Source organism: Benincasa hispida, chromosome 12, assembly GCF_009727055.1.
Source record: "Benincasa hispida cultivar B227 chromosome 12, ASM972705v1, whole genome shotgun sequence".
NCBI lineage: Eukaryota > Viridiplantae > Streptophyta > Magnoliopsida > Cucurbitales > Cucurbitaceae > Benincasa > Benincasa hispida.
In genome coordinates this window covers 10,435,745-10,507,833 of record NC_052360.1, presented here as the reverse complement: position 1 = coordinate 10,507,833, position 72,089 = coordinate 10,435,745, and the positions used below count along the sequence as shown (strand labels likewise).

At 33.6% G+C, this 72,089-nt stretch overlaps 2 protein-coding genes, 1 long non-coding RNA gene and 1 pseudogene across 4 annotated transcripts; 3 read left to right on the top strand and 1 right to left on the bottom strand.

The window, feature by feature from the left end:
- The first annotated feature begins 43,728 nt into the window (after positions 1-43,728).
- LOC120092670 lies at positions 43,729-46,588 on the top strand (annotated as a pseudogene).
- A 5,495-nt stretch (positions 46,589-52,083) lies between these two features.
- Positions 52,084-53,605, top strand: LOC120067388. Its single transcript, XM_039018957.1, has 4 exons — positions 52,084-52,344; positions 52,443-52,838; positions 52,933-53,010; positions 53,570-53,605. Exons 1-4 carry the CDS (start codon positions 52,084-52,086, stop codon positions 53,603-53,605), a joined length of 771 nt encoding a protein of 256 aa, XP_038874885.1.
- Positions 53,606-55,720: 2,115 nt separating this feature from the next.
- Positions 55,721-58,906, top strand: LOC120068305 (expansin-A7-like). The gene is made up of 3 exons (XM_039020026.1): positions 55,721-55,868; positions 57,257-57,572; positions 58,594-58,906. Exons 1-3 carry the CDS (start codon positions 55,721-55,723, stop codon positions 58,904-58,906), a joined length of 777 nt encoding a protein of 258 aa, XP_038875954.1.
- Positions 58,907-61,175: 2,269 nt separating this feature from the next.
- On the bottom strand, positions 61,176-65,738 carry LOC120092817. Of its 2 annotated transcripts, none has more exons than XR_005486166.1 (4): positions 65,447-65,738; positions 64,364-64,434; positions 63,739-63,871; positions 61,176-61,271 (listed from the first exon to the last, which is right to left on the bottom strand). It is a non-coding gene; the product is annotated as an uncharacterized LOC120092817 (long non-coding RNA). The 2 variants fall into 2 exon arrangements; XR_005486165.1 differs by lacking the exon at positions 61,176-61,271 and adding an exon at positions 62,764-63,045.
- Positions 65,739-72,089: the final 6,351 nt, after the last annotated feature.

Here is a 72,089-nt window from a genome sequence, read left to right as displayed (position 1 = left end):
CACGATTGCAAATTCTTTTTGTCATTCGTTGGTTCGTCCTTGTCCTTACCTGAAAAACATATCATAAGAAATGGTAAGTATGAAATACTCAGTAAGTGACTCACTACTAGCCCTCTAGGTAACATGTTAAACATTTTACTTAGGCAATGGTGTACACTTATATCATACCAGTCGTAGTGAACTCAAAGGTCACATATCAGTCATAAACATAATTCCGAAGGAACACGCATTAGTCATAGATGTATACCAGAAGGTACATATATTAGTCGTAGATGTGTCCCGAGGGAGTACACTCAGTCATAGGTATATACCTAAAGGTACACAAATCAGTTATAGATGTGTCCCAAGAAAGCACACGCCAGTCGTAGGTGTATACCCGAAGGTATACAAATCAGTTGTAAGTGTGTCTTGAGGGAGCACACATCAGGCATAGGTGTATACTTGAAGGTATACAAACAGTCATAAATGTGCACATAAACAATCGTAGGTGTGTATCCCAAAGGAATACACAATCAGTCGTGAGATATACACTGCTCAAATAAAAGGTTAACATGCACTATATATACCTAGCATGCATCAATCCACATTTAAAACTTTAATCGTAAACACAGTCGCTTAGCTTAGAAAAAAATTACCAAAATGCCCTCAATCATCATTACATAATACTACAGTTAAATTAGTCCATATCATTAAATCAAATAGTCCAATCATCACTACTTATGTAAATTTACCAAAAACACCTCAGTCACACATCATACATTATCAGTCAAGACAGTCTCTTACATTATATATAACAGTCTAAATATCATTATGTGGTTGTGATGACTAGTTTGAAGGAGAATCAGTAGTAAGACACTTACCTTGGAATTATGTCCAAATAGCTAGCAATTTAACTTCGCAAAACCTTGAATATTGAACAAATCTAAAAACATAAACCAAAATTAAATCCAACATTTAGAACACAATTCTAATCACAACTTAACCAGAATGTCACCAAACAACTTACCCAACACGTGGTTTGATCCAAAACCATTTCAAAGTTTCAAGGTCAATACGATCTAATAACTATATCACCAAAATCAACCTTTTAACTCTAATGGACAACAACTTTAGACCTTCTAATCCAACATCCAAAAAGCACAATTAAAATAAAAGTTAAGCCGACACTTAGTGAGTATCCAAACATTTTCAACAAAGACACCAAACCTTACAAAAAGGACGTCATACACTTTTAATCTTATTGGAAGGCACATTGAGATCTATAAAACTCAATTTCAACATCAAAACAATATGAGTAAGCTAAAACTTAAACCAAAATTTGATGAATATTCAATATCTTCCAAGAAAACCTATAAAATACCAAATAACTTACCCAAAATCCCAATTCCAGCGACAATGACACTAACAACGATGGTGGCAGCGACGATAGTGGCAACAATAGATGGGCGGTGGGTGTTGCTGTCGGATGGTGCAAATTTTGTAGGTTAGCAGCTAGAAGTAAGGTTCTTGCATGAGGAGGGTTTGTGAGAGTAAGAGAGAGGGGGAGTTTCCAATTGTATAGATACTATTCAACAGCGATCACGGATAAACCAGAACTCCAAATAACAATCAACCGTTCAAAACGATACTCAATATGTCCCCAACAAATTAACCAAATTTCAGCATGATCCAATGGTTCAAACTTTGTCAAATATCCTATATGTTCCCAACATACTGAAAAATCGAACGGTTGTCTTTCTCTCCGATTTTCGGCCTCTTTTCACTCTCCTGTAATTTCAAATATCTCAATTCTTTCATTTTTTTTGTCAAATTTTAAAAAGATAAAATCAAATATTTTATCACAATATCTCCAAAATCTCCAAAGATTCTATCAAATTAATAAATCAATTAACCACTCAAATTACCTTAATTTAGGTTTCAAAAACCAAAATTAAAGGACATAAAATCCATCAATTTGATATAAATTAAATCCTTCCAAATATTTAAATCAATTTAAAACCACATAAAATTAATATCTCCTAAATTGTTTTAAGTTGTCTCCAAAATTCAAAAAATAAAGGAAATTAAAACCCAACAATTTAAGATAATTAACCCCAATTTGAATTTGTGATGTAACACTTTCAACCTCTAGAGAGGAAGGTCATACCAATTACTATTTAACTAGACTCACTTTGACTTATGAATGTTAAGTTATAATAAGAAAAAAATTAAAGATTTCTAGATAACATACTATATTTCTAAAAATTAAACATAAGCTAAAGTAACATTTTTATTGTTTTTTTTCTCTGTCAATATAATAAGTAGAGAGGTTCAAACGATATATCTCTTCATCCTCGTTAGCATATACTAAATGTCCATTGAATCGTATTTCATTTGCTTTTGCAAAGTCATGACTTTTTTTTAAATACATTAATAATCAAATTAAAATGCATAATATATATAGCATAAACTTACCAATAAAATAAAACTAGGAAAATTTTTACATATAGAAAAAATGTCAAACTATTTCCAGAAATTACTAAAAAAAAAAAAAAATACTGATAGACACGGATAGATTTCTATCAGCATCTATCACATAATATCAATTATAGACTTTTATCAGTTTCTATCGGTGATAGATATTGATAGACTTCTATCTGCCTCTATCAATCTCTATTAAAAAAATTAAATTTTATTATTTTATATAAATAGATTCCTTTATTTTTCTACCTTTGAAAATTCCCACAAAATTAACTCTTTGATCATAAAATTATATTGTATACACTTTAATTTTAGCTTTAATTTATCTAACAAAACCCCTGGTTAGTTTTTCTTATCAAAATCGAGACCTAAGGTGTAATCTACGATTAAAATAGGTAGTAGTATTGACACACTACACGTGTTTTTACACGTGTTTTGATTAAAAGAAATAGATACTATTTTGGTCCAAAATTTTTAATAAAATTTTTCCTATATTTATTTTAGTTCCTATAATTTCAAAATATTCATTTTTATTTATGTACTTTAAAAAAATAATTATTTTGGTTCTTTCATTTTAATTTTTAAGGAACCAAAATGGTCATTTTTTTAAGTTTAAGAACTATGATCAAATAAATATTTTAAAAATACAGTGACCAAAATAAATCAAAATTAAGAGTATGAAGATTAAAGTGAATATTATAAAAGTATAAAAACCAAAATAAATGGAAACAAAAAATAGGTAAACCAAAAAAGAAATAACAAAAATGAGAGAATGATACCTTTTTGGTTCCTAAGTTTTGGCTATAGTTTCTATTTAGTTTCTAAGTTTTAAAATATTATACATTTAATCTTTAAGTTTTAAGTTTTGTTTCAATTTAGTCCTTAAATCTCAAAATGTTACAACTTTACCCTTGAGATTTGAGTTTTGTTTCAATTTGGTCCCTCGATTTCAAAATTTTACATCTTTAACATCAAATTATCATTAAATACTTAGTTTCAATCATTGATATCAATTTCTATTAATTAATTAAAACTAATTAGAAGTGAAACTTTAAATTTAATTTTAAAAATAATAAAAACAGTGAAATTTAGTTAATTACAATTATTTTAAAAAAATTTAATTTATTAACATGAATATAAATTAATTTCAAAAGACGGAAAGTGAGTATGTAGTTAAAAATTAAAGTTAAAAGTGCAAACCTCGAAACATAGAGATAAAATTAAAACAAAACTTAAATGTCAAATGATAAAATAAATTGTAATATTTTAAAATTTAGAGACTAAATTGAAATCAAAATCAAAATATAAGGATTAAATATATAATATTTTATAATTTAAGGACTAAATAAAAATTAAAAAAAAAAAACATAGAGATGAAAATGGTATTTTCCCATAAAAATTAGGGATACACGGGATTTACATTTTTCTTGGACTTTCCATCAAATCACATACGGCCAAAATTGAAAAATGACAACAAAAGTATCATTTTCATCGTTTTCGGGACAGGAATAAAACAAACGATGCACCTAGTTTTTACCCTAAAATTATTTTTAAATGACAAGTGTATTATTTTCATCATTTTTGCGACGGGAATAAAACAAAGCTCATCCTGTCAAGAGATTCCCTTCAACATGCCTCTGGCTTCTGCGTGGTTGTCTTCGTTGGACTTCTCTGCATGCAGCAGACCAAAAGCCGCACAGCATTCTAGCCATGACTTGTGGCCAACTTTCTCGTGAGTGAACACTCCACCTATATCTTTTTGAACCCCTTCAAAAACCCTCTCCTCCCATTTTACGTCATGAGTCGCTCTCCTCTGTTCCATCAGAAGCCCTTCGCTCCCAATTTTTTACTTTCCGTTTACTCTGTTTATACAAATTGTTCCCACACTTCTTTTTTTCATCATAAATTATACTAGTTGTTAATTTACTCTACTAGATTTCTCTATTTTTCTTAAGAACAATTATAAATTTTGTTTTAATTCTTATATTATTATTTTTTATATAGTTTTTAATGTTGTTTGGAAAACAAAGATTAACAAGTAGGTATATGTTTGATCAACTAAATTATAATTTTTTTTATAAGATAGATTATAATGTTATTTTATTTTTTTTGTAGTTGTTGCCGAATAACAAATAACAAAAAAAAAAAAAAAAAGTGAACATTGTCACTTTGAAGGAAAAAAAGAACTACGGTCGAATTTATTTATTAGTAGTTTTTTTTTAATATTTGTTTATGCTAAATATATCATTTTTATTCCTTATATTGATGTTAATAATTTTTTAATATTAGTAATATATCTATATTATGCTGAATTTAATAATATTTTAGATATATCATGTTTATGTTAGTCTACCATGTTAATGTTAATTTTTTTAATATTGTTTTTTAATTGAAAATCAAGAAATAATTTTCTTTATTTGTCGTTTGTTATATTATATTCTATATTTTAGTATTATCTTTTAGTTAACAAGTTTAGTATTTTGTTTGTTTTAAATATAAAAAAGTTAATACTTTATTGTTTGTTTTTATTTAACTGTGATGTTTATAGTTTAAAAAGTTTACTTTATTGTTATGTTTAAAAAATTGATGTTTGTAGTTTAAAAAGTTTAATATTATTAGTTTAATACAAAATTATTGTGATTTTTTTAATATATTTCTTATGATATTTGATTCTTTTAGTATTAAATTTAAAAAAATAGTTTTAAAAAGTTTAGTTTGTCAAAAAACTTTAGTATTTTTAGTTTAATAAAAAATTATTGTGATTTTTTTAGTATTAATTTTGAAAAATAGTTTGAAAAAGTTTACCTTATTGTTATGTTTAAAAAGTTAATGTTTATAGTTTAAAAAATAGTTTTGAAAAGTTTACCTTATTGTTATGTTTACCTTATGATTTTTATTGTGATTTTTTTAATATATTTCTTATGTTATTTGATTCTTTTAGTATTAACTTTGAAAAAATAGTTTTAAAAAGTTTAGTTTATTGTTATGTTTAAAAAGTTGATGTTTATAGTTTAAAAACTTTAGTATTATTAGTTTAATACAAAATTATTGTGATTTTTTTAATATATTTCTTATGATATATGATTCTTTTAGTATTAAATTTGAAAAAATCGTTTTAAAAAGTTTAGTTTATTGTTATTGTTGGAGGATAAATTTTGGACCAACCACGGACCGCCACGTCATTTGCTAAATTAATGACGGAATTTTGAAATCGTCAAATTTGTGACCAATTAAGAGTTGACATGTGTCGATTGAGTAAAATTAATTTTGATCAATTTGACGTTATAATTTGGACGTTGGCCCAATTACATCCAAATATGTGTTTAATGTGGGTCTAAAACACCAAAATAAGCCTAAACCCAGTTAATTGGACCCAAAGGCTAGACCCAAGTCCAATTAAATTAGGCCTAAAGGTCAGGCCCATGCCCATGAAGCCCACTAGGGAACTCTATAGATAGAGAAGCTCCCCTCATTTGTAGGGGCCAGCAATTCTATACTCCATAGAGCTTATAGGAAATTCTCTACAATCAGAAGACTCCTTGACTCTTGAAGCTGACCACACCTGAAGACTGAAGTCCTTCGAAGATACAAACATTCTGAAGACTGAACCCCTTTGAAGATGCAAGCATTCTGAAGATTGAAGTCCTTTGAAGATACAAGTCTTCTGAAGACTAAAGTCGTTTGAAGATGTAAGCAATTTTACATTCAGAGAGCCCACAGAGAATTCATCAATAAGCAGAAGACTCCCAAGATTCCTGAAGCTGCACTCCTAGAAGACAGAAGACCCTTAAAAACACAAACACTCTTTCAAGACTTCTACTTCAACAACGTTCGGTGCTTTTCTTTTTCAAGTTAAGTACATTCACCCAACCGAGAGAGAATCAGAGGATCAAGTACTAGAGATTGAACCACATCGCATCAAACCAACCTCAACATCAACACCAACTCAAGTTCAACTCCACAAAACGAGTTTCTCCGGAAGCCTCGTGCGAACACTAATCCTCCAAGAAGATCAACAAGCTCGAAGGCCGATCATCCAAGAAGATCAACAAGTCCAAAGGTCGATCATCCAAGAAGATCAACAAACCAAAGGCCGATCGTCCAACAAGATCAACAAGCCCAAAGGACGATCGTCCAAGAAGATCAACAAGCTCAAAGATCGATCGTTCAAGAAGATAAACAAGCCTAAAGACCGATCATCTAAGAAGATTATCAAGCCCAAAAGTTGATCATCCAAAACGATCAACAAGCCCAAAGGCCGATCATCCAAGAAGATCTACAAGCCCAAATGTCGATCACCCAAGAAAATCAACAAGCCCAAAGGCCGATCGTTCAAGAAGATCAACCAACTTAAAGATTATAATTTATTTTGGAAGCATCAAAATACTATGTATTAGAGATTGTACTCACTTTCTACAAAATTAATACAAATACAAAGTTCAAGTTCCACGAAATAGATTTCTCTTGAAATCTCGTGCGAACAAATTGGCATGCCCGGTGGGACCTCTCTACCTCTCATCTCTCTCTCAATATTCAAGTAAACTAATGACACAAAAGAAAGCTGCAACTAAAGCAACTGCTGCAAGCAATGTCTACACAGGACTTGTCGCCTACAACCATTTAAAGGAGAGCATGCATGAGCAAGAACAAGGTTTTGTCTTCACAAAGAAAATCTGGGAGCAGATGATGGAATCTTCTAAAGGCGAGATCATAATAAGAGAAAATTCTTTGTTTGATAATTCTGCCTCTGCTTCTGACCAATCAAAGGAAGAATCATACCTTCACATAGTGTCTATCATGATGGCTGATGTAACGACTGAGTCAGCCATGACAGAGATGGAAAGGAAGATAAATATCTTAATGAAAATTGTAGAGGAGCAAGATCATGAAATTACTACTTTAAGAGGTCAAATACAAGCTCGAGAAACTACTGAGTCGAGTCAATCTCCAGATACAAAAGCCCATGACAAAGGAAAAACTGTCTTGCAGGAAAACAAGCCGCAACAATCTACCTCTGTTACCACCCTATCAGTTCAATAGCTGCACAATATGATTACAAACTCCAAAAGGGCTTAGTACGGAGGACCATCACAGTCCTCCTTTATGTACTCCAAACCATACACCAAGAGAATTGAAAACTTGAGAATGCCAGTTGGGTATCAACCTCCGAAGTTCCAGCAGTTCGATGGAAAGGGCAATCCAAAACAACATGTTGCACACTTCATTGAAACCTGCAAAAATACAGGAACCAGAGGAGACCAGCTAGTCAATTAGTTTATTCGTACCTTGAAAGGAAATGTTTTCGATTGGTATATTGATTTGGAGCTAGAAGTGATTGACAGTTGGGAACAACTAGAAAGGGAGTTCCTGAACCGCTTCTACAGTAAAAGGCACACTGTTAGCATGATGGAGCTGACGAACACCAAACCGTGGAAGGGAGAGACAGTCATCGATTACATCAATCGATGGAGAGCATTGAGAGATTGCAAAGATAGACTCAATGAACTATCTGCAGTGGAAATGTGCACTCAAGGTATGCACTAGGAGCTTCTCTATATCCTACAAGGGATAAAACCTCGTACATTTGAGGAGTTGGCAACACGTGCTCATGATATGAAGCTGAGCATCACTAACAAAGGAACTAAAGGTTTCCTAGTCCCTGAAGGGAGAAAAATACAAGAATGAAGCCAAGGGCATTGAAAAAGATCGTGGATAGTGCCACAAAAGAATCTATGGTCGTTCATGTGACCCTATTGAAATTTTTCTCCAAGGGAAAACAAAATTCGAAAGAAGGTACAATGAGGGCGAGAAGCGTCAAACAACTCTTAAAGAAAGACAGGAGAAGGTTTATCCATTCCCTAACTCTAATGTGGCAGATATGTTGGAGATACTATTGGAGAAGCAACTTATTCAGCTGTCGAAATGTAAGCGACCGGAACAAGTAGGAAAAGTAGATGATCCTAACTACTACAAGTATCATCAGGTCGTTAGTCACCCAGTTGAAACATGGTTCGTGCTGAAGGAACGAATTCTAGAGTTGGCTCGTGAAAAAATGATTGAGATAGATTTGGATGAAGTAGCTCAGACAAATCACACTACAGTAACAGCGACTTCAAGTGTTCCAACACTGTATGTGTCCTATGCTCAAAGACAAAGCCTGATCTAGTTCGGAGCCTTCGAGCCTATAATTGTTTGGTTCCAACAAGAGATTCAAATAGAAAATTCCAAAAAGAAAGATGAGTTCGTTGAAGATGAAAACAAAGGGTCGATAGTTGTGATTCGTCGAAAAAGAAGACAACAAAACTCCACCCAAAAAAAGTCGTGTTCCTATCGAAGCCATAGAAGAAGGAACAAGACTCATAAAAAGAAAAGCAAAAAGATGACATGGAAGCCTAGGCCTACTACGAAAGAAGACAAGGACTTCCCTCAATTCTGACGGCTGACAACTTTGGCAGAATTTCTCCTAAGAAGCTTTCTCAATAATCATCCAGAGAAAGTATCATAAGTTATTGCATGTCACACTGTCGCCATACTGGAAGTCGACAACAATCATATAACTATCGAAGAAGTCAACAATTCAGAAGAAATGAAGCAAAGAAATTTTGTCTTTGATCGTATTAAGCCTTCAAATGCTCGATCTTTAGTCTTTCAAAGATTTAGTATGGCCACGGTAGGAGAAGAAGACCAATGTCCAACAACTACTTCTACTCGAACTTCATGCTTTTGATTGTCACTCAGCATGTGCTTTTGATCGTCTCAAGACATTAAGTGATCAACATAAAGGAAGGATGAAAATCTTGAAGGCGACGTCATTCCATGAAGAAAACAACGACGAAAAGATTCACAGTTGTATCCCTTCATGCATGAAGAGGAAATTTTCTGTTGACATAAGTACAGAAGTTCCTTGATAGTGAAACCAAGACTCATCATATTGATGAATCCTACAAATAAAGAGGATGATCAAAGCCATGATGAAATAAGAGCTTCTAAAATTTAAATGTAGAAGCTTCTCATCGCAAGAGCCTAAATTGCATGATGCTCCTGGCCCCCATGAGCTTAAAATGTGAACGGTGCCCAAAAAAAAAAACTCTGTACGAACTATGTTACTACTTGATTCTTGTCATTATAAAAGGTACGTAGGAAACTTAGAGAAATTTAAGTTCAGTCGCACATAAAAAAAAAACTACATTATGACTTGATCCCTATCATTATGAATGGTACGTAGGTAGCTTGAAAGAAACTTCAACTTTGGTCCAGTTTTAAAAAAAAAAAAAAATACTTGAACTACACCATGATTTGATCCCTTTCTTTAAGGGTATGAGGGCAACTTAAAAAAATTTATGTTTAGCTCATCAGAAAGTGTACCACAACCACCTAAGTATGATACTACAAGATTGATGTTGATCGTCCCCGTAAAAGAATGACACTCTAGATTGAAGATGTTCATCCCTATTGGGGACAACACAACGGATTGAAGAAGTTCATCCCTCGTAAAGAGCTAGGGGAGTAAATAAAAGGCACACACTTGGAATGCACTTCGCTTCCTCCTTGAAATCAAACTTGGATGCTCTTCCATTTTCATGTTTAGAGGTTTCATCGATGCTTCATCTTCATGCTCAAGTCTGGAGGCTTTGCAATGCCATCTTCATGCTCAAAGTCGCAAAGTCAAGCTCAATGCGAAGATTCATTGATGCTTCGTCAAACTCAAGTGCAGAGGATTTGCTGATGCTTCAAGCTCAAGTGCGGAGGATTCGCCGATGCTTCGTCATGCTCAAATGTGGAGGATTCTTCGATATTTCAAACTCAAATGTAGAGGATTCACTGATTCTTCAAGCTCAAGTGTAGAGGATTCGTCGATGCTTTTTCGAACTCAAATGCGGAGGATTTGCCGATGCTTTGTCAAACTCAAATGCGAAGGTCTCGTCGATGCTCCTCCATCTTCAAGTTCAGAGGCTCCATTGATGCTACTCCATTTTGAAGTTCAAGATCAGCGTGCATGGCCCCACTTTCATCTTCAAGTTCAAGATCGGTGTGCATGGCTCTACTTCCATCTTCAAGTTTAACATTGGTGTGCATTTTTGGGAATGTCCTAGAACTCGCAGTTCGTGTTAAACATTCTATCTTATCAATAACAATGACTTGTTGATTTTGCATCTTATTATGAAAATCCAATAAACGTATCCTTGGCTATAGTCTGAATGCTATAACTTTATGTAGTGACATAAATAGGATCAAGTTGACAGTATATAGCCTAAATAGTCTAATAAGTATATGGATGAAATTGGGTATCTCATCCTGGTACCACTATTGGATGCGGCCTACTCTGTAGTTGTTATAAGAAGTTGTAAGGTGCTACAAACGATTTGATCCACAAATTTTTCATGTTGGGTCATGAGAGTGGGCTATGCAATGAGTTTGCATATAGACTAGACCACGAAAATAGTCACTTTTCTTTATAACGACCGTTTACTATTAAAACTGACTATTTCATTTATTATATAACCTAGGTTAACTCGATCTTAATCCTAAGTTAACTTCTGTTTTTTCGGGACTATCATTTGATATGAAAACGGTGAGAGTAGTCTAACAACACTACTCAATAAGCTTACCATTTTGGGGATAAGACCGGATGAATAGCTAGGGACATAGCCTTGCAAGATGGAATTCACTCCTACCCTATTTAGGGTTAGCAGAAATATTGTTCTCTTAAGTACCGACTCCAAGTCTTGAACAATCAGGGCCCCACCTTCTCATGATAGAGAAAGGATTTGATTCATAGAGATTATAAATCAGAATTGTTCATTAGAGGATCAGTAGGAACTTAAGGAAAAAGATGTAGTCACAGGGGTAAAATAGTATTTTTGACCTAGCTGTGATTACGAACAACCTGTGAAGGATTGACTTACTGATTATGGTTATTAAGTGGACATAATATATCTACAGTGAAGGGAGTTCAACTATGGGCTATAGTGGAGTGTCCTATTAGTTAACGAATGGGGATTAGATCAGACTAATGAGTTTAGCCGATTAATCTCGAATCGTTGGAGCCCATGATCTGTAGGTCCGCGAGGTCCCCCTACTAGCTCGTAAATGGATAAGCTTTAGGGTAGCTTGAGAAATTAATTTGAAATCTTCAAATTAAACAGAACAAGAGAATAAATATTTAAATATGATTTAAATATATAAAGATGATTATTGTGCAAAATTAATTTAATATTTGATAATAGATTAATTAATTTTTTAAATTAATTTATGAAACTAATTTAAGAAAATAAAATTTTGAATGAAAATGATTTAAAATCATTTTTTTAAAAAAAAGAAAATGGAAATTCGTTTGCATGTTGCACAAAAATGGAAATGGGTTTTTTCCATTACCATCATCTTTATGCTCACACAAAATACATTATCTTCTCTACTTTGATTCTCCAAGCATGAGCTACAAGCCATGCAGTTCATCTCTTTGCATGTTCATCAAATATATATAAAGAAGATTGGAGTTGTTGGAGGTAAAGAAAATAATACAGAATTTCGAGAGAAATTTTTCTGAAGAAGAAGCCTTCTTCAGTTCTGTTGCTGTGAGTTTTTCTGGTTTCTACACATCTTCAAGGAATCCCACAACTCTACCTAAAGCTCCAAGAGCATAGTAGGGAAGGCTTTGAGGTGGTCCACGTTGATAACAAGTGAAGACAGCAGTTGAACAGATGTTTTCTTGGAGAGTTTATCAAAGGTATGTTCTGAAAAACCCACTTTTTGAGAAGAGCATGCTATAGTTTTTGCTAAAATTAGTGAATTAGAAAGCTTATAGATCCTTGATACTTCTGCTGCATGTTGTTTAACTCTTTCAATTGGTATCAAAGCATCTTTTAAGCTTTTAATTCGGTCTAATTTTGGAAAGGTGGGTGTTTTTTCATGAGATATATTAAACTGATGCACTGCTATGGTTTTTTCTGTTTTGGCATTTTTAATTCTCTTTAATTTCTCTTTTAAATTTGTAATTGGCTCTTGTTTGATGAGCACTTATGTGTTAGCAAGAGTCTATAATTTATTTAGAGTCATTAGAGTTGAAATTAAGATGTAATTGAAGAAATAAGCGAAGGAGTTCGAGCTGCTGATCGAGATTTTTCAGTTTCTGCTTAAATTTGTTGCTGAGGTCTAGTTGCTAAATGATTGTTTAGCTCCAGACGTTACACGATGAGAAGAAAAGCTAGACGATTGTTTAGTAATATGCACTGGTCATTATGATGTTGAACGCTAAACGATCGTGTACCTGCGGGAGCTAATGATACGTTCATTTGCTATACGATAGCATTACTCGATCATTTAGTTTTTGTCGTGGGAACTAGACGATACGTTGATTTTGCTAAATGATGGCGCTATACGATCGTTCAACAATGATGCACACTAAACAATGCGATGAAATGCTACGCGATATCACTGAGCGTTCGTTTGGTCACGGAGCTAAGCGATCGTGTAGATAAATGCTATGCGACGCAATGATGTTCTATACGATGGAGCTATGCGATTGTTTTAGCTGCGGTGGATACTAAACGACGACTTGAATATGTTGAGCGATGGTGTTATGCGATCGCTTAGTACTATGCAATGGAGCTAAGCGATTGCACTACGATGGAACTAAACCATCGTCTAGTCTTATGCGATAGAGCTAAACGATTGTTTAGGTTTCAGGAAACACTATGTGATCATATACTTCCTCTCAACCCCAGGCGATAACACTAGACGATTACATCCAGGTGTTACACGATCGAACTTAGCAGCATATTGAGGTTGGACCGAGGGCAACCGGTTCAACCGCTTTACTCAAGGTTCAATCTGATTCAGCCTTAAATGGTTGTGGTTGGTCCGATTCAGGCTTTATTGGTCTGGTTCAGACTCGTCCAGCCCGATTCAAGTTGTTTTGGGTTCAGTTTGGAGCAGTTCGAGCGGTTCAAAGATGGTTATGAAGCTGTTTGTAATAGTTAGCTATCTGTTTACTTGTTTATGCCAAAACGAAAACCATAACAGTTAGTATTTAATTGTTTATGCATGAGAGGTATGTGATAATTAAATAAGTTTATGTATATGCATACAATATGCCATGTAGATTTAAAACCCCACCGTAGGTAGCATGTTACATGCATTGACAGTATGTTATAATTGTTATAATATATAGTATACATGTTAGGGTTATGTTTAATATAATAGTTATATTAGATACATTTGTTGAATGTTGTGGATGTTTAACCATGTCTAAATTTTGTAAGTTGTTATAAAATTGGTTAGACGTTTAAAATCCATAACAAAGAACAACTGCATGTTCACTTAGGTTAGCAACTAATTTTAATCGTTAAAATAGATTGTTGCCTTATAAAATACGGTTACAAACTCATATCGGCTCATAAACCTGTCTAAGGCTAGGGGTACTTAAGTTGACGGTTTACGGAACACCTTCTACTTGGGAATTATGACCAAACAATTGAGAGTTGTTAACTAATTTTATGAGCTTGTGTGAGTGATGTGAGGTAATAAAATGATTTATCACTGTAGGTTAAATCCAATTATAAGAGTTATATTTGGATAAACCACTTAGACTTAAGTTGTATGAAATTAGCCGTCATGCCTAAGTAAATTACCCAAACAATTTAGAACACTTCAGTAGGAGATTAACAATATATTTGATATATAGTTATTAGCTCTCACGTCCTCAACAGTTCACACCGTGAGATCCATGCTCGGCTTCTTGTCGATTTTACCTCGACTGCTTCATACAGAAAGTGTTTGCATGGGTCAATAACAAGGTGAATGAGGGAAGTAGTTCTTAGTAAGTGGGTGAAGGAAATGTGTCAACATTGTCCTACGGTCTCCTCCATTAGTTTGAACCGTGAGATTCCTATGTTGCATCTGCTATCGTTTTTATGCAGCACTAGCTAGTCGTTAATCGCGGCGATCCCTATCGAGGGTTGTAACATAGGATTCGGAACAACCCAAGCTTCAGTAAAATGAATAGGGTCTTATAGTTCCTTCTTGGATATTGTCTTCTCTCTTGCAGGCATATTCATACCGTCCTATAAGATCTGAAAATGTCGGGTCTCGCTTACAAGAATTACTAAGTGTTAGTAAAGATCTTGACCAAAAATGATAACCAAAAGAACTATTGGGATATGAGTTATTCTAGATAATAGTATTTGGTCAAAAATTGTCTTGCTTCTGTGAAGGAATTCTTGACTGCCCCACGGTAACACTTGTTCTAAATCACTTAAGTATTATTGCAAATAAATAAAGATTTATTGGGTACTTTATTAGTTTTGCTAAAATGGATTTAGATGCATATTTAATAGAATTTGTTTAAAATGTTTCAGCAATGTCGAACTCAATTATACAACTGCTTGCTTCAGACAAATTTAATGGAGAGAGTTACTTCAATTGGAAATCAAATATCAATACAATATTAGTAGTAGATGACTTGAGGTTTGTGTTAACAGAGGAGTGTCCTCCAATTCCCAGTTCAAGGGTGACCCGAAATGTTCGGGATGTTTATGATTGGTGGGTAAGGGCGAACGAAAAAGCTTGGGCCTATATCTTAGTGAGTATATCTGATGTACTCAACAAGAAACATGAGGTAATGCCCACAGCTCGTGAGATCATGGCATTATTATAGGAGATGTTCGGGCAACCGTCATCGCTTGTTAGACATGAAGCCATTAAATATGTGTATGTGACACATATGAAGGATGGGACCAACGTGAGAGAACATGTTCTTGACATGATGGTCCATTTTCACATCGCAGAGGCTCACGGGACTATGATAGACGAAACAAGTCAAGTGAGCATGATACTGGAATCTTTTCCTGAGAGCTATCTGCTGTTCAAGACAAATGCTATCTTATAACTTAACGACATTGCTAAATGAATTGCAATCGATGAAGAAACTCAAGGAAAAGGAAATAAATGTTATTTCTAAACCGAAAAAGTATTACAAAGGATCAACGTCTAGTACGAAACCCGTTGATGATAAGAAAGCTGGTCCTTCTTCTTCTTCTAAAGATAAAACCGTGCAGATGAAAAAGAAAGGAAAATAGAAAAAGAAAACCACTGCGAAGAAAAACAAAAACAAAACTCCCAAGGGAAAATGTTTCCATTTTGGAGAGGTTGGGCATTGGAAGCATAATTGCCCAAAATATCTGGCTGAAAAGAAAGAAGAAAAGAATAAACAAGGTAAATATAATTTACTAGTTGTTGAAACATGTATAGTGGAAAATTCTTACCTTACCTGGATATTAGATTCAAGCACCACTAATCATGTTTGTACTTTTCTACAAGAAACTAGTTCTTGGAGAAGACTTTCTGAATATGAGATGACTTTCAAGGTGGGCACAGGTGAAGTCATTTCAGCTGAAGCAGTAGGAGACGTGAAGTTGTTTTTTGGAGATTCTTTTATCTTACTCAAGAATGTGTTCTTTGTACGTAAGATGAAAAGGAATCTGATCTCCATTTCTTGTCTTTTAGAGAATATGTACAGTGTATCTTTTGAATATAATGAAGTGTTTGTTTATTCAAGAGGTGTTCATATTTGTTCTGCAAGACTTAAAAATAACTTATACATATTACAACCAATGGAAGCAAAAGCTATTTTAAATATAGAGATGTTTAAAACAGCTAAAACTCATAATAAAAAGCGGAAAATTTCTCCTAACGCCTATCTTTGGCACCTCAAGCTTGGTCACATTAATCTCAATAGGATTGAGAGATTGGTAAAAAATGGTCATCTAAATCAGTTAGAAGACAGTTCCCTACTTCCATGTGAATCATGTCTTAAGGGAAAAATGACGAAAAGATCTTTTTCTGATAAAGATCTTCGTGCCAAAGAATCTCTTAAAGTTATACATTCAGACCTTTATGATCCAATGAATGTTCAAGCTCGATGAGGATATCGGTACTTCGTCAGTTTTATTGACGATTACTCACGATATGGTTATATTTACTTAATCAGTCACAAGTCTGAAACTCTTGAAAAGTTCAAAGAATTTAAGGCTGAGACTGAAAATTAGTTAAGTAAAAGAATTAAAACACTTCGATTTGATCGAGGTGGTGAGTATATGGATTTGCAATTCCAAAACTATCTAGTAGATCATGGAATTCAATCCCAACTCACAGCACCTGGAACACCACAACAAAATGGTGTTGCAGAAAGGAGAAATCGAACCTTGTTGGACATGGTTCGGTCCTATGGACGAGTTATGCTCAATTACCTCAATCCTTTAGGGAATGTAGTAAAACTGCAGTTTATATTGAACATTGTCCATCCAAAAGTATTTCAGAAACACCATATTAATGTGGAAAGGACACAAAGCAAGTTTATGTCATTTGTAGGATATCCCATGGAAACAAAAGGAGGATACTTTTATGATCCCCAAGAAGATAAAGTGTTGTATCGACAAATGCACTTATTGGAAGAGAGAATCATACTAAGAATCATCTACCTCACAGTAAACAATATTGCAAGAACTGTCTAAAGATACTACAAATAAATCAACAAAAGTTGTTTGATCAAGCTGGTCCATCAGGAATGGTTGTTGTCCATCACGTCCATCCAAAAGTGGGGATGGCTCGTCGTAGAGGGAGGTTATTCAACAACTTGAACGCTATTATGGTTTTAACAGAAACTCAAAAACATCATATAAGATGATGGTTTAGAGGATCTATTAACCTTAAGAAGCAATAGAAGATGTTGATAGGAACAATTGGATAAAAGCCATGGACGATGAAATGGAGTCTATGTACTTCAACTCAGTCGGGAACTTGTAGATCAACCACAAGGTGTTACACCTATAGGTTGTAAGTGAATCTACAAGAGAAAACGAGACCAAACTGACAAGGTACAGACCTATAAAGCCAGGCTCGTGGCAAAGGGTTTTACCCAAAGAGAAGGAGTTGATTATGAAGAAACTTTTTCTCCTATTGCCATGATTAAATCAATAAGAATACTTCTTGCCATTGCCACATATTATGACTATGAAATATGGCAAATGGATGTCAAGACAGTTGTTTTGAATGGCTATCTTGATGAAAGTATTTTTATGTCTCAACCAAAAGAGTTTATTGAAACAGGACAGGAACAGAAAGTCTGTAAGCTTAATCAATCCATTTATGGATTGAAACAAGCGTCCAGATCCTAGAATATAAGATTTGACACTAGGATCAAATCTTATGGCTTTGAACAGAACGTTGACGAACCTTGTGTATGCAAGAAGACAGTCAACAAAACTGTAGCATTCTTAGTTCTATATATTGATGATATCTTGCTAATTGGGAATGAGACAAATTTTGTTGCTGACATAAAGAGATGGTTAGCATCACAGTTCCAAGTGAAAGATTTGGGTGATGCTCAATATATTCTAGGAATACAGATCTTTCGAGACCGAAATAATAGAACATTATCACTGTCTCAGATATCTTATATTGACAAGATGTTGTCAAGGTATAATATGCAAAATTCCAAGAAAGGTTTATTACCTTTCAGGCATGGAATTCATTTGTCGAAGGAACAATGTCCTAAGACACCTCAAGAGGTTGAGGTGATGAACAGAATTCTATATGCTTCTGCAGTTGGGAGTTTGATGTAAGCTATGTTGTGTACACGTCCCGACATATGTTTTGCAGTTAGAATCGTCGGTAGGTTCCAATCTAATCCTAGACACGATCATTGGATCGCTGTCAAAAATATCCTCAAGTATCTTAGGAGAACGAGGGACTATATGCTTGTGTATGGACCTAAGGATTTGATCCTTATAGGATACACTGTTTCTGATTTTCAGACTGACGTAGATTCTAGGAAATCTACTTCAAGATCAGTTTTCACTCTTAACGGCGGAGCTATAGTTTGGAGAAGCATCAAGCAAAGTTGTATCGCTGACCCCACCATGGAAGCGGAATACGTGGCTGCATGCGAAGCTGCTAAGGAAGTAGTATGGCTACATAAATTCTTAGCTGATTTGGAAGTTATTCCAAATATGCACCTGTCTATCACACTGTATTGTGACAACAGTGGTGCTGTTGCTAAATCAAAGAAACCCAGGAGTCACAAGCGTGGAAAACACATTGAACGAAAGTACCATCTCATCTAGAAGATTGTACCAGAGGAGATGTGCTCGTCACAAAGATAGCCTCTGAAGACAACCTTGTTGATCCATTCACCAAGGCTCTTTCGGCTAAAGTTTTCAAGGGCCACCTAGTTAGACTAGGACTATGAGTAGTGTCTGTCTCTTATACACATCTAGATGTGTATAAGAGACAGATAGATGCCCTAGTTTGTTGTATTTTTCCCATTATGTATCTCAACATTATATTGTATATATTTGTTCTCACTGGAGTTTTAGTCCAAGTGGGAGATTGTTGGGAATGTCCTAGAACTCGCAGTTCGTTTTAAACATTCTATCTTATCAATAACAATGACTTGTTGATTTTATATCTTATTATGAAAATCCAATAAACGTATCCTTCGCTATAGCTTGAATGTTGTAACTTTATGTAGTGACATAAACAGGATCAAGTTGACAGTATATAGCCTAAATGGTCTAATAAGTATATGGATGAAATTGGGTATCTCATCCTGGTAACACTATTGGATGCGGTCCACTCTGTAGTTGTTACAAGAAGGTGTAAGGTGTTACAAACGATGTGATCCACAAATCGTTCATGTTGAGTCATGAGAGTGGGGGCATCCTATGCAATGAGTGTGCATATAGACTAGACCACGAAAATAGTCACTTTTTTTTATAACGACCGTTTACTGTTAAAACTGACTATTTCATTTATTATATAACCTAGGTTAACTCGATCTTAATCCTGAGCTAGCTATGAACTCCTATTTGTTTGGGATTATCCTTTAATATGCAAACAGTGAGAGTAATCCAATAGCACTACTCAATAAGCTTACCATTTTGGGGATAAAACCGGATGAATAGCTGGGGACATAGCCTTGCAAGATGGAATTCACTCCTACCCTATTTAGGGTTAGCAGATAGGTTGTTCTCTTAAGTACTGACTCTAGGTCTTGAACAATCAGGGCCCTGCCTTCTCATGATAGAGAAAGGATTTGATTCATAGAAATTATAAATCAGAATTGTTCATTAGAGGATCAGTAAGAACTAAGGAACAAGATGTAGTCATAGGGGTAAAACGGTATTTTTGACCTAGCTATGATTACGAACAACATGTGAAGGATTGACTTACTGATTATGGTTATTAAGTGGACATAATATATCTACAGTGAAGGGAGTTCAACTATGGGCTATAGTGGAGTGTCCTATTAGTTAACGAATGGGGATTAGATCAGACTAATGAGTTTAGCCGATTAATCTCGAATCGTTGGAGCCCATGATCTGTAGGTCCGCGAGGTCCCCCTACTAGCTCGTAAATGGATAAGCTTTAGGGTAGCTTGAGAAATTAATTTGAAATCTTCAAATTAAACAGAACAAGAGAATAAATATTTAAATATGATTTAAATATATAAAGATGATTATTGGGCAAAATTAATTTAATATTTGATATTAGATTAATTAATTTTTTAAATTAATTTAAGAAAATCAAAATTTGAATGAAAATGATTTAAAATCATTTTTTGTTTTAAAAAGAAAATGGAAATTCGTTTGCATGTTGCACAAAAATGGAAATGTGTTTTTTCCATTACCATCATCTTTATGCTCACACAAAATGCATTATCTTCTCTACTTTGATTCTCCAAGCATGAGCTGCAAGCCATGAACTACATCTCTTTTCATGTTCATCAAATATATATAAAGAAGATTGGAGTTGTTGGAGGTAAAGAAAAAGAATACAGAATTTCGAGAGAAATTTTTCTGAAGAAGAAGTTGTCTTCTTCAGTTCTATTGCTGTGAGTTTTTCTGGTTTCTAACATCTTCAAGGAATCCCACAACTCTGCCTAAAGCTTCAAGAGCAAAGTAAGGAAGGCTTTGAGGTGGTTCACGTTGATAACAAGTGAAGACAGCAGCTGAACAAATATTTTCTTGGAGAGTTCATCAAAGTTATGCTCTAAAAACCCACTTTTTGAGAAGAGCATGCTTTAGTTTTTGCTAAAATTAGTGAATTAGAAAGCTTATAGATTCTTGATACTTCCACTGCATGTTGTTTAACTCTTTCATGGCTTTACTTCCATCTTCAATTTCAAGGTCGGTGTGCATGGTTTTGCTCCATGTTCATGTTCAAGGTCGATGTGCATGGCTCTGCTTCATCACCAAGTTCATGGTCGGTGTGCATGGCTCCGCTCCATCTTCAATGACTCTGTCTCCAAAATCTGGCATGGCTTGCTTCGCCTCCAAAGTCTTGCATGGCTCGCTTCGTCTCTAAAGTCTGGAGTGGCTTGCTTCGTCTCCAAAGTCTGGCATGGCTCGCTTCGTCTCTAAATTCTAGCGTGGCTCGCTTCGTCTCCAAAGTCTGGCGTGGCTCGCATCGTCTCTCAAAGTATGGCAGGATCTTCACAAGTCAAGGCACAGCTTCGCTTCGTCTTCACAAGTCAAGGCGTGGCTTTGCTTCATCTTCACAAGTTAAGGTGCGGCTTCGCTTCGTCTTCACAAGTCAAAACGCCACTTCACTTCGTCTTCACAAGTCATGGCACCACTTCGCTTCGTCTTCTCAAGTCAAGGCGTGACTTTGCTTTGTCTTTACAAGTCAAGGCACGGCTTCGCTTCGTCTTCACAAGTCAAAGCACGACTTCGCTTCATCTTCACATGTCAAGGTGCGACTTCGCTTCATCTCCAAAATGATCGTGTGACTATCACCCACATAGGGGTTGTGTCTAGCAGGAGTCAGATCGTTGTTACCAGAGCTGACGACCACCCTTACAGGCTACACAGTTACCCACATAGGGGTTGTGTCTAGCAGAAGTCAGATCGTTGTTTGCGGAGCTGACAACCACCCCTGTAGGCTACACAGTCACCCACATAGGGGCCGTGTCTAGGAGTCAACTCATTGTTGTCAGAGTTGACGACCATCCCTGCAGGCTACACAATCGCCTACATAGGGTCGTGTCTAGTAGGAGTCAGATCGTGGTTGGCAGAGCTGACGACTACCCATGCAGGTTACAAAGTCACCCACATAGGGGCCGTGTCTAGCAGGAGTCAGATCGTTGTTGGCGGAGCTGACAACCACCCCTGTAGGCTACACAGTTGCCCACATAGGGGTCGTGTCTAGCAGAAGTCAGATCGTTGTTGTCAGAGTTGACGACCATCCCTGCAGGCTACACAGTCACCCACATAGGGGTCAATTCTAGCAGAAGTCAGATTGTTGTTGGCGGAGCTGACGACCATCCCTGCAGGCTACAAAATCGCACGCATTGGGGCTGTGTCTAGCAAGAGTCAGATCGTTGTTGGTGGAGCTAACAACCACCCCTGCAGGCTACACAGTCACTCATATAGAGGCTGTGTCTAGCAAGAGTCAAATCGTTGTTGGCAGAGCTGATGACCACCCCTACAGGCTACACAGTCACCCACATAGAGGTTGTGTCTAGTAGGAGTTAGATCGTTGTTGGCGGAGCTGATGACCACCCCTGCAGGCTACACAGTCCGCCACATAGGGATTGTGTCTAGCAGGAGTCAGATTGTTGTTGGCAGAGCTGACGACCACCCTTGCAGGCTACACAGTCGCCCACATAGGGGCTGTGTCTAGCAGGAGTCAGATCGTTGTTGGCGGATCACCCCTGGAGGCTACATAGTCACCCACATAAGGGTTGTGTCTAGCAGGAGTCAGATCATTGTTGGCGGAGCTGACGACCACCACTGTAGGCTACAAAGTTGCCCACATAGAGGCTGTGTCTAGCAGGAGTCAGATCGTGCTAGTGGAGCTGACAGTCGCACGTCGAACACCTCTGCTAATATATGTGCATATATATATAAGGAAAAAAAAGAACCCACATTTTGTGCAAAGATATGAAGAAGTAGAGGAAATAACAAAGTGCAAGTCGCTGATAGTTCTAACTAATGTAAAAAAAGACAAGGGGGCAAGTTAGTAAAAAAAAAAATATAATGAAAGATGAAAGAAACAAAAAAAAAGGAAATGAAAAACGGAAAATAAAAGAAAAAAAAGAAAATGGAAAAGAAAATGAAAGAAAAGAAAAAAATGAAAAAAAAATGAAATTTTCTTGAAAAAAAGAAGAAGAAGAAGAAAATAAAAAGAAAAAGAAAAAGAAAAGAAAAAGGGAAAGAAAAAAAGAGAGAGAGAAAGAAAGAAAAAAAAGAGAAAATAGGGAAGTTTTTTTTTTTCCTCTACCTTTGACTGCCTGTGATGAAAATGCGCTTTGAGCTTTATTTATAGGAACTTCACTGAGTCTAGAATCCGATCCGAAAATCTTAGATTTGGTTAAATCTAGATTTTATTTCGTTAAAAATCTTTTTTGAACCAACCAAATCTTATCTTTGATGATTTTTCTTTTTATTCTCCGTCCCTCATTTTCTAAAACCTTTGGTCATGCACTGAACCTTTTTATTAACCGCATTTTAGCACTGAATTAAATTAAATTGGGGATGAAACTTATTTTTTTATTTTTTAAATTTGAGATTCTGAGTTTATCCCTAAAATCAAATTAAATGGGGACAAAGCTCAAGTATTATTTTTTTTTTTTCAGAAATTTGACCAAATTTCTTCCTTAAAACAAAAAATTTAACTTTTCATCTCCAAATTAAATAAATTGGGGTGAAACTTTAAATTCTATTTTTAACTCAAAAAATTGCTGAGTTTTATCATAAAATCAAATTAAATTAGGACAAAGTTCAAACTTTTCTTATAAATTTGGTCATATTCCAAATTTCTTTCTTAAAACCAAAATCTTAAAGTTTTCATCTCCAAATTAAATTAAATTAAGGATGAAACTTGAATTTCATTTTAAATTCAAAATTTGTAAGTTTCATCTCTAAATCAAATTAATTTGGGATGAAACCTGAATTCTCCTTTTTGTTAAAAAAATAAAAATTGAGAATTCCTACGTTTTATCTCTCCAAATCAAATCAAGCCTGTGTTGAGATTTTTCTTAAATTAAAATTTTGGTCATCTCCTATTACAAATTTTAGTTAAACTCGTCACTAAACTGACGGTTTAATTAAATTGGGAGCATCGAAGTCAAGACCGAATTACTTGCATCTCGATGTCGGTTTTATCTTTTTCAACATTCATCCACCCACATCTGTGCGCAAATCTCGAAAAAAGGCATTTGTTGGAGGAGAAATTTCGAACCAACCACGAACCACCACGTCATTTGCTAAATTAATGATGGAATTTCGAAATCGTCAAATTTGTGACCAATTAAGAGGTCATGTGTCTCAAATTGAAATTAAGGACAAATTCTGTGTTTTTGTCGCAGACGTCGATTGAGTAAAATTAATTTCGATCAATTTGATGTTATAATTTGGGCGTTGGCTTAGTTACGCCCAAATATAGGGCATAAAACGCCAAAATAGGCCTAAGCCCAGTTAATTGGGCCCAAAGGCCAAACCCAAGTCAACTTAAATTAGGCTCAAAGGTTAGGCCTATGCCAATTAAGGCTAGACCCATGCCCATGAAGCCCATCAGGGAGCTCTATAAATAGAGAAACTCCCATCATTTGTAGTGATTAGCAATTCTATACTTGAGAGAGCTTATAGGAATTCTCTACAATCAGAAGACTCCTTGACTCCTGAAGCTGACTGAAGTCCTTCAAAGATTACAAGCATTCTGAAGACTGAAGTCCTTTGAAGATGCAAGCATTTTGAAGATTGAAGTCCTTTGAAGATACAAGTCTTCTGAAGACTAAAGTCGTTTGAAGATGTAAGCAATTTTACATTACAAGTCTTCTGAAGACTAAAGTCGTTTGAAGATGTAAGCAATTTTACATTCAGAGAGCCCACAGAGAATTCATCAATAAGCAGAAGACTCCCAAGATTCCTGAAGCTGCACTCCTAGAAGACAGAAGACCCTTGAAAACACAAACACTCTTCTAAGACTTCTACTTCAAGAATGTTCGGTGCTTTTCTTCTTCAACTCAAGCACATCCACCCAACCGAGAGAGAATAAGAGGATCAAGTACTATAGATCGAACTACATCACATCAAACCAACCTCAACATCTACACTAACTCGAGTTCAACTCCATGAAACAAGTTTCTCCGGAAGCCTCGTGCGAATACTAATTCTCCAAGAAGATCAACAAGCCCGAAAACCGATCATCCAAGAAGATCAACAAGCCCAAAGGCCGATCGTCCAAAAAGATCATCAAGCCCCAAAGTTGACCATTCAAGAAGATCAACAAGCCCAAAAGCCGATCATCCAAGAAGATCAATAAGCCCAAAGGCCGATCACCCAAGAAGATAAACAAGCCCAAAGGTCGATCGTTCAAGAAGATCAACCAACTTAAAGATTATAATTTATTTTGAAAGCATCAAAATACTATGTATTAGAGATTGTACTCACTTTCCACAAAATTAATACAAATACAAAGTTCAAGTTCCATGAAATAAATTTCTCTTGAAATCTCGTACGAACAGTTATGTTTAAAAAATTGATGTTTATAGTATAAAAACTTTAGTATTTTTAGTTTATTACAAAATTATTGTGATTTTTTAATACATTTCTTATGATATTTGACTTTTTTAGTATTAAATTTGAAAATATAGTTTAAAAAGTTTAGTTTATTGTTATGTTTAAAAAGTTGATGTTTATAGTTTAAAAACTTTAGTATTTTTAGTTTAATACAAAATTATTGTTATTTTTTTAGTATTAACTTTGAAAAAATAGTTTGACAAGTTTATCTTATCGTTATGTTTAAAAAGTTAATGTTTATAGTTTAAAAAAGTTTACCTTATTGTTATGTTTATCTTATTGTGATTTTTATTGTGCTTTTTTTTTAATATATTTCTTATGATATTTGAATTTTTTTTTATCGTTTTTTGTTTTTGCCTAAGTTTGATAATTAGTAAAAAAAATTAGTAATGTATTGTTTGTCTTTTTTTTTCTTTTATAGAAAATGGCGGATAAATGTTTGGGATTTATGTTGTTTACAAATAGTAATATGATTGATGGTATTGATGGAGTTAATTATGATCAACCACCAAGTGGGGATTTTAGCATAAATGTGAATAGTGGAATTGTATTTGAACAATTCATTGAAATGGTTGAGATGTCACTTAGTGTAGATATGAGAACAAATCAGTTAGAAATAATATATAGACATCCTAATCTAGAAACATCAGGATCTGTAAGGTTTATGTCTTTTTCTATTCCGAATGAACAAGTATGAACTTGATGTTCTCAATCGCGATGCCACTCTTAAATTTAGTGCATTTGTATGTAAATGTAAGTAGGATAGGGTTGGATATAAACTTGAATGCACCCAAAGTCAGTTTGAAGATCCAACTCAATGTATTGATCCTGATCCGGAATCAGTTGCATCGTCATGTGATGATGAAGATATGGCGACTAACAATCAGTACAAAGATTTCAAAACAGAAATGAACGATGAATTTAAAGAGTTGGATTTTGATGGTCGTAAACATGAGTTACCTTCAGATACATTCAACGATTTAGATATGAATGTACAGGTAGCATACGAAAACACGACCTAATTGTAGACCCTATGGATATTGACAATACGCAATTGTATAAGGGGATGATTTGTCAAGACAAAGAAATTCTACAACATGCAGTCAAATATTTTGCTATTAAATGTCATGCACCATATGAGATTGTGGAATTGACACCGAGATTTGGGCAATTCGGTATAAGAAGTGGGAAGAAGGTTGCAAATAGAGACTTCGTGCAATAAAGAAAAAATCGCATGGTTTGTTCCAGATCAATAAGTATGTTGAGCAACATACATGTTTTTATTCAGAACTAAGTCAAAGTTATGTGTAGTTAGATTCATCAATGATTGCACTAGAGTTATGTGTTGCTGTAAGAGAAAAACCATCTATCAGCGTGGCACAACTATAGTCCGACATAAAATCAAAATTTGGATATTATGTTCCTTACCATAGGGTGTGGAAGGGAAAAAGAAAAGCGTTGGCTAAAGTGTTCGGTGACTGGGACGAGTCATACAAATTGTTACCCATGTGACTGTATATGGTTAAGCAAACCAATCCCAAAACATGTGTAGAGTGGAGAGTGAAAGAAATGCTTACTGAAGGCCATGTTATCCTAACACCTGTATTTTGGGCATTTGTGACGGAAATCTAAATAGAGATCTCCATGAACGGAAGCAGATCATTCAAAATCTCATTGAGAAAGAATACACAAATAGTTACAGTTTAAACGGAAACGAACAAATTATGCATAGTTATACAATTATAGCATGCTTCTCAATAAAGAACAAAGGGATAGAGTATACAAACCTTTGAAGAACTATTCTTCAAGTATCCCTCGATTGTTCAGCAGCTGATTCAACAACATGAACTCTAATACAACGAACGTCTGAATGAACTTCAATCCCAATCAAGTCCAACTCGATCCTCGAATTGAATAGGAACACCATCACAATGGTTACCTTGTATTCTCGGTGTGAGAATCCAGGAGTTATGGGCTCTGTATGATCTTGGATTGAGGAAAACAGGAAGTAGACGATCGAGTAAGTGGAAGATGAATCTATCTATCGTATAGACGAAATACTCGATCGTTTAGAAGATGGAAGCCTATTGTATAGACTTTGCTACTCGATCGTGTAGCAATGATCAAGCGAGTAACTATCATATAGTCAACTTGTAGCTCGATTGTGTATGCTCTCAATGCTATCGCTTAGTAAAACCTTTTTACTTGATAGCCTTTTTCGTGAGACTAATCCGAGTGAATCATCAACTTAATTTTGGAAAACCATTTTTCTTTTATCTTATGGTTACCATAAAACTTCCAATAACCTCCCACTTTATTAAAGAAAAAGAATTAATTATCATATAATTAATATATTATATATAAATATAATAACCAACTTATCATATTATATTTATAACCTATAGTTTTAATATATCATCATATGAAACATATAAACCATAGTTCTTTTTTTATTTTATGGTATTTAATATAAATCATATTTATATTAATTCCTCCAATTAATGTATCTAATACATCAGATCAATTATATCACATATAATTGAATTTCCTCTTGTTAATTTGAACACTTCAAACGAACCTAAAATATGATTCTCAACTTGAACCTATTGAGCTACCAAAGGGACCTCATGGACTTATAGCTTGAAGCTCCAACAGTACGTGAATAACTGACTAAACTCTTTAATCATAAGATCCACCATCTGTTAACTGTTGGACACTCCACTAAAGACCGACAACTGCACTCTTCGCACTACAAATATATTTCTATGTCCATTAGATATAATCGCTCGTAAGTACAACTAGACCAATTTACTATTTTGCCCCTATAGTTACATCTAACTCCTTAAGTACCACTGATTCCTCTAATGAACAATAAGTCATAGTCCTACTATGACCGATTCCTCTTTTCCAAATAGAGGGTGTAGTCACTATGTTCAAGACCTGGAATCAATTCTTAAGGGAGCAATTTATCTACTTACCCCTGTTTCGGAGAAGGAGTGAATTCTGTCCTATGTATTTGAGTTCCCAGCTCCCCAATTAGACTAACCGCCCTCATAAGCAGGAGTTCCCAACTTAATTATCAACGACGTTATATAAAGAGACTAATCATCTCGTGGTTCAGTCTTATACAAACTCTCACCTGCTCGTATGTCTCCACATGAATGGGCATGATCAGACCATTTGTAGCACTTTACAACACTTGTAAACATCTACAAAATGGGTTGTATCCATAGTGTCAACAAGATAAGATATCCCTCCTTTATCCATCTACTACAGACCATTTAGGTTATTATTTAAGGCATGATCTACTTGTATGCCTCACATACATGCTTAAGTTACATAAAATAACTACAGATCTTAATTTATTGGATTTAAGTAAATGCTTATAAAATAACACTTATTTTATTAATAACAATATGTGTATAAAATATTTACAAACTACGGGACCACTGGGAGAATTAGGACACCAATCCCAACAATTTAGTCCTTGTATAAAAGCTTTTAATAAATGTCGGCTGATAATTCAGATAGATGGTGCCCACTTGTATGGCAAATATCGAGGAAAGTTATTGATTGCTACATCAGTTGATTTGAACGGGTGCCTTCTTCTACTTGCATTCACTGTTGTAGATGAGGAGTCTGCAGACTCATGAGGATGGTTCCTAAGACACTTGAGAGAAATTGTAAGGCACAAAGAGGTGTGTTTAATTTTAGATCAATATGCTGGCATCATTGCAGTAGCGAACAATCTAGCAAATGGTTGGACAGGACTAAAATGTCACCATCGTTTCTGCTTACGTCATATTGTCAGCAACTTCAATAAAAAAAAATACAAAATTAACACAATAAAAAAAATTATGTTTATCATGTCGGATGTCAATTTCAAATTCGAAAGTTTAATAAAGCCATCGAGAACATCAAAGGAATAAATCAGAGTTGTTTGAGTTTTTTTGACAACATTGGTATAGAGACTCAAGCACATGATGGGGGTTCAGATACGGGTGGATGAGGACATATCTATCAGAGTGCATAAATGACATCTTCAAAAGAGCTCAAATGTTGCCGATAAATGCTCTTGCTTAAATAATATTCTTCAAGTGCGTAAATTATTTCCAAAAAAAAGAAAAATAAGAGAAAAAATAAGAGCTTCTTTGGAATGTCAAGATAAATACACCCGATAATATTATTTTTTTTAATATATATATGTTAATAACAATTTGTTTCAAGCATATTTATAAGACTAAGTGAAATAAAAATTTAAGTACGCACACGAAAAAATTAATAAATGGGCTGCCAAATCTAGTAAACTTGAAGTATAGTCATTCGATCGATATGAAGGTGTGTTTTATGTGAAGACCGGACATCACAGTCTCAATGCTAAATGAGGAAATGTTCAAATATTGAGGCTAAATGGGTCCGAGCGGTACTGTTCATGTAACAAGTGGCAAGCCTTTGGCATTCTATGCTCGCATTTTATGGCAGTTTGCTCACATTTTAACATGAACTATGAAGATTTTATTGAGGACTACTATAAATTGTCAATGTATGCTAAATGTTACTCTCCTCAATTTCAACCTATACCGCATGAATATTATTGGATCACGCACCCTAATATGCCCATCTTACATGTTGATCCATCGTTGTTGAGAAAACCTAGTAAACCAAAGAGTTCACATTACCATAACGAGATGGATTGGATAGAACCAATCACTCGACAACGATGTGGGTTTTGTAATCAATTAGGTCATAATCAAAGGAATTGCCACTTGTTACTAAGATAGGCTCAAGACAGTTGGAGATTTTTATTATTAATACTTTTTATCTTATAAAACTATTTCAATTGTGTAGATGATACTTTTATTTGTGTATTTAATTTTTTTATTATAATTTATAAAGTTGTACATTATTCTTTTAATTAAGTTGTACATTATTTAATTGAGAAATAAATATTTTTTTTTCTTTTAGATCATGGCTTTAAATCCAAGACCTATTGATCCCGATGTTTTATACAACCAATCCATTCATCGATCAACTGTTGTATGTCAAGATCGTAATGCTGGTGAAAATATCTTGCAGACGTCGAGAGGAAGTTGTTCAACGCACTATCCCACTCCACCCTCGAATACTACCGCTACTTCGTACATCTGGATTTTATGGAGTTGCCAGATTGGGATTCATTCAGTTAGATTGACATCTCATCACAGCAATGATCGAGAGATGGAGACCTGAGATGCATACATTTCATATGTCAATTGGAGAGTACACTATCATTCTACAAGACATAGAAGTGTTCTGTTTACCTGTTGACGGCGAGCCAGTCTCCGGAGTGATATATGATGACTAGCTTCAAATCTATCAATTGTACCTCGGTGTGACCCCACCTGCTGATAACATTAAAGGATCGAGGTTAAGTTTAATATGGTTAGTGACATAATCCCGTGTGACCCCACCTACTGATAACATCAAAGAAGATTAAAATTTTACTATTTTGTATAAATAATTTTCTTATTTTTCTATTTTTGAAAATCTCACTTGGTTTATTCTAGTTGGGTTGTTCCTTTCTCTAAATTTCGGGATTGATTTCAAGGTCTTATTGCTCGGTGAACTACTTGAATCTAAGTGAACTTTAAGTTCTTGAAATTTGAGATCGGTTTAAATTTACTTATACCTCGCACCATACTTGACCATTATATTATGTTTTCTTTTTAACTATTGATTTAATTAAATAATAATAGAATGTTTAATCTCGTTTGTCATGTAGTATTTAACAAACATAGACATCTAATATTAACTTAATTTTGTATATTGGAGGGATTTTTTTTTAACCCAATCACATGTGTTGTGTAGATTGCAAGGATTATAGAGAAAAATATAGTTAATAATCAAATAAAAATTGAAAAATATGTATAAACTGAAACTTCAAGAACCTTAATATAGTTTCTTGTCATTAAAGCGAGGCCATGACAAAACTAAAGTAAATAAAGAAAATGAAATAAATTAAAGTCTAAATAAATACATATTGAAAATAAGAGACAAATTACACTTGCTGTGGGATAAGAATAAAGAAAATGAGAAGTAAGGCATGTTTGAGATTGTTTATAGAAATAGTGATCTTATCAAATTGATTTATTAACGAATCATTTGTTAAAAGTAATTCTTATGCAATCAATTTAATGTTTGATTTTATATTTTTAAAAGGCATTTTGTACCATCCAAACCAAAAGTGATTTTCAATGACATAATTAAGGGTATATTATTTGAGATTGACTTTTAAAATAAGTGTTTTGAGCTAAATTATTTAAATATAATTAGTTTTATAAAAATGTTATAAATCATGTTAATATTTGATTCCATTCTTATAGGAATGAATTAAATTTAATTAAGAAATAAAATAATTGATGTTTGTCTTCAAACTACTAAAAAAAATTACATTTGAGAATGAAAGAAATTAGAGCCAAATAAAATTATATAGAGAGATATAAACTATAATGAATTAAACTATAGCATATAACTTTTATATAAACAAGTAATGAATTAAACTATAGTATATATTCCATACAAACATACAACCTTATATTATAACATTTATAATATAAATAATGCATGAATATGCTATAATGCATGCATGCATATATTATAACTCTTATATTATATGATGCATGAGCATGCTTTAAGTAATTTAAATCATGCATACTAATATATTATAACACTTATAATATAAAATTATGCATGAAAATAAATGCATAATCTGTGGTGGATTTTAAAATTATGTGACATACATTATGACATATATAATAAACATACATCACATACATATTTAATTAAAGTTGATGGACCGGGATAGTAAATCTCAAAACCGAAAACGAAAAGGCTAAACTATTACAAAAGTTGAGTCCACCGGTTTAGAACAAGTGAACCGGGTCTTGAACTGCTCACCTTGAAGCCTTGCAGCTTGATCGTGTAGTAAATTTCCTGATTGTCAAGCAACGAGCGTCGAGTATAAACGATCGTGTAACAACAATCGCGTAGCTTTGGACTATGCGATGAGCATGAAAGTCCACGCAATGATACAACATGCATCGAGTAGCGCAAACCATACGATTGTGTAGCTAAAGACTATGCGATGAGCATGATAGTCTATATGATCGAGTAGTGTGCGCCGAGTATCGTATACTATACGATTGTGCAGCTACTGACTATGCGATGAGCTTGATAGTCTACACGATTGTTTAGCACACAACCCTTGCATTTGAGTATCAATACTGTGCGATCATCTACTCCTCGAGTGCCTACGAGATCATGCAGCCAATGCAACACGATCGTGTAGACAACTCTATATGATCCCGTAGCATTAGCTATGCGATCGTTTAGCAGATGCTACACGATCATGCAGATAACTCTAAACGAATGCATAGCAAAATCTAAACGATCGTTTAGCTCTAGCTACATGATGCGACCACCGTTTCGTCTTCTACATCGAAACGCACTGCAACCTTCACGTCTGAAGCTTCACGAATGACTCAAAAATTAAAACGAATACAGGCTCGATTTTAAGAATAATGCCAAAAAATGCAGGGACCCTTAGAAATTAACTTTTGTAACTTAAACAGAAAGCCAAAATTGAGATTACTACCCTGAAACATCCATCAACAAGCATCCACATACATTTAACAGTTAAACGCAATGCAGAAATTTAAAACCCACCAAAACTGTAAACGATTTCAATACAAAAATGGAATTTGGAATCAGAACACAACTTGGCTCTGATATAAATTGAAGGAACTCGTTTACAAGGAGATCCATGAGCAGAAGCAGATCATCCAAATTCCATTTAGATTGAAAACATACATTTACAGTAAACATAAACAGATTATGCATTTTAACATAAATTACAGCATGGTTTTGAACAAGAACAAGAGTTCAAGTGATTGTACCTTTGAACAACACCTCTTCACGTAAATCCCTCAAACTTTCACGAACTCCTCGAACAACAACAAAAATGAACCAAAAGTGAAGGACACTACCACTTGGTATCCTCAGTATTCTCAGGGTGAGAATTCAGGAGTGGTGGGCTCTAACTATTTTGGTTAGGAGGGAGTTTGTGAGTTTGGATGAGGAAGACGATTGAGAAAGTGGACTATCATATAGCCAAGAAAACTTAATCGTCTAGTGTAAAGAGTATCTACTGTATAGGCTCTACAAATCATGTAATGTAGTTATGAAAAAATAAAATCTTATTTTATTTACTGTATTTGCCATAAAAAACCAACTAACCTCCCATTAAAGTGGTTAGAGAGAAAAAGGGATTAATTATCCGAATAATTAATAATATAAATAAATATGATAACCAACTTATCATATTATATTTATAACCTATAATTTTAATATTACATCATATACAATATAAACTATAGTTCTTTTTACCTATTTTATGGCATTTAATATAAATCATATTTATATTAAATTTAACAACTATGAATCTCATTCATAAAAAATATATTTGAATCACATTCAAATATTTATTCCTCCAATTAAACTATAATGTATCAAATACATTATGTCAATTATATCATATATAATTAAATCAATATAATTAAATCATATATAATTAAATTCCCTTGTATTAATTTGAACAATTCAAATTAACTCAAAAGCTAATTTTCAACTAAATCCTTTTGAGCTACCAAGGGGACCTTATGAACCTATAGCTTGAAGTTCCAACGGTACGTGAATAATTAATTAAACTCTTTAATTACATTATCCACCATCTGTTAACTGTCGGGCACTCCACTAAAGACTGAAAGCTGCACTCTTTGTACTATAGATATATTTTTGTGTCCATTGGATATAACCAATCAACAGTATGATGATCCTTCACAAATTACTCGTAAGTACAGTTAGGCCAAATTACTATTTTGCCCCTGTAGTTACCTTTAACCCCTAGTTAAATGAAAGTCTCTATTATGAACAATAGATCATAGTAGAGACTTTCATTTCAAAGTACCACTGATTCTTCTAATGAACAATAGATCATAGTCCCACTATGACAAGACCCCTATCGGGACAAGAGAGGGTGTGACGCCACATTGTTCAAGATCTAGAATCATCCTTTAGTGGAGCAATTTATCTACTTATCCCTACTTCAGGGAAGGAGTGAATTCCATCTTGTGTAGTTGAGTTCCCAGCTCTCCAATCAGACGAAACCCCAAAATGGTAGGCTTGTTGAGTCGGCGATCTGGTTATTCTCACCCATACAAATCAAAGGACCACCCTCATAAGCAAGAGTTCACAACTCACTAAGGATTATGGTCATGTTACCTATGGTCATCCTAGTGAAATGAAAGTCTCTATTATGAACGGCATTATATAACAAGACTAAACATTTTGTGGTCCGGTCTTATACAAATTCATTTGTATAGAATATCCTCGCTCGCATGTCTAATACATGAATAATTAGGATCAAATCATTTGTAGCACTTTACAATAATTGTAACACCTACAAAGCGGGCCATACTTGTAGTGTTACCAGGATAAAGTATCTAGCCTTATCCATGTACTACAGACCATTTAGGTTATCACTTAAACATGATCCACCTGTATGTCTCCACATACATGTTTCAGTTCCAACGATAATTATGGATGTTAGTTTATTGGTTTGTGGTTAATGCAACTCAAATATCACATATTTCATAGACAAAGTGAATAAAATATCAAATATTATTAATCACATACAAGTTTGTTCATTCAAGGTTTACAAACTATAGGACCCTACGAGATTTAGGGCATCAATCCCAACAATCTCCCACTTGTTCTAAAGCTAGTAGGGTGTACAAGCTAATAAAATACAAGTACACAAAACAATAAACTAGAGGCATAACACGCCCAGTACAAGATCTCCCACTTGCCCTAGTCCAGCTGTGGTCTGTCCTAATAGACCTATACTCCTGCAGGTGAACCTCAAACACTATACCCGTGAGGGCCTTCATAAATGGATCAACAACGTTGTGCTCTGAAGCTATCTTCGTGAATATCACATCCCCTTGTTGCACAATCTCTCGGATGAGTTGATACTTCCATTTTATGTGCTTGTCACACTTATGACTACTAGGCTCCAGAGAATTAGCCACAGCACCACTATTATCACAATAAATTGTGATGGGCTTTTACATGACTGGAACAACTTCCAGATCAAATTTTCTTAGCCAAATGTAAGAGTATATCAGCATGCAGTGGAAGCAACGAGGATCAATAAGTATTCTAATTCATTAATTTTAGCTATAAATAAATCATACTCATACAATAATAAGAGGGTTTCAAGACATACATTTGTAGAACATCTTAAAACTCGAATTCTGCTACAAATCTTCTTCAAATCATCTTGTGAACCACCTCAAGGCCTTCCCTATTATTCTCTTGGAGCCTTAGATTAAGTTGTGGGATTCAAAATAAACTTGAATGAAGGAAATTTGGAGAAGAAACCCATTGATGTACCTTCACTACAAGAATTTTTGGCTTTGATGTCGGTTGGAAATAGTGAAACCGGATGTATAATGTCAGTTTTGTTTTTTTTAAAAAAAGCGGATCTTTAATGTCGGTTTTAAACCAAAATTGTAGGTATACCTTTAATGTCAGTTTAAAATCGACATTAAAGATCCACTTTTTAGAAAAAAAAAAAAAAAAAACAAACCCATTCCCCCAATTTTTTTTCATTTCCCGCTCCCCCCTTTTTTTTCATTTCTTTTCTAAACCTATTTTCCCCATCAGCCACCTCCTCCCTCCATCGCCGTTCCTGCTCGACTTTCATCGCCCGCCGCTCGCCGTTCCTGCTCGCCACTTACCGATACATTCTAATTTGTTTCCATATGGTTTTAGGTTGGAGATATGTGATCCTAAACCATCAATTTTAAGTTATTTATAGAATGAACATATATGTGGCCGCCCTTTGGGTCTCTAGTTTGACAAGAAGACAGATGATTTATATATTGCAGATACATACTTCGGGCTGAGAAAGTCGGACCGGAAGGAGGTCTGGCAACATCTCTTTCAACTGAAGCAAGAAAAGAAGTGTCATTCAAGTTCACCAATGATCTAGACCTTGATGAAGAAGGGTATGTGTACTTCACAGATAGCAGCACCAAATATCACTGAAGGTAAGCTATTGTGATTTTCTCTTGCTAATTATCAAAAGACCATAGATGCTTCCTAATAATATTATGGTGGTTTTCTTGTTGCTCACCACTTTATAGATGAGTGTTATGCGAAAATCAAAAGTAAAACTTGTTGATCAACAAGGAGCAGGGGAATGGAAGATCTCCTTTGTGTTCATCTGTAAAACTTATGGTGTTGTTCTTGTTCAAAACAAAATTGTATTCTATTATTATAAACCAAAATATCAAGTTGTTATGACATTCAGTAATTTGGTTTAAAATCTAGATTAACTAGACTAATTCCGAGACCATTCAAAGGACTCTTTGGACTTTGTGATTTTTTTAGTTTTCTTGCTGCTTGTCTCTTAAGTCTGATTTCTAAGGCCAAAGAGTAGAAACCTTCTAAGAGTTCTTATACCTATATTTCTTGAGCAGGAACTTCTTGCAGGTAGTTTTTTCTGCTGAGAACACTAGGAGAGTTTTGAAGTATAATGCTGCTACAGGAGAAACCACTGTTCAATATGTTTTGGTTGATGTTGGGATATCGATATAATATTAATACAATTTAGATAAGAGATATAAATTAACAATTATTATCACTAAACAAAAACATGATGAAAATGTTTTAGCTTGGATTTATTGATGAAAATGTTTTGAAAATATTGTTTTAGCTTGACATTTGTGAATGAGAGAAACAGTGATAAATTCTTTTTCAACATTACTTAGGACTCTCACAGTAGCTTACAACAAAGTTTTCCTTCTATTGGACAAGGATTAAGCAAATTCGGACACCAACTAGCAAGGATTTGGGTTCTTTTGGATTCAGAATAGTTTCAAAACTCTTTGAATACTTTTCAGCAAGAATATGAGACTGTTTTGTTTAGACTTGATTCAAAGTGTCCGAATTGAGATTTAAAATTGCTTTGGGAGTCTTTCAAATAGTTTAGAAGTTCTTTTATACACGTTGTGCAAGTGGAATTCTACTTCTGGAGTCTATTTGTTGTGCGCTAGCATGTTTCGAGCTTCTATTGTGATTTATATATTATTTATGGCTACATATTGATCATCTTGAATCATGTGTTTTGGCTAAATAATAGCATGTTATGATGTCATGTAGTAATGTAATAGCTTACGTGTGAATGAGTTATTAAGTGATATGGTGCATATGACTTTGTTGACTTGTTGAGAATATTTGGTTGTGCATATGATTATGTTGGAGACATGTTGTTACTTTATGTGTTTTGACATGAGATATGGTTTAGGATTATACGGTAGAAATCATGCATTGGTGAGATTTTGTGAGAAGGGGGTTGAGAACCTTGTGAACTTGTAAAGAAAATGTCTCAATGTTGGAGGCATGTTGTTACTTTATGTGTTTTAGCATGAAATTTTTGTTCTTATGTTTATGCCTCTCAACTGTTTGTGTAAATGTTTCAATGAAAGCTAGCTATGGTTTCACTCCAATATGTCTCTCTGCTCCTAGATTTTGGCCTTTTATGTGTCTATGGCCTTTGAAATTCGATTTGATTAATGGTTTTGTTGTATATGATACATTTGTTGAATTACTTGAAGTTCTAGTGCATAATTACTTGCTACCTTTTGTGATAACATCCTTAAGAAAGTTAGCAGTGAGAAGTTGAGCCTTTGCAGTCTGCCACCCTTACAAAGGACCCTTCAATTGATAACGAGATGGAAACTAAAAATTTGGAACAATATTCTGATGATTCAGTAAGCTGTGAGGTAAGTTTATCCATGTTCCTTTATTTTCTTGTTTGACTTTGTGCTTTGAAGCTCTGAATTCACTCTCTAATTGTGTCAGGTTCTTCATCATCTTCTCACCAGCCTTAAACCTTAAAGAGTTTAATGTGCTACACAACAGTTTAATGTACATTACATTCAGGTTGATCTTGAACCTTAAAGAGTTTAATGTGCTACACAAGATTGAATGGGTCTAAATATAGCCTTCATTAAAACTGGATAAGTAGTTAACCTGTCATAGCTTCTAGATGTATTGGGTTTATTTACCATATATCTTTTCAGAAACGTATGATTTGATGGTTGTTGTGCTTGTGAAACTTAGTTCCATCTGATTGTCTGATTGTCTCCCTTCACTAAATGTGTGGAAGGAACAATAGCTTACACATAAAAGGGCTATTGTTGATCAAAAGTGCCATGTTGCACCAAAAAATGAGGTTTGTGTTTCTATTGTTTTGTTCTAAGTAGAAGCTTTCGTGAACATGAGGCATATTATTATTCTTTTGATTTTTATTTAAAGAGCTTATGGCTGTTAGTTGTTACCTGTTAATGAAAAACAAGTTTTTAAATGTGCCATGTGTAATACAACTTGGACCAGAACTTTCTAAAAGATGAGGATGATATTCCAGTTGTTGTGTCAATATTGAGACGAACTTTTGATAGGACAAAGAGATTGCCAAGCATGAATGAATATTATGAATTTCTTATATATGAATGACTGGAATCTGTATATACAATTTACCTTTTCTGTCATTGAACATTCATTAATTCCTTTCACGTCCTGTTGTTCAAAGATTTGGTATTGTGTGCCTTTTCAAATATAAATTATTTATTTGCATTATGTGCATAAGTTCATGTTGCGTTGCTTTTAAGAAAATATTGGTAATGGGGATGGCTTGCTATACTTTAAATTAAAGTTTCTTGTGGGACCACAGTTTTGTTTAGTCTTTTACAGATTCATTTCCTTGTCCTTCCAATCCTTGGTTAACATGGTTGCCTTGGACTCATGTTAAGTTCTTAGACCCATGATTTCTCTTTTATATTTATGCACTGATATAAAAAGTTGAAATCTCAGATATCCAAGGAAGCAAAGGAAGGGAAGGAAGGTACTTTTCTTTTGCTTATCTACTTAAAAGACACTATTGACTTTATTATTTACTACTAAAATGTTAACATCCCCTACTTTTTTGTTGCTTATCTACTTAAAAGACACTATTGACTTTATTATATTTACTACTAAAATGTTAACATCCCCTTGCTATTTATTTTCGTAGTCAAAGAAATGGAATCAACAAAAGATACTAAAAGCATTGATAAACTTGAAAAAGAGCAACACTCTGTGTCAACCAGGCAGACCAACATAGATAGAAAGGAAAAGAGTGACAAAGGGGACAAAGGGAATACATCTGAGGGAATGGATAATGCAAGTAGTGCAAAACTTGAAAGCAAGGATGCAGAAGAAAGAGGCAAGGGAGCTCAAAATGTTGAGAAACCAGATCAAGGAGAAGTAGTTGGTGGTACACAGTAAACTCATAATGTTTGTAAAATCATAATCTTTGTATTATTTGTAATTTGTGTTTTCAAGGTCTGAATTATTGTACGACTTTTAAATTATAATTCTATAGTAGAATTTGTGGATTAAATATAATAGATTTACAATCCATACATGAATAATATGTCATAGCCATAGCGTTCGATGATGATGTGTCATGTTATACTTTTTTACCGAAAAAATGGATTTAGTAAGGGAACTTGAAAAAATGGACAATAATTGATAAAACGGACAGACTTGGGCTTCAATGTCGGTTAAGAGTTAAAAAAAATAGTAGGCTTTAATGTCGGTTGCAACCAATAGGCTTTAATCACTAAAGACCTTTAATGTCGGTTGCAACCGAAAATAAAGACCTTCAATGTCGGTTGACCGACATTGAAGGCTGTGTTATTGAAGCCCTTTAATGTCAGTTTAAAGCCGACATTAAAGGGCTTTAATAACACTATCTTTAATGTCGGTTGCCAACCGACATTAAAGCCCTTTAATGTCGCTTTAAAACCGACATTAAAGTCCGAATTTCTTCTAGTACTTTGACGAACACCTTTTTCAACCTCTAGTTTTCCAGCAAAAACCTCTCAAGTGCAACAGATTTGCATGCTCGATTCTCAACCCAATCTCTTCTATTTATTCCAAGACGATCATGCATAGTAGATAGCTACATGAGGAGCAGCTCATGCTTGGAGATTGACTCAAGAAGAAGGTGGACTTTGAGTGAGCAAGTTGAAGAAGAAAGTGGAGATTTCCCACTTTTCCATTTTGTGTTTTCCAATCTTTTTGCAATTTCAAAATGATTTCCAAAATCAATTTTGATTTCAAAAATTGAAAACTTTATTAATTTTACAAAATTAATTTCATAAATAAATTTTCTAATAAAATTAATAATAATTAATTAATTAAACAATTTAATAAATTCTAGTTAATTTAATATCAAATATTAAATTAATTTTACAAAAATTCTACCATCATAAATCTCTATTAATGAATGTAATATTTAAATCATATTTAAATATTAATTAATTCTCCAATTCCATTTAATTCTAATTTAAACGTGTAATTATATCACATAAAATTACTAACTCCCTTAATTCTAATTTGAACGTTTCAAATTAGGTTATCATGCTACTCTAAGGCTAATCCATTTACGAGCTAGTAGCTAACCTCGTGGGCCTACAGATCATGGGCTCCAACGATCCGACATTAATTGGCTAAACTCTTTACACCAAATTAACCTCCATTCGTTAACTAATGGGTCACTTCACTAAGCCCATAGTTGCACTTCTCTCACTGTAGATGTATTATGTCCACTTGATATAACCATGATTAGTAAGTTAACCCTTCATAGGTTGTTCGTAATAACGACTGGGTCAAATGTTTGTTTTACCCCTGAGATTACCTCTTATTCTTTAAGTCGTACTGATCCTCTAATGAACAATTGGTTTGTGATCCGATCAACAAATCGAGTCCCTCTTGGGCCAAAGAGAGATTGGGGCCCCTTGTTTAAGTACTCATCTAATGGTCATCGCTTTGAAATAGTCAGTCTCTACATAAAGTTCAAGTACTCATCTAATAGTCATGGATCTTTTAGTTTATTGGATTATTTCTAAAACGAAATAAGCAATTCATATATTCAATAACAACTTATTAAATTTTCAGAATAAATTTGTTTGTTTACAAACCACAAGTTTTAGGACATAAAACCCAATAAACTCCCACTTGGACTAAAACTTCAGCGTTAACTTATATATTTGAATATATAAAACTGAGTTTCTGAGTTTTACAGAGAAATACAATAAACCAGGAGATCACATACCCATAGTTTATCATTTGGTATCCCATACTTAGTTTTTCTCCTACTTTCCCTAGGTTATATACCTAGTTGTCCTAGTCTTACTAGGAGATTTTCAAACACTTTAGCCGAAAGAATCTTTGTAAGCATGTTAGTGTACAACAGACTTCTTATTAAACTATATGGGGAATGCATCTTATTTACACAACTCTTGTTTTTCAATATGGCTAGGAAGTCATACATTCATCCCACTACATTGAGGTATTCTCAACTCTTTGAGTAAGATGCATTTGACCTGTCTAAAACAACCTTTTGTTTACAATGTCAATTCAATAACTCTTTATTGATTTATACAAGCTTTTATGGNGGAATAATACATGGTGATCTTTAATAATATTTCAACACTTAAGGGTTTGATATTAACACTTATATCGATCTTTTCTGATTTCTGAATTATGTAAACAAGTTTTATATATCATAAATAGCTTTTATGAATTCTCCATATTTCATATGGATTTCAGAAATACCTTAAAATTGGAATGATGTTGGGAAAAACAATTAAGGCAATTAGAAAGTTTTTCACTGGATTTCATGTCTATCAAATAGTCCTAGAAATCTTAAACTTTTTATACTTTGATCCAATCGAAGTATTTCAGTTTTCTTCTAACAAGTTTTGTACACTCTGAACTTTTCAAGTGTTCTAAACTTATCACTTAGGTTCAATAACTACTTGCCTTTATTAATTTCTAGCCATTTTAAATATCTAAATATTTGCAAAAATTGCTTTTAACTAGGTCGGTTCTTTAACAGAAGTTTTTATGCAATAGAACAAACATAACTTTCGCTAATGAACATTTCATTTACAAAAATATATACAATTTGTTCTTTATAATAAGATAAACTAACTCTCATTACCATAATAAAAGTTGATAAGATTATCTTCATGTAGACAGCAAGTAATCTTAAGAAACTAGTTTGCCTGTTTTGCTTTCATTGCTCTCTTCTCAGCAAGGTATTGAGGGCACTTTCTCTTCCAGTGCCCTTTGTCATTGCAGTGGAAACACTTTCCTATGTCTGCAGTGTTAGCCTTGCACTTTCTACCAGCGGTTTTCTTCTTCCCTTTCCCTTTGCTTTTCTTAACAAAAATACTTTTACTCTATGAAGAGGAAGCAACATCAGCCTTTTTGGAGGACATTCCTCTCTTCTCAGCGGTAGTAACGTGTACTTCCAGTTCTAGACCTTTAGCTCTCATCATAGTATGGTAAGCTTGTGGCTCATTGAGAAGTGTAGTCAAGCTATATTTTATTCATAAGCACGTTTGTGTAGAACTGCTGAAAACTCTTCGGAAGATATTCTAGAATAAAACCAATTTGACTCCTTTCGTCAACGACAGCTCTATTTACTTCTACCACATTGAAATGGACCATCATGTCAAGGACATGTTCTCTAACAGAGGCCCTCCTCTTTTATTCGACAATTGTAAACATATTTAATAGCATCATACCTTAGGGAGAAGGTCGGTTGTCCAAACATCCCATGTAGAGATTCCATAATCTCTTTGGCAGTACCTATAGTCTCATGTTTCTTTGCCAAGAGATCAGATATGCTGGCGAGGATATAGGCACAGGCTTTGTCATTCGCCATGATCCATCTATCGTACGCATCCCGAACAGTTCAGTTTGCATTTGAACCAGGAATGGAAGGACAATCCTCTGTTAAAATGAACCGTAAATCGTCTATCACCAATATAGTATTCAGATTTGATTTCCATGTTGCATAATTATCCCCAATCAGTTTATCAAAGGCCAACAATTGTACTAGTGAACTTGTCATTATGAAAAATATAAACAAATTTTATGCGTGAATTGCTTTTTAAACCCAATCAAGTTTTAGTAAAGTAATAATATACCCAAGATTATTTTTGCAATGATACTACAACAAGTCATTCTTGACTAAATAGTATCTCCGGAATAACTCATATTTCGATAGTCATTTAAGTGGCCAATTTATACATAGTTCCCCAATCAGCTAGATGTCTATCCAGTATCTATCAACGTCTATCATTGATAGTTCTAAAATTTTGCTATATCTTGTAAATATTTTCAACAGTTTTACCATCAAATAATTTCTCTTTTATTATTTAGTTATTTTTTTTTAGAGTTTGACAAAAGGACTTATTTTATATCTAAAAGCTTAGCTATCCTTTTAATATAATACCAATTTGCATGCTATTTTTCATACGCATGTTTTCATGTCCACCTTCAGAAAATATTTAAGTGGCCAATGTATACATAGTTCACTCTAATGATAGAGATTCCAAATTTACTCAAAATACATAGTTTGCTCCACACCTGAACCTCAATGGTGTTTTTTTTAGAGGGGTTTTGAGGTAGAGTTTCACGAGCCCTCCATTCTCTCTCTCTCTCTCTCTCGTCAGGAGCCCTAAAAATGGATTTCATTGTTGAGTCTCCTCTTTCATTTGACTTTGGAGATGACTTATTCCCTCTGCCTCCTCTTCCATCGTCCTCCGCCATCTCTCCGCCGTTGGACAACCCTAACGGTGTCCTCCAAAAGCCAAGAAATGGCCGTCGGAAAAAGCCACCTCCCAACACTCACAATGATAATGGAGATGAAATCTTGGACGAACAAAAGAAGAAGAAGATAATACATAATGAAGTGGAGCGGCAAAGAAGACAAGAGATGTCTTCCCTTTACACCACTCTTCGCTCACTTATCCCTATTGAATACATTAAGGTATGAATTTTCATTCTTAAATTAGATTATTTTCCAAGTTTTACTACTAAACTTGACAAGTTATATTAAATTTCATTGTATTGAATTCTAAACTTTGATGTGTCATATCTTTTACACTCTTATTGGATTACAGCTAATTTATCTTCTTTTTCAAACAATTAATTTTATTTTTAGACACTATGATGTCATTTTTTCGATTGTATCAATTTCTTCATACCATGTTTTATATATATACAATAAAAACTTTGAACAAAAGTACCTACCAATAAGGTAAAAATCGAATCAATTAGCATTTGATAGCATTGAATGTTTAAGGTTAAAACCAATACACTTGCCTAAATTTAGTCTTAAAATGGTTCTTTTCTTAAAATTTCTTTTAAGTTGTCGAGCTTTATTTACAATTTAAAAAAATTTGTACAATACGTTCTTAATTACATCCAGAAATTAATTATTTAAGAAATAATATATAAACTTTAAATAGCATATACTAGTTTTATAGAATATTAATTTCATTTATGGGCAATTGCAATTTTAATAAAAAAAAAAAAAACATTGAAAATTGGGCGCATGTCCCTAGGTTTTGTTTTTTAACAAACATGGTGAAAATTTCCCTTTAAAAATTTGATTGTTTGATTTCTATGCAAATATTATGTGATTGCTATCTGATTTCTATATGATTGCTCTACAATTACAAAAAAGTTAAAGTCATAATTTTGATTTCTTAAAATGTATTTGCCATACAATGTAATTTTCCTTTCATTTATAGATCATTTCTTTAAGAAACACCACACAAGCTAAAATGAGCTTAATTCTATTAGCATAAAGTATGTATCAATGGTTAAGAATGTTTATAGTTTGAACCGTCCATTTATATTATATATATATATATATATTGAAAAAACTCACACTTAAAAACAACACCACCCACCCCCTTTGTACGAAAAGTAATAATTGAAGAAACCCTACACGCCGAAATAACGAACGACATATGTCATACATAATTATGTAATTTTTTTTTTTTTTTTAATATTAGAATTGTCAACATAAGCATAATTCAACTAATTAAAGCAATATATTCTACCTATATAGGCCAAAATTTAATCTTTTTTTTTTTTTTTCTAAAATCAATTACCTAAACCTAACGACTTGTAATTTAAGTGCACAATTTTTAAAGGCGGCTATGGTAAAGCAAAACACAATATCAAAATGAAGCCCGTAGCCGAATAATTCTAGGTTTGCAAAGATGGCCAATTTTAGTAACTCCAGCCCAATTATGATCATCTTGAAATAATTGAAGGTCCAAGATATCTTGCATAGTTAAAATGCATCATTGTTGATTGAATGTTAATTGTTGTTATATATACGAGACTGATATTTTTAAAATGTTAATTGTTGTTAGATATACTATTGATACACATGCATACTTAACTTCAAGTATTTACTGATCGATGTCTAATATATTGATGTCTTGTATTTACTATTTTGTTGATATATTAACCAGACATTTCTTGGAATCTTGAGCTAAATGTTCATTCTAATCCAAAATTAATTATGTGTAACTGAAACCCTCATTAATATCTAAACTAAAGCATCCAAAATTTCTAACATCAACAAATTTCTTAAACTTTCTTATAAATCATCTAATTTTTGCAATGATAGGTGAATAATCTAAGATGATTGAAAACATCAAGAATCAGAAATTATTCAATTTTAGTGATAATTAAATCAATTAATTAATCTACCTAAGTATATGAGTAGTATGTCAATTATATGCTAATATACTACTCATGTTTAGGTATATCAATTAACTGAATTTCTTGGGCTTTAAATTTCTGCTCCTTGTAATAATGATGACGACGACGATGGTGGTGCTTCAAACACCATTGTTAACTTATTTGAGAGCTTCAAAGTCTGGTTTTGCATACTATTTGTTTGGATTTTGTTGTATGGAGTCTGAAATTGAGTTCTCCCATATTATTATCTTGTTCTAAAATTTAAAATTTTCATATGATTACTTTAGGGTTTTTGTATAGATGATCCGAAATGAAATCTGTCTCACTTTTAAAATTGACGGATGAAGTTTTCTAATGAAGTTACCCAAATGAACCATTGTTCTTAATACTCTACTCATAGGGAAAAAGGTCAAGATCCGATCATATACACGAGACAGTTAAGTACATTCAACATATGCATGAAAGAATTCAACAACTGTCTGATAAAAGAGATGAGCTAAGAAAACTCTCTGATGGAACGCCGGCCGCTGTCGGTACGGCGAAAACGCTTAATTCCTCAGACAATGACTGTGTGTGGGCAAAAGATGGAAGTTGTAATAGACACTGCCACAAAACATAGGCTCCCTCTTTCAAACTTTCTTCAAGCTTTAGCTGCCGGAGGACTTGAAATCCTCAGCTGCACTTCCAACAGACTGAATGAGAGGTTCATTCACACCATTGAATGCCAACGGATTCTTAATAATGATGGCTTCTATCCAAACATCGATGGGTCCGAGCTTCATCGTAAGTTAACCAATTTGGAATATTTTCCTTTAGATTAAAAAATTATTCAATATGGTTATGACATTGTGTCTGATGATCTTGTCTCTTATATCTAACTATTTTAAATTGTGAGTAGCATTGTATCGGTCCTTTTGTCAGTAAATGTTTTCTCAAATTATTATATTGTTGCCGGATATTGAAGTAGTCCCTAATGGTTTTTGATAATATGCATTTTCATCGCTATGTTTCTTCTTGAATTAAATAGTTAAACTACAAATTTCATCTCCACTTTAGGACGATGTCTATGTGGATTTGTTTATATCTGAGCTTTGCTTTGGGTTTTTGTACAAATATTTATCCGTGTCTTTCATATAGGTGAGATTCTTATACCAAGAATATGAATAACAAATATTTAACTAAGTTAATATTAATTATATCTAATTACTTTTAATAATTATAGGTACCAACTCTGAATCTTTACTATTCATTTTAAATTATAAAACCACCTATTTTTAATAATTATAAGTACCAATATATTATTTATAACTATTCAAGATATTTAAATTCTAAATATTTCATATTAATATTTAGAGAACAATATTTGTGATCCAACTGAGTCATCTGTGTTTTCCATAGTAACCAAAGTGATGGTTTTCATTTCCCCATCAGTTGGAGCTAAGCTAACCATTCAATTTTGTCTTCGTAAGTTGTGTTGATCGTGTTTCAAAAATGGATTATTTTTGTAAAGGAATACTAGAGGTCGTGGGTTAGCGGACGCATCGAGACATCTCAATTAGATTAGAACATCTTTAATGTCCTCATCATGCCTCTGTCCAAAATTAATTATATTCTTCATAAAAAATCACATGTTTGAGAGATATAAATTTTGTTAGTGCAAGGATCTAAATATTTGTGACGAGTGTTGTATTCTAAAACATACATTCATAGGGAAGAGTTTGATCCCAAATAATAGAATCTTAAAAACCAGTTTTATGTATCAAATCTACTTACTATAAAAAGGAGATCTATTTCCGTAAAAGAAAAACTAAGTGAGACATTTTTAAAAGCAAGTGAATTCTTATCTTTGCAGCCTTCAGGAAGTAATAGAAGATTCCCCTTCTCATAAATGTAGGCACCATTTTGTCGAATGACATATATAGTTGTGTTCCTCTTATTCTTTTCCTTCTTCCTCCTCCTGTGCATGTGAAAAATCTTCATTTTCTCTTGCAAAATCATCATAGAAAGATCAAAGAGAGTTAGAGAGAAGTGAGAGCATTTTGAGTTTAGGAAGAGAGAGAAAAATTCGTATGATTAAAAATTATAGAAACATAATTGAAATTGATAAAAAAAAAAAAATATCTTATCTCCCACATGTTTTCACTTGGCTGCTATTGAGTTTTATGCCCTAAAACTCGTAGATAGTAAATGTAAATTTTGACCAATAATTAATAAAGTGTTATTAATGTTTAGTACAATCAATAGTTATTGTTTATCTTGTATTTAGCTTGCCTAATTAACCATAATCCAATAAACTAATATCCTAGATTATTGTATGAGTCTTAAACTGTACGTGGAGACAAATGAGAATCAGTATTCAAGATACAACCTAAAGAGTCTACAATAAATGGATAAGGCTTGGGTACTTTATCCTGGTGGCATTATGGATACGGTACGGTCCACTTTGTATTTGATACAAAGATAATGATCCAATACGTTTGTGTAGGGTACATGCGAATGGGGGTATCCTATACAATGAGTTTGCATAAGACGAACCATGAAATAGTACCCACTAGATGTAACTCCATTGACTAGTTAGGTTTCTATTTTAATAGGATCACCTAGGCAACTTAGTCTTAATCCTGAATATATTCTGAACTCTTGTTCACGAGGAATTGCCCTTTTATTTGTATGGGTGCAAGTGGTCAATTTGCTGACTCAACATGCCTACCATTTTGGAGACAAGACCGAGTGGGAGCCGAGAACATAATAATACAAGATAAATTTCACTCATTCCCAACTTTAGGGTAAGTAGATGAGTGTTCCCTTAAGTGGTGTCTCTGTTGGGATTGGTGTCCTAATTCTCCTGGAGTCTCATAGTTTGTAAATTTTATACACATTGTTATGAATAAAATAAGAGTTATTTTATTTAGCATTTACTCATATCTAATAAACAAAGATCCATGGTTGTTGTGTATAAACTTAAGCATATATATGAGATATATAAGTGGATCGTGCCTTAAGTAATAACCTAAAAGGTATGTAGTATAAGGATATAGGAGGGATACCTTATCCTTGTGACACTATGGATACAACTCGCTTTGTAGAGGTTTACAAGTGTTGTGAATTACTACAGATGGTCTGATCCTGACCATTCATATGAAGACATACGAGTGGGGGTGTTCTATACAAAAAGTTTGTATAAGACTGGACCACGAGATGACTAGTCTTCTTATATAACGCCGTTGATACTTGAGACTTACATCTCACTTAAATGACAAGAGGTGACATGACCTTAATCCTGAGTGTTTTGGGAATTCCTATCTTTGAGGGCAGTCCTTTGATTAGTATGGGTGAGAGTGGCCGGATTGCCAACTCAACAAGCCTACCTTTGTGAGGATTTTTCTGATTGGGGAGCTGGAAACTCAGTTACACAAGATGAAATTCACTCCTTCCCTAAAGCAGGGGTAAGTAGATAGATTGCTCCCTTAAGGGCTGATTTTGAGTTTTGAACATAGTGGCCACATCCTCTCTTTAGAAGAGATGACTCAGTCATAGTAAGACTATGACTTATATTCATTAGAGGAATTAGTGGTACTTAAGGAGTTAGATGTAACTACAGGGGAAAAACAGTAAATTGGCCTAACTGTACTTACGAGCGATCTGTGAAGAGTTATCACATTGTTGATTGGTTGATATGGATACTGAAATATATCTGTCTTGAAGAGAGTGCAACTGTCGATCTTTAGTGGAGTACCTAGCAGTTAATAGATAGTAGATCCTGTGACTAAAGAGTTTAGTCAGTTATTCATGTACTGTTGGAGCTACTGGTCCATAAGGTCCCCTTGCTAGCTCAATGGATTCAAGTTGAGAATTAGTTCATGGAGTTAGTTTGAAGTATTCAAATTAACATTAGGAAATTCAATTATATATGATATAATTGATTTGATGTATTACATACATCAAGTGGAGGATTAATATAAATATGATTTACATTAAGTATCATAAAATAGAAAAAGAACTAAAGTTTGTATGTTTCATGAGATGAAATATTAAAACTATAGGTTATAAATATAATATAGTAAGTTGGTTATCATATTTATTTATAATAAATTAATTATGTGATAATTATATTCTTTTTATCTAATAACCGATTGAGTGGGAGGTTATTTGTGGTTTTATGGTACCTGTGAGATAAAAGGAAGAACATTCTCCTAAATTTAGATGTTACTTCATTCGGAAAGTTTCTCATGGACAAGCTATCAAGTGAAAGTGCTTCACTAAGCGATAGTTCATAGAGACTAGACAATCGTGGAGTTTGACTACACGATAGTTCATCAGTTGATCGTAGCTAAACGATCGTGTGACATTGTATATACGATAGGTTGCCATTTACTAAACGATCGAGCACATTGTCTATACGATAGACAGCTTCCTATCTCCCACTTGCTCGATCGTCTACACGATCGTTGTGCTCCAGTCTCTTCCTCAAGCCAAGATCATACAGAGCCCACAATTCCTGGATTCTCACACCGAGAATACAAAGGTAAATATTATAGTGGTGTCTCACTCAACTAAAAAAAAAATTGTTCTGCATGTTTTTTCTTCTCTAAAAAAATTCCTCCTTTTTCCTTTTTTCCAATTCAATTGGTTCACACAAACCAAAAGATACCAAAGGGTTCTCAGAGGATAGGATGGTTACTTTCTAGATGGTGTTCTAAACATCCAATTGGAGAATTAGATTTTCTTTTGGTTCTACAAAGGTAAATGTTTCCTATCCTTTTTTGTATATTTAATTTTAAGCATGCTTAACCTAGGTTCTAATTTTATAGTAAATTTGTTTTTCTTTTGTATCTATATTATTTATGAATTGCCCAGGTGTTTCAGAAATCCTAAAATAATAATGAGTTTTGGTTCCGTGCTTTTCGCTACATTAGGGCTTTCATCCTTATAGCTGCGACATGGCCTTATGCTCCCCACACACGAAAACCACCAAACTTTCTTTCGGATATGCTTTTCTTTCGAATTTGGGCCTGCAAGAACAAAGTTGAACCCAACAAATTGGCATCAGAGCATTGACTATCAAGAAAGCAGTTCTTAGAGAATCAAGATTAAAAAATTCAGATAAGTCATGACAATAGCAAGGTTTGATTTTGAAAAATTTGATGGAATGAGTGATTTTGGCCTATGGAAGACCAAAATCAAAGCCATACTCGGTCAGCAAAAGGCTCACAAGGCCCTTTTAGATCCATCAATGTTCTAGTTACAACACAAGAAAGAGAAGATTGGTTGCTTACAACCTATGGTATGTTAGTTCTAAATCTTAGTGGTAATGTTTTAAGGTAAGTTTTAGATCAAGAGACTGCCTATAAGATTTGGACTAACTTTGGAAGAGTTATTTGGCACAAAAGACCTTTCAAAAAAGATGTATCTAAGGAAAAAGTTCTTCATATTCAAGATGGACTCATCCAAATCACTCATAGACAATCTTGATGAATTTAAGAAGATTTTCTTGGAATTCAAGAACCTAGAAGAGAAATTGGGTGATGACAATGAAGCGTACATGCTTCTTAATTCCCTACTGGATTCCTACAGAGAAGTGAAGAAATAAGGCAAAAGAAGGAATTTTCGGCTACCTTCTCAGATGAAGAAACAAACTCTAGTAGTGAGTCAAATGATGAAGTGCCTGCTTTAGTGGGAAGTCTCTCCTTTGTTTGTTTTGAAGACTATAAAACATCCTGTCATGTTGATTCTGCTTCAAAAACACAATCTGACAAAGCTACTGCTTTTTGTGACAAATCGTCTTATGAGAAAGTTTATTAGATGTGGCTTGAATTCTCAAGAGCTTTAGTTGTTCAAAACCTCTGTCGGTATAGATGCTTCTCATGCTGATATTTAGCCTCCCGTGAGTTTTGTTGATGACCAGACTCTGTTAAGTACCTCTACTATTGAAGAAGGCATATCGGTTCTTACTATCACTATCTCTTATTCTACTGCTGCTAAGAAGGATACTGATGTTATCCCAGAAGTTATTGGCGTTCTTCTTAACATGGGGGATTCTAGTGTTTGCTCGAAACATAGTCCTGCAGTGCCTTCTTTGGTTGCCTCTGCTTCCTTCTCGGTTGATTTTGATGTTGGTCAATCTATTTCTGACTCGAGTTTCTCCTAAGGGACTATGTCATTTTCCTCTGATGATAATATTTCTATTGTCCAATTGGGCAAGCTGAAGAAGATGGCCTCTATAAGTGTGTATGCTGATTTTGATCCCTTTACTCGTACTTGCTAAAAAGGAACTCCTCCTAAGAAGAAGAACCTCGACTTTGAATCATAATCTTCTATGCAGATCTCTGACTCTAATAGTGAAGAAGACATTACCTTTGTCAAAGACAAGCCTCTCACAAGAGTTGATCGTCGTAAAATTTTTCATAATGTTCTTAATGTTCCCATTGATGGGATATCCTTTCATAGTGAGGACAATGTTCAGAAATGGAAGTATGTGGTGCAGCGACGTATTGTTGATGAGAAGGTTTTATCTGACCAGACCAAGTTCTGTTTGGAAACTATGGACCTTTTTCAGCATGTTGGACTTCTCAAGACTGTTGTGGACCTCAGTCCCTTTTATCCTCAATTGATTAGGGAGTTCATTATTAATCTTCCTTCTAAGTTCAATTATCCAGTTGTCTTATTTATTATAAGGTCCATATAAGAGGCACATGTTTCACCATTTCTTCTACTATTATTAATGCTTATCTTGGATGTGTTGATTCCCCTCCTCTTGGTAAACCTTATCCCTCCACTATGAATCTTGTTGCTGAGCTTAGAAGTGGTACTCAGTCTGAGTGGCCTCTATCTGGCCAATTGTCTTCCTCTACTTTCAGTGTGATGTATGCTATTTTGTTTCAAATTGGCATTGCTAATTGGTGCCCTTCGATTCATGGGTCCGGTCTATCTCCTTCTCCGACCATTCTTCTGTATCAGATTGGAACTTTGTCTACTTTTGATTTTGGTGAGTTTTTGTATATAACCAGCATCTTCGACATGATAACTCCTTTGCTATCAAGTTACCTATCTGTTTACTGCACTTTTTCACTGGTATCTTGTTATCTCAGTCCCCTGCCATTCTTGGTTTGAATGATGCCCCTAGCCCTGATCCCAAGTTTCTTAATCTGAGTTACAAGATTTTCAGGGTTCTCATGTTCCTGACATCGTGCTTAACATCAACCCTCCCAAGGCTTCGAACATTCCTTTTCCTGAGGATTTACAGGTTCTGAAAGGTGGTTTATTGATTCCACTGAACTTAAGACTTGTATATTTTGTATCTTTCTTTCTGAGTCTCGTACTCTGAGCTCTATTATTTGTGATTTGATTGGTCCTCGGGCTAAAATTGATGCGTTGGTTCATCTCTTAAGTGTGTTGCTTTTGTGTTCTGATGATGCTTCATTTTCTTAAACTCTTCCATCTGATTGATTTTTTTTCATGGAAAAAGATGGAGATGGTTGAATATGATTGAATGGGTTGGTTGTTATCTGTTTGGGTTGGTTGTTGTGGTTTTGGGTTGTTTTTGCTGGTATTGTTCCTTCTTCTTCTCTCTCTGGTTTCGTCTGGTGGTTGTTCTGCTCGGGCTGTATTGAAATTAATTTTGATTATTTTGGGAAGGTGTGTTTTTTCTCTCATTGTAGTGTGTCTGGTTGGTTTTCCAATAAAAGAAAATCTTATGCCAGAGAGGGAGCTTCTTATAGTTTTGGTTGGCTGATAATATATATTTTTAAAATTATTTTGGATACTTTGTCTCTCACTTGGTGTTGGTAAACTTTCTTTATTAGTGGCAAATTTGCGAGGGTGATCTTTTCCTTGTTTGAGTTGTTGTCATTTGTAGTTTTCTTCCTCTATGAGGTCGATCAACTGTAAATTAGAGAATTTCATGTGTTTTATGTGGCTATTTTAATCGTGTGATAATCAGAAGTCATGTAGCTCTTTTGAAGCTTGGTCTGACCGAGTAGATTCTTCATAGTGTTGTGGTGAAGTGTTGGTTCAGTGATCTTTCAACTACTCAGTGAAGAGTGGGTGAAGTTGTTTATGTGGCATCAGATTTAAGGGGAACCTAAATTTGTAGACTCATCGGAAGTAGTATCAATGTTAGGGGAACCTAACTTGTTCGCTTGTATTCAGTTCTGAGTACATTGATTTTATGTAATCTTAGTTGAAGTGTAGTAAAAACTAAGTTACATTCTAGTGGATCGCTTTCCACCTAGGCGGATTCCTCCAACACATAGGTGTATCGACCTGAGTTAATAAGTCTCTATGTGCATCTTCTCTGCTTATTACTTTTGTTTATTCATCTTTGCTTTGGTTGGTGGTATTTTCCTAAGCTTGTGATATTATTGTGATTCCTAATTTTCAAAAATAAATTTTATCTCAACAATTTTTTTAATTAGAAGAATCTAGAAAAAAAACAATTTTTTTAAAAATGAAGCATAACAAAATAGATTTTTTTGACATTTAAGTTACATTTTAGTAAATAAAAAATTTTCCCATAGCAAAATCCTAAAAGTAAAAATTTTGAATAAATCATAAAAACTATCTTTTAAATTCCAAACAATTTAGAAAGTACCGAAGTTGAAAAATAGTACCCTAAAAATTGTTAGGAGCTACTTAGCCCATTACCTACTAAAAGAAATGAGTAGAGTTGTGTTTTTAGTTAAAATATTTTTTCTGATGGAAAAAACGTCAAACTATTTATAGAAATAACAAAAAAATACAGATAGATATTGATTGATTTCTATCAACGTCTATCGTATTGTATTAATGATAGACTTCTATTAGACTCTATCAAAAAAGCTTAAATTTTTCTATTTTGTGTAAAGTTTTCCTCATTTTTCTATTTTTAAAAAGCTCCCTAATATATATATAATTAAGCCATAAAACTTCTATTTATGCCTCTATATCTATAATGGAACACTTTGATACAACAAATCCATTCCACTGTTTGGTTACATCATGCCAACTCAACTAAGATTTAATCTAATTTACCATATAAAAAAGAAATTTAATCTTATTGTTCTACGGTAACAATTAACACGTGTTTGAGGTTTTTGCAAAGTCGTAAGACCATGTATGACGATTAATGTCTAAATTATGAGGGTTTTTTCTTTTTTTTTTTTTTTTTTTTTTTTTTGAACTTTTGATTCTTACATTTGGACAGTTGATCTCGATTGATGTCAACCAATTAGGCTTTTTCTACTCTTGATTCTCGTAGTTAGACCATTAATCTCTTGATTGGGTTTCCCATCTTCCTGGGTCAAGAAGGGTGGGTCAGTGTTTTGTTAGTGCCTTTTGAGATTTTGTTTCTTAAAGTAAAATTCAACCATCAATTCATCCAATTCAAGTTTAAATTCTAAATTTAAAATTGGCTAACTTATTTAAGAAAAATAAATGAAACCAAGATTATGCTAAGTGGGTGGCAAACTTTATGTGGAGATGAAACCTGCAAGCACGTTGAACCCAAAATTTGAAAGGCTAATATCCACTAATATAATATAATTCAAATTTTATTCCATAATTATATATATTTTTTTCCTTTGTCTCACAATTCATTCTCCATTCCCAATCTCCCACGTCTCTCAATCAACACAATTTCTCACCTTTTTTTTTTCAAAAGAGAATTTCTGAAAATTTCTTTATCTTTGTATTATATTTAAATTATACTACAGAACCCGTTCACAAATCTACAGGGCTGTACCAAACATACCACTAACTAAAAACGGTTTAATTTTTGTATTCTCTTTGAATTTTACATTTATGAATTGACTTCATAAAGTAGACAAGAAATCTTCGTGAGGGTCACGAAGGAGAAGATCCATTATTTGGTCGTGGTTTAGAATATATAAGAGCCTAGCTGCGAGTTCCTAAGTCAATGAGCAAGAAAATAGGCTTCCGCTTAAACAACACATTGGCCTGAGAATAAATTGGCAAAAATGGCTTCTTCTTCAGGCTTCAACATCTTCTTGGTGGCATTGGTTTTGGCCATCTTCACCAGATCAACGCTCGCTGTGTTCCAACCGAGCCCGTGGAAGCTCGCTCATGCTACCTTTTATGGCGACGAAACTGCCTCCGAGACCATGGGTACGTGATTGTTTTTATAGGTTTAAATCTTATTTTGGTCTTCTTATATCGTATTAGTTTTTGTTTGTCTTTAGGTCTCTTTAGATAATGATCAATTTAGGTCCGTTTAGTAATGTTTTTTTTTTTTTTTTTTTAAATTATGCCTATAGACACTACTTTTACCTCCAAATTTTCTTATATTGTAATCTACTTTTCACCAATAATTTAAAAAACCAAGTTAAATATTGAAAACTAAAAAAAGTATCTTTCGAAAAATTGTTTTTGTTTTTTGAATTTGGCTAAAAATTACTTAAAAATGATGCAAATCATTGTAAGAAATGTAAATGAAATAGATTTAATTTCTTTTTTTTTTTTAAAAAAAAAAAACCAAATGGTTACGAGACTTAGTTTTTTGTTCCTTATATTCCTAAATTTTTATGTTCTAGTTATTCTTTCTCTATTAATGCTTTAAAAAACCAAGTCAAGTTATAAAAACTAAAAAAAAAATATTTTTAATTATTTTATTTTTAGAATTTGATGAGAAATTGAAGTATTTCTTTAAAAAAGGTGAAAATAAAAATTGAAAAATTGGAGGATACAAGTATAAATTTTAAAAACTAAAAATGAAGGTTCTGTTTGGTAACCATTTCATTTTTTTTTTTTTTAATTTTTGGTTTTTGAAAATCAAGCCTATTTTCTCTAAACTTCTTACAATGATTTGCATCTTTTTTATGTATAATGGTTGAATTCTTAGTCAAATTCTAAAAACAAAGACAAGTTTTTAATAGTTAATTTTTTAAAATTTCAAAATTTATCCTAATTTTATAAATCATTGATAAAAAATAAATAATAAAAAAAAATTTAGAGGTAAAATAGACGTAGCGTCTATAGACTTTATTTTAAAAAATAAAACAAAAAATCAAATAATTACGAAGAGACTAAAACAGTTGCATCAAAATGTTCATTCATCGGTAGTTTTAGTGCTTTCAAAATATTTAGTCCACTGTCATCCTTCTACCTTTGTAAATAACTATTTAGTTCAAATTTGTGTATTGTTGGGAATCAAACAATGTCCCATGTCAGTTCGAGGAAGTGAAAAGTCATAGAATATAAGGAATAATAACATTTCATTTGGTGTGAGGGTGCAATATGAAAAGATTTGGATGGTTTAAAACAAGTAACTCTTTTTGTGTTGTTTTTTTCTTTTTAATTTCTTATTTAAATTCAAATGTAGATGTTTTATATTAGTTGAGTTAGGTTCATTATTTCATTTTTATCTTACTCTTTCAATTACAATTTGAGCCCACAATGCTTCGCAATAAATTTTGTTACCATATCCTGAAATGTCATTTATAAAACGAAGAGGAACGTAATTAAAATGAACAAAAGATCGACGTTTTGTTTTACAGGTGGAGCTTGTGGGTATGGCAACTTGTTTACGAACGGCTATGGAACTGATACAGTGGCGTTGAGTTCGACACTGTTCAACAATGGCTACGCTTGTGGGACTTGCTTTCAAATCAAATGCGTGCAGTCGAAGGCGTGCTACGCGAATGTGCCATTCACGACTGTGACGGCGACTAACCTGTGCCCACCAAATTGGTCACAGAACTCGAACGCCGGTGGCTGGTGCAACCCACCAAGAGTTCACTTCGACATGGCCAAGCCTGCCTTCATGAAGATCGCTTGGTGGAAGGCCGGAATTGTGCCCGTTCAGTACCGCAGGTTAGTTGAGTTGAATTTTTAGGTTGTGTTAGAAAGATGAAAAAGATTACACATACCATAACCTTATTTAAAAATTTTGGACTTGATGGGAATATTTATATTAACTAAACTAAGTTAAAGACATTATAGCAACGACCAAAACAATAGAAGCTTATATTTTCGTCCCATGCTGTTTAACTAAAATTATTGACTCTCAAAGGTTTAAAGTTTGGTTCCTATGATATTTTGTGAAGTAAAGAAAAATATAAATTAAACTATAAACTTGGTTCCTATGATATTTTAAGAAAGTTATAATTTGGTCTCCATAGTTTAAAAAGTAGGATTCATCCCCATCGTTTCTATAATCCTCATAAAAAGTCCGTACAACACTTATGAGGGTATGTCAAACCATAAGTATGAAGTTTGAACCTTAAAAAATAAAGGGACTAAAATTTAACTTTTTTCAAATCATAGGGATCAAATTCATAATTAACCAAATAATAATAATATTAATATTAGACTATGAAATCTCAATTCAAATTAATGCTTGCAATATCATTTCGTTCCCAAGATAATAGTCTAGTTAAAACTTTCTAGTGCAGTCAGATGACATAGTTAAGTCATTTTCTCTCGACGATTCCTTTATAGCCTCTCTCATTAGTTCTAAAAATTGGGTTTTATTTTTTTATAAGCCCACAAGTGAAATAGAAAATTATAAGAAGGGTAATTACAGTGGGTAGCATTTTAAAAGTTAATAATTAAGTATATAGCAACATTTGTAAAGAATTGCAAATACAACAAAATCTATCAACGATATACTCTCTGGTTGATAGACTACTATAAGCGAAATCGTCTGTCATCGATAAACTCTGAAAGTTGAATCCAAATTTTGCTATATCTGCAAATTATTTTACATTTTACTATATCTATCAATACTTTCGTCTCGATTGTTATATGTACCACTACCCCTTCTTGAATCTACATCCAAGGGATATTACGAGGCAGCTACATTAATTAAAGGTGAATTTATTGTTTAATGTAGGGTTCCATGTGTGAAGAAAGGAGGAGTTCGATTTAGCTTGCAAGGAAATGGATATTGGTTATTGGTGTATGTGATGAACGTAGGAGGAGGAGGTGATGTCTATTCAATGGCAGTGAAAGGAAGCAAAACAGGATGGATAACAATGAGCCATAATTGGGGAGCTTCATATCAAGCTTTTGCTTCATTGGGTGGCCAATCCCTCTCCTTTAGAATCACTTCTTACACAACAAGAGAAACCCTTACTTTATGGAATGTCCTTCCTTCAAATTGGCAAGTTGGGTTGACTTACAATTCTAATCTCAACTTCCGTTGACTTGTATTATTTTTTTTTAAATTTAATTTCTTCCAATCTTCAGAGGATGATATCATATCAGTTCCTAGATCTTTGGTTCTTTTTTGGCTTTGAAAATGAGCAGTTGATTGTTTTTTTTTATCAAGTATATTGTCAGCTTTGGTATATGCATGAAAGGGTGAAAGAGGCCTAAAGTTGGTGTTTTGTACTAATGGTAATTTATCTCTTTGTTAATTGAGATTTGTGTAAGCTATTTAGGTGACATGTCTCTCTATATTTATCTTCGTAATTATATAAATATTGTTCGCTTTATATTTAAATCTTTGTGTCATCATGAGTTTGTTCTTTTCATTGTTGAGCAATACTATGGTGCGTTAGTGGAAATAAAGTTGTGCAAGTGCGCACAGTCAAATAATAAGTCATAAATATTTCATTATTTTCTCTCTACATGGATGAAGATCAGATTGTACCTTTATTCATAAACTTAACTTCTATGAATTCAACTCGTAACCAACATTGTGATTTTGTTAACTAAATGTTGAATAAAAAATAAATTTCATCATATTATACCATTGGAAAATTGCATTAGTAGCAAATTAAATATTAGATTTAGTTACTATATCATCAATCTTTTAAATTTTATAAGTATGGCAAAATATTGATGTAGAAAATAATAAGATATTTAAGTGAATTGAAACTTAAGGACGTTTAAGTAATTAAGCTCGATAACAATTTCGTAAATATATGGATCTTCCTCAACTTTAGAGCACCAATTGTGAAACACACAAGAGAGAAGAAATTGAGGCAGTCACATAATATGTTATAGAGAGAGAGAGAGTTCTACAGCCACGATAGAGTGAAAACGAAGTTGCTAAGTCTGGTTGGGTCTCGGTGCAGGGACTTCGAACAACAGTGAGTATTTGGCGCTCGTGGTCATGGTTGAAAGGCATTTTCGGCGTGGGTGATCTCCAGTTTGCAGAGCCTTTTCAGTTGCGTGGGTTCCCGATGTGGAGGGATTTTGTTCGGTGGTTGGGTTTCATTTCAGAGACGTTTTTTGATGTGTTGTTCTGATTTTTTTAGTTCGATTTTTCTAATTTTCATTCATTACGTTTAGATAATTAACAATCCTTGATTTCTTCTTCCTTCTTCTTCTTGTGTATGAATGTTTTTGCCTTAGTAATTTCATAAAAAGTAATCTGAAATCATGAAGTATTTTCATAAATTGTAGATTGTGGAAGAAGAAGTGTTAGATTTTGTTGGATTTGAACAAAGAACAATATTAAGATTTGAGATACGGTTCCCATGAGTTTTATTACTATTAACACATATTTTACTATTTTCAAGTGTAGAGCTTTTTGTTCTCCCTCTTGGGCTCTTTAATTTCAGCCAATTACAAAAGATTTTGAAAATTTGATTACTACGGATGAAGATAACTGAAACTAAGTAATTTGGTGAACCTTCTGAATTACTTTGTGTAACCAATGAAATGTCTTCTATATTTTTTTCCTCTAATAAAATGTATCCATGTTTCTCACTTGTAATAAACACTACAAAAAAGAGGCATATTTCGATTTTTTTTTATCTAATGTTATAAGAAACCTTTGAAAAATGTCACATTAATCGGAGGGATTTAAAAGTCTTTGAAAAATATTTAATCGAAGGTTATTGAAAACTCTTTAAAAAAATATTATATTTATTAGGAGTGTTCAAAAAATTCGATGACCCAAAAAAACCAATCAACCCAACCCAATTCGTGCGGTTTGGGTTGGGTTATCTGTAACAACCCGACTACTGAAAAGGGGGGTCGTTACTGCATGCATGCATGCATATTCGTACTGAGGAAAATAAAGTAAAAATAAAATAGAATAACATGATTTTGAACTGCTTTAAGTATATAAGAAACTGTTATGCCATTATCTCAAGATCTTAAATTGTTCGACCCGGGTACCCTTTATCATTAAATAAATTATAATATATTTAATATATATATATATATATTATAAAATAAAATCATAAATGTAATAAAATCAAAACATGAGAAAATATAAAGGTTCAAATGCGGAAGCGGTTTTAGTTCCTTTGGCACTGTCACAGATTCCTCTTGTCAGTCGCCTGAGTATCCTTTCCCTTACCTGAAAAAGAAATAAAGATAAAGGTTGAGTATAAAATACTCAGTAAGTGGTCCCATTACCGGGATCAAGCTATGCATCCACGAGTAGAGAATGATGGCTCGTGGCTCATAAGCTACATCGATTTTTTGTGATGAAAGGAAAACCAAAAGTCGTACTGTCTTGCCTTGATACGCATGTCTAGCGGACTATAGGCACACCGTCAAACATGAAAATAACATGAACATGAACCCGTCGACTCACGCATGTCTAGCGACCTGTAGGTACATTGTCAAATATGGAAATAATATGAATGTAAACCTGTCGGCTCATACATGTCTAGCGGCTCGTAAGCTCGCCGTCAAACATGAAAAATAACATGAACGTAAATCTGTTGGCTCACGCATGTCTAGCGGCCCGTAGGCACACCGTCAAACATAAAACATGAAAAAAAATAACACAAACGTAAATCTGTCAGCTCATGCATGTCTAGCGGCCCGTAGGCACAGTATCAAACATGAAAAATAACATGAACGTAAATTTCCTATTCCTCTTTCAAAATATATATACTTATATATTTTTCTTTAAGAAAAACTCCAACAAACAAATTTAATTATCTCCTTAAATAATCAAATCTCTAAGCGCAAGCCAAAATAAAAACTTAATTAATTCCAAATAATTAAATTATATTTTAGCTTAGCCAAATACATAAATCTCATATTCCAATTTATCCAAGTAGTCCAACATAAAAATAAAGCTTAATTACAAAAAAAAAATCGGGTGTTACATTATCAACTCATTTGGATTGGGTTCAAATAAATGAAAATTCTAAGGTTTGAGTTAGTTCATGGGTTCACCTAATATAACTCGAACCAACCCGAATTTATTATTAACTTTAAAATATTTTTTTTATTACTTATAACACAATTATTTATACCTATATTGATTTTAATTTTATTTAATTCCAATATTTTTTTGAATAATTTATTCTTCAACAACTATTAAAAGTATTTTTTTACTCTTTAGAAAAATTTTCACTATATAAATTGAAATGGAATTATTAATCTTAATTCAATATATGCAAATAATTAAATTAAATTTTTACATATTTACTTTTTGCTTTTTTTTATAACAATATTTTAAATAAATTATCCGATTAACCCGAACTAACCGAACCCAAATATTTCATAGTTGGGTTGGGTTGGGTTTATTTTTTAATAAGGGTTATTTGAATTGAAAAAATTTACAACCCAAACAATTGGATTGGATTTAAAAAGTCTTTCAACCCAACCCAACCCAATCCATGAACATCCCTAATATTTATCAAAGAACATTAAAAAAACCTCTGAAACAATACTTCAAGTACTTTAATGTCGGTTTAAAATTGACATTATAAGGGTACAATGTTGATTGAAAACTGACATCAAAGATCATGTTATAAAAGATCTTTAATGTCGGTTGTCTTTGATGTCGATTTTAAACTGACATTACAGATGACCAAGATTTCAATGCCAATTATCTTCATTGTCCGTTTTCAACTGACATTGAATACTATTTTCAATATCGGTTTTTCACCTACTTTTTGTTAGTAACTGTCTGATATTAAAAGTCTGTCATTGTTTTATCATTGAAAATATATATATATATATATTTGTTGGTTATGCAAATGTAAATTAATAATATTTCTCTTTTACCTGTACATGCACAAAATAAAATCTTAATTGCTTTTACAAATCCCCACTAAGTCACAAATGAAAAATTGGATGATAATTTAACTTCAAAACCAAGATAAAATATATTTTTCATCCAAATCAACTCCATATGGTTTCAACAACAAATCCCTATGCATCAACCATGAAGTATACATATATATTCTACATTGAACAAGTAGAGTATATGCTAAGTTGGACACAAGAATAGAATGCAAAATAAATGAATTACAAAATGGTTAAAATAACTAAAAATATGTTGAAGATAAATAAGGAGTGTTTAACGATGTTTTCTCAAGTTTGTCTCATGTCAATTTTTGGAACCTAGAGACTATTCTCCCACCTACAAAGTAGATAAAACGATAATTTTAACAAATAAGTAAAAAATAGAACATAATATTACCCTTAGTGAAGATAACAAATATATGCAAGCTTGCCAAACATAAAACTATGATGACAATGTAAAATAGACATCGAAATCTCATGTAATTTAAGCATATAAAATACAAGTGAGCCTTATAGTAATTACGAATGAGTTTACATGACTTATAAGTATAGTTTTTATGTGAAAATCTTCCCTATAAACACTTCTACGAAAAGTACCAATTAAAGTACTTTAAAAACACCTTAAAATACCTTGAGTAGTTTAAAATTCTACTTGCCTAAAAAACACTTCACTACAACAAATATCTACTAATACATTAGGTCTCATTGATATATTTGCAAGTGTCCCTAAACATAATGTACATAAATCACAAGATTAAAGCAAGATCTAAAATCTCCTTTTTATTCCAATCAAAAGGCAGATCAGTGAATCACATCAACAACATAAGAATTAGCATAACGATGGATCCAGTCAATAAACATTTCAGGTTAAATCGATAAAAAAGCATGGGCTCCAAGAATAATTAAGAGAAACTGCTATGTATTTCACAGAAAATAAAAGAGAAAAACAAGAGTTTTCAGATTTATTCTAATTTCTTAATCCACAAGAGTTTCAAACAGAGATGGAATGCAAAAGTCAAATAATCCATACCTTCGAACCGGAGCTCTATGCGCTGGAACACCTTGCAAATCGAAGACCATCCACGCCAAAAAAACTCCTTCTCAACCCCATGCCCATAGTGCTTATAGAACACTTTGTGAGCAACATAATATTGGGCTACCAACTACATCAAAGAAAGAGTTTCCGAGAAAGAAAAATACATAAATAGAAAACATATATTTTTAAAAACGTGAACGTCCAAAGAAGGTTTTATATCCCAGAAAACACACATATTTTACACCAAAAAATTTCAAACAACATGCCACTCAGAAGTCAAATGGAAGCAAAAACATAGGCTAAATCTTAAAGGTTTGCCTTAGTTGATACCATCTCTTATTGATTACAACTTACAAGCTTATGCTTCCATAAAGGTATCTAAACGGTTGGTATATTCTGCAGCAAGTAGCATCATAAAAGCATGTACAAACAACTTATCAACTTGAGCAACTTAATGTTATCAATGAGAAGAAAAAAACTAATTAGAAACATAATAAATTATGCAAAAGGCATAACCATAAACAACAATACTTACAAACTCACAGACACAAGAAACTAAACAAATTTATCTCCTCAAACAACTAAATTGTATTTTGGAATAGAAGGGAAAACTACTCACCTTGATAAAGCAATACAATGATACTCAATCCAAATTTCAGTTCCTCAAACAAAAGTCAAATTTCTTGAAATCTATACCATCAAAACAAAGTAGAGATATTATAACTAATATGAACTCAATAGAAATCACAAACAACTTTTCAATCTGAGCAATAAAATGTTATCAAGGTGAAGAAAAAAACTAATAGCAACATAATAAATTATGCACAAGGCATAACCATAAACAACAAAACTTACAAACATACAAACATAAGAAACTAAACAATTTAATTGTGCGTCAACTTCATTGTTCGTCCCCTAAAAATCCCACAAAGCCAACACACGAGTGATTTACAGACTCCTCAACTGACTAATGCCTAACAAGATCTAGTTACATCATTTAGGCTCAAGCAACTTTCTCCCAGTGAATTAGATTGGGAGATTATGCTTCCAATCAGCAGGAGATTTTAGATCATAATAAGCATTAGCAAAAATTATGCAAAAGAAGAAATCTAATACTCCCACCGGAAAAAAAATTATAAACAGAACTCATTTTTCTTTTAACCTTAATGAGGTGGTTCACACTTTACACAAGTAAAGCATCAACTTTCGCACCGACTATAAGCATCAAAGACATCGTAGCAAATAATAGACAAAACTCTAGAAGTTATTATCGATAGAATCCCAATTCAAGAAGCCGAGTGTTATAACAACCCAATCTCCCAACAATGATTGAGAAACCAAACACAAAAAAAGAAAACAAAATCCCCATATTGAATTAACTAAAATCAGAGGGAGGGGTGAAGAAGCAACAGTAGTAGAATGCCACATTTCCCAAATCCTATCAAGTACACTATACATAGAGAAACAATTCTCCAAATCGTCACTGTCAAAACAACCAAACAGGCAAATAAAATGGAAAATCCTAAGAGAGAACACTATTGAAACATCATCAAGATTGTAGAAAAGTGACACAGAAACCCAGTAATGAAGACTAAAACAATGAGGAAAGAAGAGATTGGCATGAGAAGTTGAGAGAGAGGCCTGAAGAAGAATGTTTTTCATGAGAATCAAGGAAGCGAAGGTGTAGAAGGCGTGCACACACCATAAGCAGTGAGGGGAGGAATTGCGCGAGTGGTTCTTCGATTGGGAAATTAGGGTTTGAAATTCACCCGCCAATTGAGAACTATGGGGAAGAGTTCGTTCTTACCCAAAAATGAAAAACTGTGGAGGGTGGTTCTGTCTGACCGTGAGAGAGATAGAGAGAAGGGAAAGGAAAATTAAGGAGGAGGGTAGTGAAAGGGAAAACGTGAGAGCCACGAGGCATAGGGGGAGGGAAAGGAAACTTTGGGAGGGGTTCTCAAATTTTTCTTCCATTTTTCAAAAAAGAGGGAAAACGAAAAGCGTTGAAAGTAATTGGTTTAAAACCGACATTAGCCTCATCTTTTATGTCAATTTTAAATCGACATTAAAGATTTTTTTTCAGACATTATATATCCGAGACTACTATTTTCAACCGACATTGAAGCCCAAAATTGTTGTAGTGAGATATATTCTTTTTCTATCGGAGGTGATTTAAAACTTTTGAAAATGATCTATTCTTTATCGAAGGTTGTTGAAAATTTTTGAAAAAGATATTACATTTATCAAAGGAGTGAAAAAAACATTTGAAAATTATCTACTCTTTATCAAAGGTTATAAAAACCTTTGAAAAACATATTATATTTATCAAAAGAAGTTTAAAAAAACCTTTAAAAATTATCTACTATTTATCGAAATCGAAAGTTATTGAAAATATTTGAAAATTACATACTTAAAACATTTGAAAATTTTATTATATATCGAAAGATATTGAAGATCCTCGAAAAAGATATTATATTTATGAAAGAATATATAGGAAAAATATAATATTCTTTATCAAAGGAATTTAAAAAATCTTTCAAAATTACCAGTGTATATATATTATTATTAGTTTTTAATAATATTTCAAAATTATTAAAAATAAATTCTTCTTCCATCCTTATTTCTTCGTCTTTTGTGCTAGGGCTTCAAAGTCATCATCGCACGTCCCTTTCTTCGCCCTTCAAAATCTTCACAAATCTATTTTTTCTTCCAATGTTATACCATGATTCTTCTTTTTATATTTTGTAACTTCTCCTGTTGTTTTCATCGTTCACTCATGTTTGCTTGATCAGCTAGCAAGGAGAATCTGAGAATTTGAAGCCAACTGAATGAGGATTTGATTTCATCCACTAACAAGGAGGATTTTCGACAAAAGAGGTAATCACCAAAGTGACTTTATTTCTGATTTTCTTTGATAATCATTGATTATTTGATTTTGTCAATAATGGGACGTTCATGATTAGGTCTGTTTGGTTTATGATGTTGTTTTCGATTGATTTTGTCTATGTTGTAGTTTTTGGTCGAATTTGTCTCTGTCTTCTCTCTATAAATTAAGAAATGATCATGTATCACCTTTCAATGGCTCCCCTAGTTACGTGGGAGGAATTCTCAAGTTGCTCGAACCTGGTGAGAGGAATTTTCCTGGTCGAGTAATGGGAAGCGGGCTAGTCCTCGAAAATGTCCGTTCCTTTGTCGTTGGGCCCAAAATCTTCCTTGTTGAGACTTAACTTGTAGTCTTGTAAGATTGCACTTGAAAAGATCTTTAGAGGAAGAGATGAACCCGTCGCAGCAAATTTCTCCGATTCACACGATTGTCAAGAAGAAGAGAATTGTTTTCATTTTTGTATAAGAAATTGGACCTGGGTACCGATTCTAGATTTATTTGAATCCAGTAGGGGATGATCTCTTTAGTCCTTTCAAAATTGGAACTATCCAACCGTTTCCTTCTACACTTGCCTCGGCTTCCGGAGTAACACTATTTTCCACAAAATTATAGAGAACCAGCTGCTTAGAGAATGAGAAACCAGCAGGGTAGAGAGAGACTTACAAAAGGAGTTTGTTATCTCTACAACAGTTTCCTTCCAAAAGCATTTATCAATTACACATTGCCTGGAAGATTACCAAAATTTAGCTTCAGCTATTTGACTCATTATGATCTTAAAGACATCAGATTTTCAATATGAAAAGGAAATTGTTCATCTATTCCATTCACAACTGTTTCTTTCATTTCCTGTGAAGGAAATTATGAATCATTTTCCACATTCTTCCAATGTTGATGTTTGATTCTGATATTTCTATCTGCTGAAAGTATTTCTTTTTCATATTAATTACTTTACTGTTAGCTTTTCTTTGTCAACATGTTAGAGAAGATGTTAAAACTTTCTCCATAATTTGTAGGTATTGGCCTTTTTATAACTTGTTTCTTAGTTCTAGCTTGTTTGCTGTGTTGCTTCTGGCATTACCTTTTTATTTGTATTTCATTTGATTGATAACTACCATATTGTGTTCCTTATAATAGATGTTTGCCAGAAAGATTTACCTTGTTAAGTGATGCATTCTGTTCAGCGATGAAGTAATAATGCTTATGAGATTAAACGCTTAGTTTTCTTTAGTCAAACTCAAATGCAAATTTGACCAAAGTTCCTGGTGAGTCCAGGGTCGAACGCAAGGATTGCTGTAAGCACGCAATGAAACTAAAAATATGATCTTAGCACGAGTTTAAAATGTTCAAAGGAGTGATGGAATAAGCAAACTTAAACCTAAATATGCGATGGGGATTGTGTTTAAAATGAAGTAGTGTGAGTTGGATAACAGTTATGCGATAGGAGGTTTGAGAAGAATTTTTACTAACATTTTCTAAACAATTAGATGAAGTATGCAATCAAGCTATACACTCAATGTTACGACCAACACTTCTCGGTGTTCTTTGCTACATTATCTTATCCCTAAGATGTATGCGATAGGTGTAATATGCAGAGAATGTACTTATTTCTAAGGAACATTTTCTCTCGTTTTCTGAAGTCTTAATCTAAATTGTTTCAAACATAGTTTAGCTTTACTTAGAATAATTTCTCCATTAATTTAAGCAACAAATATAAGCATGCATAAAACAAGTTGATCGCACGATTCCTCCAGTTATTTAGTCGTGTTAGCTACAATCTTCTCAACCCATCAAGGCTTGTTTTACAACTGCTTCCTTAGATAATCGAACAGTATTATCTTCTTCTTTCTCTAGAGTTCTAAGCTCTCACCAAGGAGTTTCTATGGAAGATTGATAGGAGTTTCAAGCAGAATCTCTTCTCAGGGTGTTCTTCTCATCCCTCAAAAGGAATCCCCAATATATGGCACGATGTATATTCATTAACTCATTCTGCATGGCATTTGCAGGGGTGTTTATAGGCGTTTGTGAGCACTTCTTTTCTTAAGCTCATGATTGCATTGATGGGGCGTATTAAATTCCATATCTTGTCATGCCGTTATTGGGTTTTATGTTCTAAAACTCGCAGTTTGTAAAATTAAACATATTCTATTATCAATAAAGATGTTATTCAACATTTCTTCCATAAAGTTATTATTGAATCTATTAATTGCATTTATAAAGTCTAAATCCAATAAACTAAAATCCGTAACTCTTACATGAATACTTGAACTTTATGTAGAGTCATAAAGATGATCAAAGTTTGAGTAAATAGCCAAAATGGTCTATAGTACATGATTAAGGTTGGGTACCTTATTCTAGTAAACACTATTGGATGTAGTCAACTATGTAGTTGTTACAAGTTATTGTAAAGATACTACAAACGAAGTGATCCAGATTCGATCATGTATTGACATGAGAAGTGGGAGCATCCTATGTGCATAAGATCATACCACGAAATAAATCATTCTTAATATATAGTGCTGTTTACTATTTATGACTGACTATTTCGCTTTTACTATTTATGACTGACTATTTCGCTTAAATGACCTAGGTAACTTGATCTTAATCCTGAGATAACTATGATTATCCTTAGATTTGTATGGGTTAGGGTTGACTCAATAGCGTTGGCTCAATAAGCCTTCCATTTTAGGGATAAGACTGGATAGATAGTTGGGGACATAAGGTGCAAGACAGAATTTATGCCTACCCAATTTAGAGATAGGAGAAAAGTTGTTCTCTTAAGTACTGTATTTAGGTCTTGAACAAGAGGCGCCATCCTCTCACTGGCCCGAGAAGGATCCAATTTATTGATTAATCATAAACCAATTATTCATTAGAGGATCGATAGGAACTTAAGGAATAAGACGTAATATCAGGGGTAAAACTATTGATCCAGACGTTACTACGAATAACCTGTGAAGGGTCGACTCCCGCATATTGACCCAGCCCTAAAGTTTCGCCCCAAGCAGCCAATTTGAAGGGAAAAAAATGATTGGGGTAAAATTTAAAGTGACTATCTATTTCTGGAGTTCACCTTGATATTGACCAACTGCAAAAACCCATCCGAAGGGGACGCTCCCAGGGCACCACGAGGGAGTGCAAGAATGATCTCACTATGCAAACCAATGAAGAAGACTGCAAGACGTGTTGACATACACCTTACACCCAGTTACTATAAATACTCTCCATCCAACTTGATATGGACTCATGCAAACACTATCTGCAAGGGATGCTCCTAGGGCACCACGAGGCCAAGCATCAATCTCACGACGTGAACATTCAGGGAGAAACGTGAGTGGAATCATTGACATATCATATATATATCTTCCTCCCATTGAGTATTTTATGATCTAGGGTTTAGTTTACTTAAAAAAAACACGGCTAAAGATTTTAACTAAATGACTTTGTAGATTTACTAAATGACTTTGTAGATTTGCCCAAGAGTAATATTTACCTTGGAAAGTTGAAACAACTTTTGATCATCATTCATTAAACTCTTTAACGAAGTCTTTGATCAATGGTCGCATGCTTGTAGAAAATTTATCTAATTCACTTTTCCCGATAGATTTCTAGGTAGGGACGTTCCGTTTTCGTTAACTTAAGTACCCCAGCCTAAACAGAACCCGCCTTAGACAAAAGGTCCCTTATAGATGAATTTAATACAATTTTAATCTTTTATGCCAATCAATTTAATCCTATTAAAACGATTCAAAAGATTAAACTTAGGTATCTAATCTCATTTAGAACCTTGAACTTAGGTCTATCTCAATCCAATTTTAAAACCCTTTTAAACATGAGTTTGCCTAAGTTCTCATGCAACTCTTTCTTATGGATTTTAGTTCTAATTTCCATTATAACGCTTATAACAGAAACAACAGAACCATCTACAACGCAAAGCAAACACATACAAGGCATTCATAACGTTTAATAAACCAGCCTAAGAGTTATTTTATGCATGCAGTAAACATATTCATGCATCATTCATTATGAAATATAAGAGTTATATTATAACACTTATAACACTTATAACACGTATAACACTTATAATATATGATGCACATGCTTCTCTTGTAATTTCATCATGCCATAAACTATATTATAACACTTATAATATATGATGCATGAATAATTGCATAACCTAAGGTGGGTTTCAAAACTATATGTCATACACTATGGCATATAAACGGGATAATTAACCTCAAAATCCTCAATACTAAAGCTAACTATTACAAATAGCAAAAAGTCTCTGGTTTAAATAGGCGAACCGGGTCTTGAACCGTCCGGGTGAAGAAACACGTCGTCTTTGATCGTGTAACAAATTCGATCGTGTACACGAAAGAGTAAACGCTTTACTCAATCGTTTACCAACACTTCTTGAGCTTAAACAATCATTTAGCAACGATCGTGTACCTTTACTATGTGATGAAGCATGAGGTACGCGATCGTGCAGTGCGCATCTTGCAATGCAAGCCTTAAGTGATCATCTAAACGACAACGATGCGGCTACACGATCGTTTGGTACGCGTGTCTTTTATTAAACGATGAGCATCAAATGCTCTCTATGCGATCATTTACCTCCAGCGTCCACGCGTTCGAGCAACATACGCGATAGAGTAAACGCTTTACCCCATCATTTAGCATTAACTAAACGATCATTTAGTAAATATTACATGATCGTGTAGAACTTTTCTACACGATCGTTTAGTCAAACCCCAATGATTGTTTACTTGAGGCTACACGATACGACCAACTTTTGGTCTTCTTCCTCGATGAGAATCACATCTCCATGCTTTGAAACTTCATCTCGAACGACTCAACAAACTCAAATACTTTGAATTACAGACTCGATTGCTTGTTAATTATGTCAAAAAACGTAGGGGTCCTTATAAATTAACACTTTGTAATTGAAAAGAAAGCTTTAAACAAAGGCAATTAACCCGTAAACATTCATCAACACATCCACAAACGCATTTAACCGTTAAACACAATGCAGAAAACCCACCACAACTATAAAAGAAGTTCAAAACAGAAATGAAATTTGGAATATCAGAACAACCTGGTTCTCATACCAATTGAAGGAAATCAAGCATGAGGATTTCTATGAGCAGTAGAAGGATCGTTCCAAATTCCATTCGAAATTTAACATAAATAATCACAGTCTTAAAATAGAAACTAATAGGTCATGCACAAAAAGAAATTATAACATGCTAAACGATTGAATCAAGGGATAGCTTTGAAGAATCATTCTTCAAACTCCCTCGATCAATCTACAAGCATCCTCAACAACACAACCCTTGAACGCAACGACCGGTGCACAGCACGAATGCAACGAAGACAACGATCAACCTCCACGAACCAATTGAGTTACACTCGATTGATGAAGTGAGTGAGGACACCACCACAATGGTTACCTTTATATTCTCGG

Coding starts and splice junctions, on each gene's coding strand:
- LOC120067388 (XM_039018957.1), top strand. CDS start 52,084: ATGCAGATCTCTGACTCTAATAGTGAAGAAGACATTACCTTTGTCAAA. Junction 52,345..52,442: donor ATGTTGGACTTCTCAAGACT/GTTGTGGACCTC, acceptor ATTTATTATAAG/GTCCATATAAGAGGCACATG. Junction 52,839..52,932: donor TTTACTGCACTTTTTCACTG/GTATCTTGTTAT, acceptor CAAGATTTTCAG/GGTTCTCATGTTCCTGACAT.
- LOC120068305 (XM_039020026.1), top strand. CDS start 55,721: ATGGCTTCTTCTTCAGGCTTCAACATCTTCTTGGTGGCATTGGTTTTG. Junction 55,869..57,256: donor AACTGCCTCCGAGACCATGG/GTACGTGATTGT, acceptor TTTGTTTTACAG/GTGGAGCTTGTGGGTATGGC. Junction 57,573..58,593: donor GTGCCCGTTCAGTACCGCAG/GTTAGTTGAGTT, acceptor TGTTTAATGTAG/GGTTCCATGTGTGAAGAAAG.